At 52.0% G+C, this 63,477-nt stretch overlaps 5 protein-coding genes and 1 long non-coding RNA gene across 7 annotated transcripts in view; 3 read left to right on the forward strand and 3 right to left on the reverse strand.

Moving 5' to 3' along the window:
- DNAJB11 (DnaJ heat shock protein family (Hsp40) member B11) overlaps nt 1-6,755 on the forward strand; it is an 11,989-nt gene extending 5,234 nt beyond the window's left edge. The window contains exons 5-10 of the mRNA XM_062499015.1: nt 160-302; nt 874-956; nt 1,483-1,540; nt 2,022-2,133; nt 2,664-2,823; nt 5,973-6,755. Coding sequence (XP_062354999.1) covers nt 160-302; nt 874-956; nt 1,483-1,540; nt 2,022-2,133; nt 2,664-2,823; nt 5,973-6,037 — 621 coding nt within the window. The 3' untranslated portion in view covers nt 6,038-6,755. The remainder of the gene's footprint in view (nt 1-159; nt 303-873; nt 957-1,482; nt 1,541-2,021; nt 2,134-2,663; nt 2,824-5,972) is intronic.
- Nucleotides 6,756-12,950: 6,195 nt separating this feature from the next.
- PROCR (protein C receptor) lies at nt 12,951-14,775 on the reverse strand. Its single transcript, XM_062499646.1, has 4 exons — nt 14,674-14,775; nt 14,341-14,577; nt 13,145-13,411; nt 12,951-13,063 (listed from the first exon to the last, which is right to left on the reverse strand). The coding sequence occupies exons 1-4, from the start codon at nt 14,729-14,731 to the stop codon at nt 12,951-12,953; spliced, it is 675 nt and encodes a 224-aa protein (XP_062355630.1). The 5' UTR covers nt 14,732-14,775.
- A 2,260-nt stretch (nt 14,776-17,035) lies between these two features.
- PFKL (phosphofructokinase, liver type) lies at nt 17,036-23,318 on the forward strand. 2 transcript variants are annotated; one of them, XM_062498767.1, is made up of 22 exons: nt 17,036-17,120; nt 17,691-17,764; nt 17,858-17,935; nt 18,021-18,210; nt 18,383-18,548; nt 18,632-18,676; nt 18,763-18,871; nt 19,192-19,287; nt 19,367-19,459; nt 19,766-19,891; nt 19,979-20,043; nt 20,197-20,260; nt 20,347-20,493; nt 20,591-20,661; nt 20,749-20,836; nt 20,957-21,109; nt 21,248-21,412; nt 21,583-21,644; nt 21,976-22,087; nt 22,176-22,275; nt 22,391-22,496; nt 22,581-23,318. In XM_062498767.1, the coding sequence occupies exons 1-22, from the start codon at nt 17,036-17,038 to the stop codon at nt 22,726-22,728; spliced, it is 2,343 nt and encodes a 780-aa protein (XP_062354751.1). In that variant the 3' UTR covers nt 22,729-23,318. The 2 variants fall into 2 exon arrangements, with proteins under 2 accessions (XP_062354751.1, XP_062354750.1); XM_062498766.1 differs by having other exon boundaries at nt 17,066-17,120; nt 20,749-21,109.
- A 4,063-nt stretch (nt 23,319-27,381) lies between these two features.
- Nucleotides 27,382-32,751, reverse strand: CFAP410 (cilia and flagella associated protein 410). Its single transcript, XM_062499322.1, has 7 exons — nt 32,675-32,751; nt 31,789-31,807; nt 31,155-31,201; nt 30,278-30,507; nt 29,246-29,417; nt 28,771-28,864; nt 27,382-27,638 (listed from the first exon to the last, which is right to left on the reverse strand). The coding sequence occupies exons 1-7, from the start codon at nt 32,749-32,751 to the stop codon at nt 27,522-27,524; spliced, it is 756 nt and encodes a 251-aa protein (XP_062355306.1). The 3' UTR covers nt 27,382-27,521.
- Nucleotides 32,752-34,789: 2,038 nt separating this feature from the next.
- LOC134047878 (uncharacterized) lies at nt 34,790-42,215 on the reverse strand. Its single transcript, XR_009933471.1, has 3 exons — nt 42,081-42,215; nt 40,422-40,663; nt 34,790-35,174 (listed from the first exon to the last, which is right to left on the reverse strand). It is a non-coding gene; the product is annotated as an uncharacterized LOC134047878 (long non-coding RNA).
- Nucleotides 42,216-42,407: 192 nt separating this feature from the next.
- On the forward strand, nt 42,408-57,866 carry TRA2B (transformer 2 beta homolog). Its single transcript, XM_062498886.1, has 9 exons — nt 42,408-42,533; nt 48,671-48,804; nt 52,122-52,284; nt 52,513-52,701; nt 53,515-53,630; nt 54,517-54,600; nt 56,378-56,440; nt 56,872-56,945; nt 57,449-57,866. The coding sequence occupies exons 1-9, from the start codon at nt 42,498-42,500 to the stop codon at nt 57,457-57,459; spliced, it is 870 nt and encodes a 289-aa protein (XP_062354870.1). The 5' UTR covers nt 42,408-42,497; the 3' UTR covers nt 57,460-57,866.
- Nucleotides 57,867-63,477: the final 5,611 nt, after the last annotated feature.

Genomic DNA, 63,477 nt, shown 5'->3' on the forward strand with positions numbered 1-63,477 from the left:
TGGAACTACTGTGGCAGCACCACACAGCAACGTGTTCCTCCCTGTGGCATGGGGCTGGAATTAGGTGGTCTTTAAGGTCTCTTCCAACCCAAACCATTCTCTGTTCAGAGAAATTCAGACCCAGGAACGCTGGCATCAACCTCTCCCTCTTCCCTGCAGGTTGTCAGGAACAAGCCAGTGGCAAGACAGGCACCTGGCAAAAGGAAATGCAACTGCAGGCAGGAGATGAGAACCACCCAGCTGGGACCTGGGCGCTTTCAGATGACTCAGGAAGTTGTTTGTGATGAATGTCCCAACGTCAAGTGAGTTTGGTGCTCTTTCCTGCTCCACAGAATGATAAATTCCGTGATTTTCTACAGGAATATAGGGTTATTTATTCCAAAACCCGCCGCTAGGTGGGAGGATTCGTCTGGATTCCCAGGAGGAGCTGGGGGCTTTTGGAGGGTTTAACACGGGGTTCTCACTTCCAGGGAGCCACTCTTGATTGATTCTTAGATCTGTTGGATGTAGAACTACCCAGTTTCCTCTTCCTGCCTTTTATTCCTTGCACATTCACACTGCAGTGGAATTTCCACAGCTAAATCTGAACAGGAAACATAGCTGTGAACAGCTGGATATGGAATGCCATGCTGTAGTCACACACCCTGATGCTGACTGTATTTGGGAGCTTTCAACTTTACCTTCTCTACTCCCTGAGTCTCAGCTCACCAAAAAGGCAGCTCTGACCCTCTAGGTTAACGTGTGAACAAGGGAGAGCATGTGTGAGCTTGTGAGGCTGCTCCCCTTACCCCAGTGAGACAAATTAAAAGCTGAAAGTTGGAATAAAGAAATAAAGTTGAAAACTGAGTGCTGGGTTGCTCTTCCCGTTTTCAGGCTGGTGAATGAGGAGCGGACACTGGAAGTGGAGATAGAGCCAGGGGTGAGGGATGGCATGGAATATCCCTTCATTGGGGAAGGTGAGTGTGTGCTCAGCTCTGAGCTGCTCCTCTGCAGTCCTTCCCTGGCACTCACAGTGCCCAAACCCCCATGTGGTTGGAAGTGCTGTGTCCTCTGCATGTGCTGGAATCCAGGAGCATGTTCCTAAATCTGGATAACACAGTTGCACTCCCTGAGCTGGGAGTGGGGACTTGCATAAAACCAGCTCTAAATCTGATGTTTCACGTAACACCTGAGCAGGAGCATCTTTTCCAGGCTTCATCTTGTGAAGGGGTTCTCCTCTTTTCCCTTCAGTGACTAAAGGACATCATTAACATGCAGACAAGTCTTCCAGAAAAGCAGAGGTGTGAGCTCACTGAGGCAACTCTCAGAAAACCCTGAGCTCTTTAGAATATGTTTAAGCAGAATTTTGCTCATCTCAATATTAATTAATTGCTTTTTTTTTTTCCCCTTTCACTTGTGAGCTGCAAGTTTGTAATATCCTGCTTGTCTCTCCACTCGTTCCTGACTATTTCCTTTAACAAAGCTTTTCTTTCTCCCCCACAGGTGAGCCCCATGTGGATGGGGAGCCAGGAGATTTGCGCTTCCGAATAAAAGTTCTTAAGTAAGTCTCTGGCCTAGTTAGGCTCTTGCTTGGCCAGATGGAGCTTGCCCTTCAGCAGGGCAGGTGCAGGCCTGGCATTCAGCACAGCCCTCGTGGTGCTGGAGGAGCTGAACTTGATGCTGTTAATAGTGGGATTATCAAAGTATCATAATTTTTTTGGCTCGAATTCACCATGTGTGATTCAGAATCAGTATCTCCTTTTTCCTAGTACACAATCTGACTATTGTAAGGAAATGTACTACTAAGAAAATTGCTCTGTGAGTCAGGACTTCTTGCCACACCTCACCACTCAGTGCCCTAGAAATAGAAAAGACACTTATCAGTGCATATGTTACACAGGAAGAAGAGGCTAAATTTGATTAATTTCTCACTTCCCCTCCTATTTATGATTTCTCCAAACTCCCAAATAGAAGGACATAAGCTCAAGGACCTGTTTCCCCTCTGGGGAAGGAGTAAAGTTGAATGGCTCTTATTTCCACAGGCACCCAGTGTTTGAAAGGAGGGGAGATGACTTGTACACAAACGTGACAATCTCGCTGGTCGAGGCACTGACAGGCTTTGAGATGGATATTGCCCACTTGGATGGGCACAAGGTGAGCCCCGGGTTGTTGTGTGCATCCCAAATTCACCTGCAGCTCTGTGCTGAGGGTTGGCTTGCTCAGGGTCTGGTTATCTCCAGTATTCCCTCTGTTGGAGCATTCCAGGCCAATTCCCATGGAGCCAAAACAGGCTCTCTCCAAGGGGTGCTCAGTGTGCCTCACTTCCAGGCTGTCCCAGCAGTGTGTGGTGTTAGTTCTGGCATGTGTCCAGTAGAACTGCCTGGACCCACCAGTTTTGGCAAAGAGTCAATGCCAGTTGGAGCTTTCCAGTGGGTTGGAAAGAGTGTGGGAGTATTGGGGTGCACACACAGAATATGGACTGCCCAGGGAGGTGGTGGAGTCCCCATTCCTGGAGGTGTCCAAGGAATATCTGGATGTGACCCTCAGTGCTCTGTTCTGGTTGACAAGGTCAGAATCAGTCATGGCTTGGACTCAATGGTCTTGGAAGTCTTTCCCAGCCTCAGTGATCCTGGGATCCTGATCCTGTAACACAAATAATGTTCTAAAATTCCTTTTCTCGCCAGGTTCGCATTGGGCGGGATAAAACCACAAAACCTGGTGCCAAGCTGTGGAAGAAGGGAGAAGGTCTTCCAAACTTTGATAACAACAACATCAAAGGCTCCCTAATAATCACCTTCGATGTGGAGTTCCCCAAGGAGCAGCTGACGGCCGAGCAGCGGGAAGGTGTGTGCCCGGAGCCCTGAACCTGAACCTGGCACAGCTCCACAGGGGCTGGAGCAGTCAGGAGGGGCTGTCCTGTCCCTGTGCCCCTTGTCCAACATAGCACAGTTGGCTCATGGCCTGTGATTAACTCCCACTTCCCTTGGAAGCAAGGAAGCTTGGCTGCTGTGGTTGTGGCTGAGGTTGGGATGTGCTGCTACTGGAATGCAGCTCTTGGCAAGTTTGCAGGTGCTTTGTTTTGGAGCTGCTCATCTGTCTGACCCCATAGCCTTGCTGGGCTCAGCCTCTGTCTGCTTTGCCTTGGCTGGAATGGGATCACAAAGGGTTTTCCAGCCCCTGCTACTACTTTCTTGGAAGCAAGACGTGTGGAAATCCCTCTGCTGCCGAGGGTAAGGAATGTCACACTGTGTCAGGAGAGGAGTTGTTCCTCCCCACAGCTCCTTCCACCTTACTCCCTCTAGGACAGATCTGCTGCTCAGCTTCAGCACTCAGGTGGAAACCTGATGAACCATGTAGGAATCCTAAAATTGCCAGGAGGGTAAATCCTGAAATTCTATACTCGTAGGAGAGAATTCTTTTCTCCAGCAGTCTCTGTGGTTCTGCTGCTCCATGTCAGTAGGAATCAAGGGCTTCATCCTCTGCCACGGGACAAAGATATTCCTGGCATGTACTACTGCAGTTCTTCAGGAAATCCCCATCCCCAGAACTTCTTCCAGGGCTTCTTCTGAAGTGGATTCACTTCTTTTAGTGGATTTCCTGGACTCTTCAAGTTTGTAGTGGGAAGCCAAGCCCTGGGTGGGTTTTATTCCACCCTTGGCCACACTGTGCCAGTTGCCCTGTGCAGTCCAGTTGGTGGCTGCAGCTCCAGATGTCCTGAGGCTCTTCCTGCAGCTGTTTGGGCTGGGAGGTCTATACCTGTGAGCTGAGCTTAGAGAGATCCTTGTTTGTGGTTTTATCCCTGTGCTTTCCCTCTTGTTCCAAGAGTATTGTTCAGGGCACAACGACCACAACACTGTGAATTCTCAGTCCAGGCTCTGCTGCCCTTCCAGAAGCTTCATTGGGCAACAGCAGCTCTGAAACAGATGTGAGGTTATTCCAGCTGTTGCTGCTGGCAGTTTAGAGGACACTGGGCAAGGAGCAGTGACAGAAGCCTCCTTGTTTTTGACAGAATTGCTCACACACCTCTACGGATATCCAGGAACAGAGAGATAATGGCACTGGCAAGGGTGTGTTCAGGCACAGGGCCTTGGGTGTTTCTGTCCCTCCTAAAGCAATTCCACATTTCCCAGGGGAAGGTGACTGGGTAGGCAGTCAGATGCCTTTCTGTGTGCTGGGTATCTCCAAACATCCTGATTTCAGTTTTATGAGGGAATAGGTCTGTCCCTGCGTGTGGCAGCAGCTCAGTGTACACAGTCAATGGAAAACTAGGCTTCAGAATTCAAAACATCCCTTTTTTTCCTTATTGTTGGCAGTGGTCCTCATTTCTTATCTCCTGACCACATGTCCAGCTCCTGGGGCTGTCAGAAGATACTCTGGCTCCGAGAGCACCACCCCAGGCTTTGGAGTCACAGAAATAATATCCCTTCTTTCCTGCATTGGGACTTGATCACTGTTGATCAGAGCTGCCTCTCCCTCTGTGCTGTAACTTGTCACTTCTTGTTGGTATCAGGAACATTTCAAAGGAAAAATTGACTTCAGGCTCCAGTAAAAGGTGCCTGAAGTGCAGTAGTACCAATTGTTAGGATTCCTGGTTAAAATTCCTGATTAAACTTCGGGTATGTGTTGAAATATCCTGTGCACTACTGAGGGTGTTCTTCAGGCCAGCAGGCTGCTGCCAGAGGTGTGGGAGCTGCTGAGAAATGAGGTGTGGGATAGTGCTAATCCAAATTTTTTCAGGGTTCCTGGAGCATACCTTTATCTATCTACAGCCTTCCTTTCAAGAACCAGACGTCCAGGAGCCACATCCTCTCACCTACTAGCCAGGAAGTGACTTGGAGCCTCCTCTGGATGCAGGGGAGGAAGTGAATTTGTCTTGGAGAATGACCTGTTCCTGTGATGAGCAGCTCCTAGACAGGGGTTCACTTTGTCCTGGTGTTCCTGAAAAGAGTTCAGGAATCTCTGGCCATCAGGGAAGGAACATGAGAAGTTCTTGCCTGGCAGAGAGATGTCCTGCTTCCAGTTACTAGTTCCAGGAGAGTTTTCCAGTATTTTAACAAAGCTACTGTGACCCTTATGCATTCCATCACTGGTTTTCAAGGACAGTAGAATGTATAGCCAAAAAGATTTAAGGATAGACAAGCAGGACAAGGGTTGCAGGGAGACAAACTGGTTTTTAGCAGGATTTCCTGAAGGATTTGCCTGCCTGAAAGGTTGGAATTTTCTTCTGTGCAAATAAATTGGTTGGTTTCATTACTGATAGTCAATCTCAACCTCCCCTGGAGCAACTTGAGGCCATTTCCTCTCATCCTGTCCCTTTTTCCCCTGAGCAGAGTCTGACCCCCACCTGGCTGTCCCCTCCTGTCAGGGAGTTGTGCAGAGGCAGGTTTCCCCTGAGCCTCCTTTTCTCCAGGCTGAACCTCCCCAGCTCAGCAGCTCCTGGTCCTCCAGCCCCTTCCCCAGCTTCCATTCCCTTCCCTGGACACGCTCCAGCCCCTCTGTCCTTCTTTTAGTTATTTGAAGGTCACCCACAGCGTTGAGGTTTTCCCTCTGTTTTGGGTCCTGTTTTTGGCTCAGTGGTTTTTGAGGCTGCTCTGAGCTGTGTCCTGAGGGACTCCGGGGCAGTGAGTGACCAGGCTGAATTAATCAGGGGGGACTCCCTCTGTAATCTCTGGAAAAACAGTGACACATCCACCCTTGCCACTCTGCTTCCTCTGCTCTGTGTGGATTTACCCTTTAAGCAGCAGTGGAGACCTGCCAGCCCTTCCCTGTCATGCCGACCCCAGGAGATGAGTTATTATGGATTTAAGGGCTGACTCACTCTTCTAGCCTGTTTGGTAAGAATTTGATACCAAGAATAAGAATACAGATCCCTGAACTGCCAGTTCTTTGGAATGTTTAGTGTATGGGATTTCAGGAATGGGGAAGAAGTGTTGGAAAAGTCATCCTGACGTCTTTGCTGTGCTCTGTGTGTGACACTCTCCCTTCCCTTGCAGGTCTCAAGGAGCTGTTGAAGCAAGGATCAGTGCAGAAGGTCTACAATGGATTGCAGGGATATTGATGTGTGGAAAAATTGGACTTCCCTGGAAATGCAAAGTCAGATTTGTTGCGATCTTTTCTCCTGCACACTGTAGAAGGAAGGGAAGAGGGAGGGGGGCAGTGGTTGAGGTTTAGCTCATCTTTGGTTTGTAAATTATGGAAGTGCTCAGAGTTTGGGGAAATACTTTTTCAGGACATAACTGGTGCTGCCTATCATGTTCCACGTCCTGGAACAACTGAGATTCCTTGAGCAGGAAAACATAGGTGGGGAAAGGAGTTTTAAATTCCACACAGATTGGAATTTCTGGTTTTTAAATATATTTTGATGTGACTTTTCTTGGCCATCTCAACATATTTTCATAGCTGCTCCTGCTTTTTATGTCCTATGTGTAAATTTCTTCCAAATTCCTGTTGTTTTGGGGTGGTATTTTTAATCCCAGCTCTTCTCCTTCCCCTCTGAGTCCACAGTGTGGTATTGGTTCAGAGTCTGGTTTTGGGGTAGGAATACTGGTGCTGTTGGGAGTGCACTGGGTTGTGTCAGACCCCACAACTGGTTGGGGAAAGAGTCCCTCAAGGCCTCTTAATTACCAAGTCCCAGAAGTCAACACTTGGTTTGAAATTTGGAGTTGTACCAGCTTAGCAAAGACTCCTTGCTTATGGTGGAATTTAGGAATGGCTCCACATGGCCTTGGTTGTCCCTCGTTGCCCCCACATGGAAACAGTCTGGAAAAGCTCCCTCCCCTCCTGCGCTCTGTCCTCTGTGAGGACGGGTGAGGCTGATGGGAATAAAGTGTTTGTTGGAGTTGGAATGGCAAAACCTCCCTGGTGATGTTTTCTGGGACAGACCTGGGCTTCCTTGTGCCAGGCACCAACAGAAATCATGGAATCAGTAAGGCTGGAAAAGCCCTCTGAGGTCAAGTCCAACCATCCCCCCAGCACTGCCACGGTCTCCACTGCCCCATGTCCCCAAGTGCCACATCCACACGTCTGTTAAACCCCTCCAGGGATGGGGACTCCACTACTACCCTGGGCAGCTGTGCCAGTGCTTGAGCACCCTTTTAAGGAAGGAATTTTCTGTCATATCCAATCTAAACCTCCCCTGGAGCAACTTGAGGCCATTTCCTCTTGTCCTGTCCCTTGTTCCGTGGGAGAAGAGCCCAATTCCCACCTGGCTCACACTTCTCCAGTTCCTTCAGAGATCTTGGGGGCTGTAAAGTGGGATCCTTCCAGCTTCTCCCTACCCCATTCCCAGTTTGGGAAGTGGATGGGGGAGCAGCAGATGCAGCCTCAAGGTGGTTTTGGTTTTGGTTTATTCCATTTTCCTTCCTTGGGAGCTGGAAGCAGCTTGAGGTAGGCACAGCCCCTGTGTCCATGCTGCCCTTGCTCCAGCAAGTCCCACCCACCCCTGCAGCTCCGGTGGGAGTGACGCAAGGGAAGCAGCAGCCCCGGGAAGATTTCCTGTTGGATCCTGTGTACATTTGCCTTGGCAGAGCAGGGGCTTGAGGAGCAGCTGAGACAAACCTGCAATGCCAAAGCCTTGGTCTCTGCTTGTCCTCAGACTCCACAAGGATGAATTGGTAACCCCAGCTGAGGCTGCTTTCTCTGTCCATGATTCCCAGTCTTTTTCCAGGTGCTGCCTGCGCTCCCTCTTAGTTCAAGTTTCTAGGAAACCTCAGATTTCAAAGAAATTCATTCCCATTTCCCTGTTCATGGGGCGGTTTCCTGTTATTCCAGCCCCTTGCAACCCTGCTCACCTGCAGCAGTAAAATCCAAAAAGCCAGGATTTCACCCCTAAGCTCCAAGTTCTCCCCCAGGACGAGGTGTAACCTCTCCTACCTGCATCCCCAGCAGCAGCCAGCAGGTTTATTTTGGGCCCGAGTCCTTGTTCCCACTGCTGCTTTTCCTTTCCCTGCTAATTCCTTTCCTTCCTGTGGTTTGTTTTTATTGCATTGTGGGGCCAGACTCTTCAGAGAACACAACAATGGCTGCTGAGCCCTGGCTTGCACACCAGCAAGGAGAAAAACAGGAAAAAAAAGCCCCAAATTCCAACCAAGCATCCCTGCTTCCTTCCACCCTTTCCCCCCTGCTGCGGGGTGTGTTTGGAGCTGGAGTCCAACGCCTTTCCCATCTCCAGACAAAGCTTCCAGGGCTCCCATACTTCTGCCCAGCAACAACAGCAGGGCTTGCTCAAACGTTCCCAGTGGTTTTGGTTCTGGCCCGCTCACAGTGTGCTTTTTTTTTGGGATCATGGAATATTTGTCCTCTAACAACTGGGGATGCAGAGGGTGCTCAGTGTCCATGACATCTTCTGTCCCCTTCTCTGGTGACATGGAGCTGGTGGCAGCGAGTCATGGCACACATGGACTCTTTTATCCATAGAAATGTTTCCCACAAGGTTTAGGTGTTCACATCTTGGTCTGGCACCAAACAAGGATCCTGACCGAACCTCCAGGCTGAGAATTCTGTGTTGCACAGCTTGAATTTCCCCTCCTTTCTAAGCAGCACCATTCCCAAACTGGAACAAATAAACACAAATTTCCTTGGAAGGGTGAGAATTGCGGGGGTTTAGATGAAGGCATATGGATTAATTCTAGGAAAGCACTTGTCCTTGGAATGCACTTCCAGAAGTCCATGCTGCTTTGGGAAGGCCTGGCTGAAATGGGATCCTGGTTTATTCCTGAAGGGAATGGTTTTCAGCACCTCCTGGGGCTGTGTGTGTTCCTTCAGGGCCAACCACAAGCTGGCCTTTAGATGTCATCACCTCCAGCACTGTGTTCCCACCCTTTGTCTGGATCCCTCCCATCCCAGGGGAGGGGAAGGAGCAGATGGAATGAGGATTCCATAGGAGATTGATGATAGGAGCAAGTACAGGGCTCAGGTGCACATTTCCATCGTGCCCTGCAGCCTTGTCTGTGTCTTCTGTCCCTCCACAGCCTGGGCTGGCTGCACCTAGAACCACATTCCCCATCCCAGACTGGATGGTGAAGTTTTGGGGCTGCTCCAATGAGTTTCAGCCCTTGGTGTGGGGGTCTTGGAAGGAGGGCTTTGCTCCCAGTGGCAGTCACACCGAAGGCAGCTCCCAACTCTGGGAAGTGGGTGAAAGTGTTGCCAAACAGCCATTTTTCCAGGGAAACTTCTCTGAAAGCACAATGCAAGCTTGAGTTTTTCCAAAGAAAAGTCTTGCTTTTTTTCATGTCTTTCTCTCTCTCTGAACCTTTCTGCTCCAGGGCTGGGCAGTGGAGGAAGGAGGGAGAAGGGGCCGGTGCCAGGAGAAGTTTGCTCTGAGGACACGTGGGTTTGGAGTGGGAGCCTCCAGCTGGGAAGGGAAGGTGAAGTGATGATTTCCCGCTGGAATCCTTACCGTGGTTCCCAGCTAGGAGCCCCCATCCCTGCTCGCCTGCATTGCAGGAGCTGGTGGAGCAGCCTGGCTTGCTCCAGGGCGGTCCCCAGGGAGAGGGCAGCCCTCTGGGGCAGGGCAGAGGTGTGGGATGAGTGGTACTCGCTGCCTTCATCCCGCCTGCCACGGATCCCCGTTCCCGGCCAGCGGCCAGCTCTCTCCTGTTTCGTCCAGCTGACCTGGGAGGTGAACGGGAAGGGAAGAGGGCAGCGCTGGGCACCGTGCCCTGCGAGGAGGGAGTGGCCAGCGCCTCCCTTCCCTGCGCTGGGAGGCTTTTCCAGATTGTTGCTCGTTTCCATGGGGGAGCAGGAGGCTGCTAGAAAGCAGATCCCCTCACCCCAGTGTAGCCCCCCGGAGTTAACGAGGGCGTCCCAAAGTCAGGAATTAAAACATCTGTGTCAGTAACACTGTAACCTTTGAGGATTTGAGTTTGTTTAGTCCTGAGAAGCCACAATGACACTAGCGCAGGCTCCGAGTGCGTAAGAGCTGTTTACAGGGATGGTCCTGCTTCCTGCCAGATGGATCCCATCAGCCTCACTTTTTTTCCCTCTCCCACCCCCAGCAGGCACCAGAACCCATCAGTGGTTTTGGGCAGCTCCTGGAGCCATCCAGCCCTTTGCCCTGAGGCACAGCAGATCCCAAAGGATGGAGATACCTCCAGGTATAACTCCACAGATGGAGATACTGACCTTGCAGAGGGAGCTGATATCCAAAAGGTAATCAGGTGACCTGCCCACCCCATCCAAGTTCCCCATGGGATGGGAAGAAGGAAAGAGCTGGTTCCTGGCACATGGGCATTGCCTCACTGGAACAAGAATCAAGGCTTGGGCATCTTATCTGAGCCCTTATCCAAGACAGCGACAGCAGAGTGGGCTGATGGAAACCATGCATGGAAAACAAAGCCTTGTCCAGCAATCCCTGCAGATAACAGGGATGGGTCACTCTGGGAGCTGGTTAAAGCTGCCAGAGGATTCCATGTGGGTTCATTCACCCTCCTGCAGAACCCAAAAGTCCTCCAAGGAGAAAACTCAAACCACCCCTCACTGATGGAATACTCACTGGCACCTCTCCCAGGCTGCGATCCGGAGCAGAAGAGTGGTCAAATTTGGGAATGGATGAGCCATGCATGTGGCTGCTGGCTGCCAGGAAGCTGGTCCACGTTGGAGTGCTGGCAAGACAGGAGCCCAGCTCCCAGTTCTGAGGCAGCCGGGCCACTGTCCCCAACTGCCACACCCAGCCAGGCTTCAGTGGCCCTGCCATGAGGCACTTGAGGGTTTTGGGGTGAGGAAGAGAAAAGTCAGGGCAACAAATTGTGACATTTGGGGTGGGAAAATCTTGGGGCTACGATGTGTTGGAGGTGGGTGCTGCCCCCATAACCCCTCTGTGATGGCCGCGGTGTCCAGGTCGGACACTGATGCTGGTCAGTGCCAGGGAGGTGCCTTGGGATGGAGGTGCCAGGTTTGGGTGCCTTGCCCATGGATTCCAATGGAGATGAGGCTGTTCCTCAGGGTTCTGCACTTTTGGGGGATCCCCACTGCCCAGACCCTTGTGGAAATTCAAGCAGAGCAGCAGAGTCAGCTCCGTTCTGAAGCGTTCTCCAGACACACACGCGGGGCTCGAGGGCAGGAAAAAGGATTTTCCAGAGCTGCATGAAGTGGGGAAGCTCAGACTTGCTCATCTGTCCAAAAGATGACACATTTCTGGAGCAAAAAGCAAACCAAGCTCTGCTGTTCCAGACCTCCCCCCAGGGTTTGCCACCTGGGTGCCATCCCTGCTCCATCACACCTGTGGAGATCCCACAGCATCCACCCTTAGCCATCCCAGCCAGAGCAAGGAGCTGCAGCCCAGACAGAGGGGACTGGGAATGGGAATCTCTCCAAATCTTGGGGACCATGGTGCAACATCTGCAGGTAGCAGAGATGCCTCGAGTCCGAAACTCAAAGCAGAGCTGGGTTTCTCCCAGCTGGAAGGGGTTGAATCCCTTTGTGGGCTGCCAGTGCAGCACGTGTGACCTTGGGCAGTGCCCTGGTGTCCCTGGATGCTGGCAGCAGGGACACGGAGCACTCGGCCCACAGCACAGCTCCTGCCAAGGGCGCCGCTCCAAGGGCCAAGCGATGACGTTCCCGTGCCTCAGCCGTGTTGTTTTGGATTCTGCAGCCTCTCAGAGCCCGCCAAGGGTGGGGAGCACCCCGGCCCCTGCCCCAGGAGCCCAGGGGAGGTGAGGGCTGCTCCGGGGTGGCTGGGGGCCAGGGTGATGAGATGTAGGCTTTGGAGACCTCCTCCATCCCTCCACAAGGACAAGCCCTAAGGTCATCCTCGCATCTCTTCTGTCCCTCGTCTCTTTTTCCCATCTTCCCTCATCCCACCCTGTCTTGCTCACAGGGTGTTTAGAAAGGAAAGAGCTGGAAGCTAACCCAGGAAAGCCTCTCTCCTGTGCTGTTCCCAGCCAGCTCCTGGCTCATCCCCAGCCCTTCCTGCCACCAGAGCAGTGCAGATGCACAGGAGAGCTCAAAATCCCCTTTTGGGTGAAAGGGAAATGTGGCCAAGAGTTTCTTATCAATGCAATCAAAGTTTAGACAGTCAAAGTGGAGTGTTTAGCTTGGATTTGGATTGTGGAAAAGGAAAAATATCCCCTTACAGCTGTGTGTGGTTGACCTCACACATCACACTGAGCGAGGAAATGAAAAACATTGAGAAAATTACTTAATTTAGTCAAACCAAAGCTGGGAGAAGGTTGAAATGAGCTCAGGAGGTGCAACACCCTCCTGCAAACACCACCAGTGTCTTTCCAGAGACCTGGAAAACTTAGCACAGAACCCAAGGTCTGGCACAGGGGCTGACAACACCAATGAGCTCACCCAGCACCAGCAGCTTTGGTCCAGGATGGATCCACAGCCCCACATCGGTGCTGCCAAGGGGAACAAGAGCAGCCAAAGGTGTGGTGAGAGCTGATGGGTGGTTTTATTACACAAGGTGTGACATCCTCCCTCCATCCCCACTGAAGCAGGGATAAATGAGGGTTTAACACCATCCTTTTAACCATTCCATGGCTGTTCATCCTGCTGCTTTTCCCCCATGCTGCCCACCCCCCGCTTTTTCCATCCATGCCCAGAGTTTCTGTGTGGAGTCTCCGTGCACTGTCTGGCATGAGGATTGCCCACAGGGCTGGGGGCTGCTGGAGGGGCCAGTTGGCTGGGACAGGACTGGGAATCCACCGGTGTCCTTGGGAACCAAAGCCTGTGGCACGAGGGACTTGCATCCCTTGTGAAGGATGGGCTTGGTCCCCGCCTCCACAGGAGGGATGAAAGATCCATCCTCTGTCCCTATGCAGGGATGATGGATCCAGCCCCTGCCTCCCCACGGTGATGACAGATCCATGGAGAGTCGCTGGATCCTTGGGAAGATGATGGATCCATCCCCTGACTCCGCAGGGAGATGATGGGTTTGTCCCCTGCCTCCACTGGGTGGTGACGGATGCACGGGAAGATGATGGGTCCATTCCCTGTGTCCATGGGGTGACATGGGACAGCTGCCCACGCTAGCAGCTCCCTCCTGTGCACAGGAAGATGCCCAGGGCCATTCCCAGCAGGGCGAGGCTTCCCAGGACCAGCCCCAGTACCAGCGGAGTGCGCGATCGGCCGCTGACTTTTCCTGCAAGAGGCGAGAGGGATGGAGGTGACGACAGGGCCACGCCACCGCATCCCTGCCCCCGGCCTCAGCCCCACCACGGACCTGTCCTGGTGCTCTGAGCCTGCAGGATGCTGACACAGGTGGTGTTGAGGAAATACTGCAGGTCCTGGGTGGTTATGGGGTATTTCATCAGCTGTTCCTGCGCAAAGGTGGCCACCGGGAGCTCGCCGGGCCAGCGCCGCTCCCAGGTGGCGTTGGGGACATGGAAGCTGAGGAACGCTGTCCTGTTGAGGGTCACCTCATAGAAGCTCTGGGCTGTGCCGTTGGGGTAGAGGTGGCAGCCGAGGTTGCAGCGCAGGTGCTGGGTGACTGCGGGGCAGAGGGAGGGGACAGGGTCACCACGCTCCCACCCTCAGTACCCCGCGGACCTCACCAGCAGCAAACTGGGCACCGAGCTCGCCCAGCCTCAGCCTTGCACCACCCACGCTTCACCATGGCAGTGACTTTTCCAGCGGCCTGGATTGTTTTCCCTCCCTTGTCTCCACACAGCTCGGGTTTTACAGAGAGGGAGGTTTTGGGTACAGAGCTGCTCGTGGCTCTTGTGGGTGGAGCGAGACACCAGGACAGGGACACGGACACCGGGAGGGGTAGGGCAGGTCGTGCCACAGACCCCGCGGTGACACCGGGCTCACCAGGAGTACAGGAAGGTGGGGTTGGGGCAAAACCGGTTTGGGGGTAACCAAGGAAAGGAAAGGAAAGCACACCCCGGGCAGGAGCAGCAGAGGCGACCGGGTTTGTGGGGCAGAGCAGGCAGGAGCACAAATAGCGTTCCCACAAGCTGCAGGATGCAGGCGGGGAGCAGGTGGGATGCAGGCGGGATGGAGGCAGGGAGCAGGTGGGATGGAGGCAGGGAGCAGGTGGGATGGAGGCAGGGAGCAGGTGGGATGGAGGCAGGGAGCAGGTGGGATGGAGGTGGGATGCAGGCAGGATGCAGGCTGGGAGCAGGCAGAGCACTGGCAGGGAGCAGACAGGGTTCCTACACCTCACCACCCCACAGGCTGCAGTTCCCAGCCCTTTTCCTGTGGAGCAGCAACAGGTTGAGCATGATCCCGTTCCCAGTGTGTGCTCCGAATTCTCGTTTCCACAGAAGGGCTCCCTTTGCCCACAGAGAAGTTTAGCACATGGCCGTGTCCCCATCCCTTCGCCCATCTGTCCCTGAGAGCCACCCCCGTGCCGGGGCAGCGCGGAAGAAGCTCCCCTTCCCCGGAGCACCCACCCCTGTCCCGGGTACCACTCACATTTGATGGGTCTCTCCTTGTTAAAGAGCTGCACCAGCTGCCTGAAATTCCTTAAGTAGGTGATCACCTCGTTCTGCCGCCGGGCCCAGGCGTCCGGAGGCTCCAGCGGGAGCACCTGGGTGACATTATTCTCTTCCAGGAGATGGCTGAGCTGCCCATTCAGGCTGGCATTGCCCCGGAACATGGAATTGCCCTTGTAGACGCGGGTCAGCTGGAGCATGGTGAAGGCGAGCGGGGCTGCGGGAGACGTGGCACATCACCCACTTCCCCGTGAGCCCCGAGTGCCCCAAGGCACCCCCAGTGTCCCCAAGCACCGCCGCGTCCCTGCCTTACCCGCCTGCTCCGCCCCGCAGCCCAGGACCCCGCTGAGCAGCAGCAGCAGCCGCAGCATCGCGGGGATGGCGCCGCGCCGGGGACGCGCTGCTGGCCCCACGACCGGCCCATGGGATGTTAAGAGGGCCGGGGAGGTGGGGCTGGAGGAGGAGGAGAGCGGGACTCCGGCCAGGTCTCTCCCATTTCCTTACCATGAGCCACCCGCACCCTTTCCCTGCCGGATATGCCGGGCTCCGCGGCGCCTGAGGATGCAGGATGAGGCTCCGAGCTCCCCCCGGCACAGATGGAACTGGGCGAACTGCCAGCACTTGACTCAGTTTCCCCATCCTTTGACTGGGAAGGGCTCTGTCCCACTCCCCTGGGGCATGTGGGAGACGAGGGGGACACGGTGATGGGGACCATTTCCAGGGAATGGGGAGTATTTGGAGGGAGCACTGCACCCACCTGGTGTGGAGAGGGCATCCAGCAACAGGACACGCTTCCTTGGAAAGGGGTGACACTCTGGGTAGCTGAGATGGATAGTGAGGATGAGAAATCCATGGCAGGGCTTCCTCCATAGGTTTGTGTTTTAATTACACCTAAGATAATTATAAATTAAAAATCTAAAAATGTGAAATTTCTAGTAAAAGCTCCAGCTTGTCTCAGTGGCAGAACATGGCACAGCCTAGGGTGGCACATAATGGCATCACACAGCCCCATATTCCATGCTATGGCATGGAATATTGTCATGGAATGCTCTGGGTGGAGAGGGACCTGAAAGCCCATCTCATTCCACTCCCTGCCATGGGCAGGGACACGCAGGTTGCTCCACCTGGTCTGGGAAACTTCCAGGGATGGAGCAGCCACAGCTTCTCTGGTCAACCTGTGCCAGGGCCTCACCTCCCTCACAGCCAATTTCTTCCCAGTATCCCACCTAACCCTGCCCTCTGGCAGTGTGAAACCATTCCCCTCTGTCAGGCCCCTTGTCCACAGTCTCTCTCCATGTTTCCTGTTGGCTCCTTCAGGCACTGGAAGGCCACAGTGAGATCACCCTAAAGCTTCTCCAGGCTGAACAATCCCAACTCTCCCAGCCTTTCCTCCCAGCAGAGCTGCTCCATCCTCTGCTCATCCTGGTGCCTCCTCTGGACTCTCTCCAGCAGCTCCAGGCCCTTCCTGTGCTGGGCCCCAGGGCTGGGGCAGCTCTGCAGGTGGGGTCTCACCTGAGTAGGGCAGAGGGACAGAATCCCAATCCCTCTCCTGCTGCCCAGGCTGGAGGATCAGCCCAGCATAGGGGGGTCCTGGGATGGGGCATGGCCAGCCCTCACCACCTGCAGCCCAAGTCCTTCTCCAGGAGCTGCTCCATCTGCTCATGCCCATCCTGGATTGATCCCGGGGGCTGCCCCAACCCACGGGAAGCACCAACACCTGGTGGTGTCAAACCTCATGAGATTCCCATGGGTCTGGAGCTTGTTCAGGGCCCTCTGGATGGCCCTGTCCTTCAGGAGTGTCACTGCACCCTCAGCCTGGTGTCACCTGCAAACCTGCTGAGGGTGCCTCGAACCCTCTGTGTCAGTGATGCACATCTGGAGTATCACTGCTCCCAGTACAGAGCCCTGGGACACCCCTGGTCACTGATGGCCACTCTGAGCCACTGACCATCCAGCCAATTCCTTATCCAAGTCCATCCATGGAACCCAGCTCTGGCCAATGCAGAGAGAAGGATGGTGGGTGGGATTGTTTCCAGGCTGTATAGAAATCCAGATAAAATGCACCCATAACCCTTCTGAGGGAGTCACCCCATCAGAGAAGCTCAGGGGGTTGGTCTGGCAGGACCTGTCCTTGGCGCAGCCCTGCTGTCCCCATCCACCTCCCATCCTCCCCTGCCCCAGCAGAGCTTCCAGGAGGGTCTGTCCCAGGATGTCCCCAGGCACAGAGGGAAGGTTGATGGGCGGTAGGTCCGCTGCCCAGGCTCTTCCTTTCCACCCTTTTTAAAGATGGGGACAAGGACTCCGGTTTTTTTCCAGTCACATGGGACTTGACCCAGGACTTTCCAAATGTCCCGGAGAGCATCTGGGCATCTCTATCAGGACTCTGGGACGGATCTCACGCAGGATGGCTCGGTCCGGGATGGGGGGGGGGGGATGTACCCACTGTCGGGCACGATACTGCACACCATGTCACCCCGGCCGTGGCTCCGCCGCGGCGGGCGGGGAGGGTCCCGGGGCGTGTCCCGGGGCGTGTCCCCTGTCCCGGGGCGTGTCCCCTGTCCCGGGGCGTGTCCCCGGTCCCTGCGTGTCCCGGGGCGTGTCCCGGGGCGTGTCCCCTGTCCCTGCGTGTCCCGGGGCGTGTCCGCGGCGGCGGCGCCGGTGCCGGGAGCGCAGCGATGGCGGCGGCGGAGCTGGAGCGGCTGCGGATGGCGGGGGCCGGCATGGCCATCGCCGTCCTGACCAGCGGCGGTGATGCACAAGGTGCGCCCGGCGGGGCGGGGGGCTCGGGCCGGGCCCGCGGCCTCCCCGCGTGTCCGTGTCCGTGTCCGTGTCCGTGTCCGTGTCCGTGTCCCTGTCCCTGTCCCTGTCCGTGTCCGTGTCCGTGTCTGTGACCGCGGCCCGCGCTCCTCCCCGGGGCGGGCGGATGGGGACCTCCCTCCCGAGTGCTTCCCCGACCCCATCACCCTCGGGCCGCTGCCGTGGGACGGCGGGAGCCCCATGGGGGAAGCCTCATGGAGGGAGCGTGTCCGTCCCTGTCCCCATCCTCGTCCCCCTTCCCCCCGGGATAAGCAGCTCGCTCTCGCTCCCGGGCAGTTTCTCGGCCGCGGGCCCGGCTGTGCGCTGAGTTTCCCCGGTCTCAGCCCACGTGGCTCCCCGCCCACTGAAGGGGACACCTCAGGGTCACCCATAGGATACCATTCCCTGTGGGGTGCAGGGTGCCGTGGGGTTCCCCCCGCTCGAAGGGACACCTCCGGGTCACCGATAGGATCCCATCCCCTGTGAAGAACAGGATCCCGTGGGAACACTCCAGCTCACATACCATTTTTCCAGGCATGAACGCCGCTGTCCGCGCTGTCACCCGCATGGGGATATACGTGGGAGCCAAGGTCTTCCTCATCTATGAGGTTTGGGATCCCCCTGCTCCCCATCATGGTTGGGGGGGATCCACCCCCCCGGTGCTGGGATACCTTTCACCTCCACCCTCTGCTTCTCCACAGGGCTACGAGGGGCTGGTGGAGGGAGGTGACAACATCAAACAAGCCAACTGGCTCAGCGTGTCCAACATCATCCAGCTGGTGAGGGTCACCACGGGGCCACGGGACCCCAGATCCCAGCCCCCCGGAGGTGTGTGACAAGCCACTTGCCTCATTCTGTCCCCAGGGCGGGACGGTGATCGGCAGTGCCCGCTGCAAGGCCTTCACCACGCGGGCGGGTCGGCTCCGGGCCGCCCGAAACCTGGTGGAGCACGGCATCACCAACCTGTGCGTCATCGGCGGCGACGGCAGCCTCACCGGCGCTGACATCTTCCGCTCCGAGTGGGCTGGGCTGCTCGAGGAGCTGGTCCGAGATGGTGGGTCAGCCACTCCCAACACCTGGGTGGGACAGAGGAAGGTGTTCGGGGTGGTGAGGTCTGCAGGGTCACCCCGGTGCTGTGACCCCAAGGAGGGCTGCGCTCCAGCCCTGTGGTGGCGGGGACATGAGTACCCTGAAGTGACCGCTGTGGTGGCTGTGACCTCCCCCAGGGCAGATCAGCGAGGAGGTGGCGAAGAAGAACTGCCGCCTGAACATCGTGGGGCTGGTGGGCTCCATCGACAACGACTTCTGCGGCACCGACATGACCATCGGCACCGACTCGGCGCTGCACCGCATCATGGAGGTCATCGACGCCATCACCACCACGGCGCAGAGGTGAGAGGGACGGGGCTGGGGGCTGCATCACCCCAGCCATCACTCCCACCCACCTCCTTCTCTTCCCACCCGTGTCCTTGCAGCCACCAGCGGACGTTCGTGCTGGAGGTGATGGGTCGCCACTGCGGGTAAGCCCCCCGTGGGTGGGGAAGCCCATCGGTGGGATGGGATGCCACATTTTGGGGCCAGTGCTGTCACCACCGTGTCCCCTCAGGTACCTGGCACTGGTGTCCGGCTTGGCCTCAGGCGCCGACTGGCTCTTCATCCCGGAATCCCCTCCGGAGGATGGCTGGGAGGACCTCATGTGCGAGAGGCTCGGGGAGGTGAGGGGGGGTTCCTGCCATCCCATCCCCTGTTCCCTCTGGGGAGTCCCTGCAGGGGCCCGGGCTGAGCCCTGCAGCCGGTGCCCGGCCCCTGCGAAGCTTCGGGAGCTGCCGCCATTGTCCCTGTGAACCGGGGCACTCAGCCGAGTGCAAATCCAGCCCTCGCGTGCCAGGGGCAGCGCTGGCTTGGGGGCTCAGCTGCCCGTGACCCGAGCCACCCCCGGGGCAGCACAGATATCGGGAAGGGGAGGGCACTCACACACGGCTCACGGTGAGTTCTGGCTGAGCCGTGGCGGCCGTTTGTCCTCCCCTCGTGCCAGACACGCAGCCGGGGCTCGCGGCTCAACATCATCATCATCGCCGAGGGCGCCATCGACCGCAGCGGCAAACCCATCTCCTCCAACTACGTGAAGGACGTAAGAGACTGCCCCGGCACCAGCCTGGCACCCATGGACACCGGTGGGTCCCCAACATGATGTCCCCTCTTCCCCACAGCTGGTGGTGCAACGCCTGGGCTTCGACACGCGCGTCACCGTCCTCGGCCACGTGCAGCGGGGAGGGACCCCGTCCGCCTTTGACCGTGTGCTGGTAGGTCCAGGGAGGACAGAGAGGGGAACCCTGCTCCTGCCATCCCTCGGCCCAATAGAAAGGGTTTGCCAGCTGGGTGAGGCTCGGATGGACTCAGCTCTGCTGTGCTGGGCAGAGCTGTGCACCTATTTCTCCGCATTTACTCCAAATTCCATGGATTTTTAAATAAAACCATCAGCTTTCCAGTTGATGATCATCAGTGAATCATCAGCCATGTGGTTTCCAAGGCCTTGGGAGACTCCCTGAGCATCTCACTCAGCTGGCACTGGTGTTCCCAGTGTCACAGGTGCCCCTGTCCCTTTGCAGAGCAGCAAGATGGGGATGGAGGCGGTGATGGCGCTGCTGGAGGCCACGCCGGACACCCCGGCCTGCGTGGTCAGCCTGTCCGGGAACCAGTCGGTGCGGCTGCCACTCATGGAGTGTGTCCAGGTGGTGAGTACCGGGGAATTTGGGTGGGGGTCCCCCTCCCCTCCCTGTGAACGTCGGTGTCACTGTGCTGCATCTTTCTCCCCACCCAAGACAAAGGATGTGCAGAAGGCCATGGATGAGAAGAGGTTTGAGGAGGCCATCCAGCTCCGTGGAAGGTGAGGATCAGAGACCAGGACTGGGGGAGATACCCTCTTGGATAGGGGCTTCTCCTTGCGGGGAAACTGTTGGTTCCTGCAGCCAGAAGGGGCACTGGGGAGACTCCCCCTTCTCCCAGATGTGCCTTGGAGACACATCATATGTCCTTGCAGGAGCTTTGAGAACAACTGGAACATCTACAAGCTGCTGGCACACCAGAAGCCAGCTCAGGAGAAGGTGAGGGGTGATGGGGAGCAGCAGGGCACACCATGCCCACCTTGGGGACATGCAGGGATGTGCTGTTCCCATCTCTTTCCCTTTAGAGCCCCTTCAGCATGGCCATTCTGAACGTGGGAGCGCCGGCCGCCGGCATGAACGCTGCCGTGCGCTCCGCCGTGCGCATCGGCATCTGCCAGGGACACACCATCTATGTGGTGAACGACGGCTTCGAGGGCCTGGCCAAGGGGCAGGTAAGGGGGACAGTGAGCCTGGGGTGTCCTGGAGGATGGGCTTGTGCTTGGGGGAGAGGGGCTGTTCCCACCCCTAAGCTGTCGCTGGTGCCCGCAGGTCCGCGAGGTGGGCTGGCACGACGTGGCAGGATGGCTGGGCCGTGGCGGCTCCATGCTGGGCACCAAGAGGTGAGTGCAGCCCTGGGGATGGGGGCGTAGGTGAGGGGTGTCCCCACCATCCTCACCCCATCGTCTGCCCCCCATTCCCCACCACAGGACGCTTCCCAAGACCTGCATGGAGAAGATCGTGGAGAACGTGCGCAAATTCAACATCCAGGGGCTGCTGGTCATTGGGGGCTTTGAGGTGCGGCAGAATCCTTGGTTCAGTGGGGGCTGGGGTGGCTGTGGGCATCCCAGAGGAATCTTTCTGGAACGTGGATCTGGCTGCAGGGCCAGCATTTCCCAATCCCTCGGCTGCTTGCAGGCGTACGAGGGGGTGCTGCAGCTGGTGGAGGCCCGTGGGCAGTACGAGGAGCTCTGCATCGTCATGTGCGTCATTCCCGCCACCATCAGCAACAACGTGCCCGGCACCGACTTCAGCCTGGGCTCTGACACGGCCGTCAACGCCGCCATGGAGGTGAGGGACACGGACGGGGACAGCTCAGGGGGCCACCGCGCTCCTCCACCTTCCATCATGGCCCAGAGCGGCCGATGTCCCGTGCCACGGAAGCAAAGGTGGCTTTCCCTGGTGTGACCTCCCCTTGTTTGGGCACAGAGCTGCGACCGCATCAAGCAGTCAGCCTCGGGCACCAAGCGCCGCGTGTTCATCGTGGAGACCATGGGGGGTTACTGCGGGTACCTGTCCACGGTCACCGGCATCGCCGTGGGCGCCGACGCTGCCTACGTCTATGAGGACCCCTTCACTATCCATGACTTAAAGGTGAGCAGGCAGGGATGGCTCTCTGGCTAAAATGAGAAGGAAAGCTGGGGAAGGGGGATTCCAGAGCAGGGCAGGAGCTGTAGGACATGGCCATGCCGTGCAGGTGCTGGGCTGATGTCAGGACTGGACAGTGTGGGATGGCTGCTGGAATCTTGGTGTTCGTGTTGCAGGCCAACGTGGAGCACTTGACTGACAAAATGAAGACGGATATCCAGAGAGGGCTGGTGCTGCGGTGAGTTGGGGGCCCTTGGGGACAGTCACTGCAAACCCCAGCCCTGTGGCAGGGAGCAAGGCTGGGGCTGAGCCCCTCCCATGGCCAGAGAGGGGTCCTGGGCACAGTGAGGTTTGGCACAGTGGGCACTCGCTCAGCTGTGGGGACACTGGGTGCCTCCACTGCCATCCCCGTTCCAGCCACAGGGTCCTCCTGGGACACAGGCCAGGGCTCTGGGCCTCAGAGAGAACAAAACAGCACAAAAAAGGTGTTACGGGAAACAAAGGGGGACCCTTGGACATGCCAGCAGAAGGAGCAGCCCCCCAAGCCCTTCCCTCTGCTCCTTCCCCAGCAATGAGAAGTGCCACGAGCACTACACCACCGAGTTCCTCTACAACCTTTACTCCTCCGAAGGCAAAGGCATCTTTGACTGCAGGATCAATGTCCTGGGCCACCTCCAGCAGGTACAGAGGTGCAGGGGACAGGGTGACATGGGCCTTGCTGGCCCTGAGAGCTGGGCAAACCCTGACATCCCCATTTCTTTGTTCCCAGGGGGGAGCCCCGACTCCTTTTGACCGGAACTATGGGACCAAGCTGGGGGTGAAGGCGGTGCTGTGGATGTCGGAGAAGCTGCAGCAAGTCTACAGCAAAGGTGAGCTGAGGGCTGAGGCTCCCACGGGGGGTGGGGGAAGCTGGTGGCTGCTGCTCCAGGCTTCCCAGCTTGGCCCCCAGTGAGGTGGCCAAGGTCAGCAGCATCCCCCTCCCAGGGCGCGTGTTTGCCAACTCTGGAGACACTGCCTGTGTGATCGGGCTGCGGAAGAAGGTGGTGGCCTTCAGCCCCGTGACGGAGCTCAAGAAAGTCACAGATTTTGAGTAAGTCCCCATGCCCCAGCGGTTCACCCGCTCCCAGGGGAACCTTCCCGGGTTGTCTGCTCTAGAGCTGTGTCCTCCTGCCAGGCACAGGCTGCCCCAGGAGCAGTGGTGGCTGAACCTACGGCTGATGCTGAAGATGCTCGCCAACTACCAGATCAGCCTCACCGACTACATCTCGGGGCAGATGGAGCACGTCACCCGTCGCACCCTCAGCATCGAGAAAGGCTTCTAGTCCCACCAGCCTGACCCGTAGCCCCCGCCGTGTCCTCTCTGTGCCCATGTGCTGCTGGGGGAGCATTGTGTCCCCTCTGTTCTCAGTAGCCCTGTAGCTTTGCCATCAACCCCTGACAGCAGTCAGAGCCTGGTGCTGGCTCCCAGCACGGCACTATCCTGCCTCGAATCACTGCTGTGGGTTCTGGTCCGTGTGCGGATGCAGAAGAGTTGCTTGAGCCCAGCCGCGCAGCCCAGACCCTTAAATTTCCCTTAATAGTTTATTATTATTTAATGATGGGGTATTTTGAGTCCTTATTTAGCGGCTTGACCGCCTGAGCCAACTGCTGCTGCTTGTAGTCGCCTGCCCCACGTGCGGGAGGGGAGTGAGGAGGAAGCGGAGCCATCCCAGACTGGCTCGGAGCTGGTTCCGGGGGCTTCTGGGTTTCCCTGAGCCTTGGTGAAGCTCCATCCCCCGTGGGGGTCTGGAGGGCTGAGCACGGGGGTCCTGGCGAGCCCCTGTCCCCTTGCATGACGCTTGGCTGCGATGTCACCACGTGGCTGTGGGCGCCGTGTCCGTCACCTCACTGCTGCACCGTGACCCCCGGATCCTGCACCTCCCGCGGCGCTGCTCCTCTCCTCTAGAGATAAAACCTTCTGGAGCCAAACCTGCCTCCTGGAGTGGTCATTGTTGGGGGGGACAGGTGGCAGGATAGGGGCAGGGTAGGGGGACAAGCAAAGACTTGTGGTTTTCCCAAGCCGGGTTAATGCCGGGCCAAGAGATTTCCTGGTCTTGTGCTTCCTTAAAGCCTGGTAGAGCAGAACCACAGGTGGTTTCTCCTTCCTGTCCAGCTCATGGTGGGTGCAAAGTCAGCATTATTTTGCAATCGTGTCGCCAATTCCAGACAAAAATCACTCGGTTCCCACCTTCAAGGGAAACAGCCAAGTGCTGTAGGGTGGTGCTGTGCTCGTTTGGGAGGCAGTTTCTCAGAGTGCTGGCCAAGTGTGCTGGCCTGGCCGAGCTCTGTGCGCTCGGCCTGTGCCAGATGCTCACAGGGAGCCCCTTTCCCAGGCCACTTTCCTCCTGGGGCTGTTGGCTGATGGCTCCAGCCCGCAGGACAGCACCAGCACACATCACAGTCTTTGGGGTCAAACATGCCGTCATTTTGGAGCTGTCCCCAAGTGAAAGTGCCCCCTGACTTGCCCCCTGATGGGAATTACTCCCTCAGTGGACAAGGGAAAGGTTATGGATGACGTTCATTCGGATTTCTATACAGCCTGGAAACAATCCCACCCACCATCCTTCTCTCTGCATTGGCCAGAGCTGGATTCCATGGATGGACTTGGATAAGGAATTGGCTGGATGGTCAGTGGCTCAGAGTGGCCATCAGTGACCAGGGGTGTCCCAGGGCTCTGTACTGGGAGCAGTGATACTCCAGATGTGCATCACTGACACAGAGGGTTCGAGGCACCCTCAGCAGGTTTGCAGGTGACACCAGGCTGAGGGTGCAGTGACACTCCTGAAGGACAGGGCCATCCAGAGGGCCCTGAACAAGCTCCAGACCCATGGGAATCTCATGAGGTTTGACACCACCAGGTGTTGGTGCTTCCCGTGGGTTGGGGCAGCCCCCGGGATCAATCCAGGATGGGCATGAGCAGATGGAGCAGCTCCTGGAGAAGGACTTGGGCTGCAGGTGGTGAGGGCTGGCCATGCCCCATCCCAGGACCCCCCTATGCTGGGCTGATCCTCCAGCCTGGGCAGCAGGAGAGGGATTGGGATTCTGTCCCTCTGCCCCACTCAGGTGAGACCCCACCTGCAGAGCTGCCCCAGCCCTGGGGCCCAGCACAGGAAGGAGCTGGAGCTGCTGGAGAGAGTCCAGAGGAGGCACCAGGATGAGCAGAGGATGGAGCAGCTCTGCTGGGAGGAAAGGCTGGGAGAACTGGGATTGTTCAGCCTGGAGAAGCTTTAGGGTGATCTCACTGTGGCCTTCCAGTGCCTGAAGGAGCCAACAAGGAAGCTGGAGAAGGACTTTGGACGAGGGCCTGGAGTGTCACGCCTAGAGGGAATGGCTTCCCAGTGCTTCAGGGTTAGACAGGATATTGGTAAGAAATTATCAGGTGTGAGGATGGTGAGGCCCTGGCACAGGCTGCTCACGGAAGCTGTGGCTGCCCCATTCCTGGAAGTGTCCAAGGCCAGGTTGGACAGGGCTTGGAGCAACCTGGGCTAGTGGGAGGTGTCCCTGCCCATGGCAGGGAGTGGAATGAGATGGGCTTCCAGGTCCCTTCCTGCCCAAAACCATTCCATGATTCCACTTTTTCCGTGTTTTTCCCCTAATTGACCACATTTTAAGCTCTGGAGGAAGAGTCCACTTCTGTCTCCTCCCTGGGCCCATAAGAAGCAGACCTTGCTGATGGAGGCAGCATTGCTGCTCTTGAATGAGAATGCTCTGGGGACCCCAGGCAGAGACCTGGCTTTTCCTGGAGCTCCATTTCCTGGGTGGGAAATGGGCTCTTCCACTCTCCTATGTGCCCGTCCACTTTGTGGGAGCCCCAGCCCACTTCTTCCTTCCTTCCCTCAGCCATGGACCTCACACCTGCCTCACCACCAGCCTCTCAGTCTCTGAGGATGGTTTGAACGGAAGTGGCTCAGTACAGCTGCTGGCAGTTTCCACAGCTGGGAATCATCTGCATTCACCACTCGATATTCCCAGCTGAGGCAGGGCAGGGTGACAGCAGGTCATGTGGAAAATCTGTCGGCAGCACAGTCCTGCAGCAAACAGGTTGGGGGTGTGAATGGGGACAGGGATGTCTCCAGGCTCAGACCAGCTGCACGTTGAGGGACTGGAGTCACTACAGTCCTCACACCTCATTTCCACCAAAAAAAAAAAATACCTGGAGGCCCAAATTCCTGGGAGAAAAGGGACAGGCACAGCCACTGCATCCCGAGGATGAGCAGGAGGGGACATAATTGTGCTCCCAGACTTCCCAGCATATCCAGCCCACCCTGAAAAGTGGGCAGAGCAAGGCTCCAGGAGCATCCTGCAGCGAAAGGCAGGCTGCCAAGGCCCTGGAGGGGCTGAGCTCCCCCTGGGGTGTGCAGGGATGCTGCAAGGAGCAGTTGGGAGCTCTGAGGGCAGCACCAGCAGCAGCCAAGGATAACAAGCACAGCACGTAGGCAGTGAGCAGCCCAACTTCTCCAGGAATTGTCAGGGTGGCCTCAAGGGCATGGAGATTGCTCCACCAGGCCCATGACCAAGTCTTGATGGATGCTTCCTTTGATCGCTCACATCCCAGAAAAGCTGGGGGTCCAGCTCACCCCAACAACAACTCCCCTGTTCCTTGACATGGACAGGCCAAGGGCCTGGGAGAAGACTTGAATGAGTCTCCCAGGCCTTGGCTGCCAAAGGAAGTCTGGGACATCATAAATCACACAACTGCGGCTGGGTTTAACGCAGAAGGCAAGAACAAAGGTCTTTTGAGGAGTTAAAGGCATGAGCAAATCTCCCCCTGAGTGACAAGGGTCAAACTGTGTCCCTTCCCACCAAGGTCAGGCAGACAGGCTTGTGGACACAGGGCTGTCACCAGCCCTGAGAATTCCTTCCTGGCAGCACAGCCTGGACACTGCACAAACAGGGGCAGGGGGGCCATGGGAAGGCCACATCACCAATGCAGCGCTGGGAGGCACAGAGGGCTCATGTCCCATATCTCAGGGCCATCGTCCTGCCCAGCTGGCTCTGCACCGAGCTTTCCTCACCAGCTCCTTTGCTCCCTGCCTTTGCTGTGGTTGCAAGAAGGTTGCAAGGCAGCCCAGTGGCTCCTCAAAGCAGAGCTGGGAGCAGGCTCACCGTTTCAGAGGTGCAGTGAAGCGGGAAGGCGCGGGGCTCCCAGCCCTCCTCCTGCTCTGCAGGGCTCACAATGCACTCCCTGAACCAGAGGTAATGGAGCAGTGCCCCCAGCCAGGCCTTTGCTGAACCCAGCCACCACTTAGACAGCCTTGAGGGATAATTGGGTTTATTTGGTATGTCACAACAGTTTAGTTTGTACTTAACAGCTCTATAAAACTTGGAAAATGCAGTTTTATCACTTAAAGAGCAACACTCAACCTGATGCCTGTGCAAAGCAGGCAGAATGCTCAGGGCCTTTTAACTGGAATGTTTCCTTAAGCTGCTCTAATGCCTGCAAGGGATGTTGGGGTGAGAGGACAGCTGAGCATTCAGGATGCAGGAGTCATTTCTAGTTCACCTAAGCTGCTCTGAGCTTTCCTCTGGGCTGCCTGACCACCACAGCAGGCTCTGCGTGCACCAGGAAGGAGCCGAGGAAGTCAGCCAGAGCTGGAAAATAAATAAATAACAAGACATTGACCTTCACCACCTGCACCACACAGTTCTTGGTGACCATCTCAGGCAATGTCTCCCTATCAGACTTCACCAAACCAGATCTCTGTGGCACAAGCTGCCCCCAGAGGGGCTGTGCACCCCCAGGCTGGCTGAGGGACACCGACCTTCCCAGTCATAAGCAGGCTCTGCTCCCCCTTGGATCACACAGCACCTCTGCCTGCAGCTCTCTTCCCTTCCGCTTTGCTGACTTGCCTGCAGTTCCCACCCAAGAGTCCCAGCCACACAGGACACCGTGTCAGAGCCTGCTGCACAAGCAGGCAATCTCTGGAGAAGGAGCATCCCATGCTATCCCATGCCCTGGCATGAGAAGCAGAGCGGGGAGCACCGAGGCTTTGGCTGCAGCCAGGGATGTGTGGGCAGGACAGCTCCGCGGGGCTGGGGCTGCAGGGAGCTTGGAATGGGGAATGGATGGGCGTTGTCACTCTTCCTGCAGCTCCTTCTTCTGGAGCCTCCTTGCCACCGTCTGCTGGATGATCTCCAGCCCCTCGGCGTCCAGTTCCTTCATGAGAAGCAGGATGGCATTCAGGACATTGTTCTGTCGGGGTAAGGCAGACACTGCTTTGTACCAGCCAGCCAGGACAAGGACACTCGGTTTTCCCTGCTCTTTCTACGAACCCCTCCACCACCAGCAGCACTGGCAGCAGTTTGGAACAGCCACCTGCAGCCACGGGAGCGGGACTAACAACCAAGCCCTCGGGGCAAACACAGGCAGAGGCTGCGTGTGGCACGTGATGAGGCTGGAATGCAGGACAGACCCACCCGCCCAGTCCTGTGCGGGCTGCCCACACGCCTCTGGCTCCTGGCCACGCTCCAGCCTGGCTTCTGTAAGGAAAAACATTCAGGAGCAGCCACCCTCGCTGTCCAGCATGTGTAGGATGGGAAAGGACAGGAGACCCCTGCTCTGAGGAACGAGGAGAGCTGGTGCTCTCTGCAAAGGACCCTTGAAGGTCTCCAGCCCCGCCACCACTACAGGACCGCTGCCAACACCAGGCCGTGGATCTGTCAAATCATGTCCTGAAGAACTCCAGGGAGAGATTCCACAGCATAAATAACTGTCCTTCTAGGGACAACCTTTTGCCCAACATCCAACCTGAACCTCTCCAGCTGCAATGGGGGGCCACTTCCCCCCTTTTTAATGGTCAGAACCTGTGGTGCTGCTTTAGGCAGCTATGGCAGAGCGAGGCAGTGTGGGTTAGATCTTGCTCTGCTGATTGATGCAATGGCACCGAGTCCAGAACTCTGCAATTCCCAGCTGAACTACCAAAATCCAGGTTCATCCAAGGCTGCATGATGGAGGGGGCTGAGGACCTTCCTAAGCTTCCTGTTCAGAAGCCCCTTTCCAAGGTTTGACCCTCCTCTTGCTAAAGAAACACTTTCTAATGTTCAGTCTGAACCTCTCCTGGCACAGGTTTGAGCCATTCCCATGTCTCCTATTGCTGAATGCCAACACCTCAGCACCCCTTTCCCCACATCCCTTCCTCAGGAAGCTGCAGAGGGGCATGAGGTCACCCCTCAACCTCCTCTCCAAATCAAACAAACCCAGAGCCCTCAGCTGCTCCCAGACATTTCTTTCAGCCCTGGCATCAGCTGCATTCCTGTGTTCCTTAAGGACTGGGGCTCAGCCCCACACACAAGGAAAAGCAATTTGGTCTTCAAAAGATACTCACTCTCTTCTTGCAGCTGCAATCTGTCTCTTGAGGGTAAAAAGAGGAATATTTATCCCTGGGGACAGGCTTCATATCAAGCTCCTCCTGAGTTCTGCTAAAAATAGGAGGAAAAGCAAATGTTATTATGACCAGGTGGGAGAACCTTCCTCTGCTAGGCCAATCCTTCCTCATCAGGAGCAACCATGCAAGGAGTATCCAGCTGGAGGAGCCCAGGGAATGCACTGGAGCTCCCAGATCAGAGAGGATGCATCCTTGCCTGCACATGCAGCTGATGAGCTCGAGTCACCTCCCACAGCAGAGCCCGTTTGGCAGACACAGAACCAGCCCCAGCAGTGCCACTGAACCAACACAGCTCCACTGCAGTAACCAGAACAATGGGAACCTGTTCCAGCTGCACCTTGCCCCTGGAACATCAGGGTCTTTCCTGCTACACACGAGTTCAGCCCAGAAATGCTGTTAGCTGCCCAGCCCTCACTTTGTCTCCTCCAGGCTGCAGCCGAGCAGCTCGCTCTCGGGCTCCGTGGCGGATCCGGCGGCGCTGCACGCGGTGGACTCGGACCAGCTGCTCTCCACACTCCTCCGGGCCGGCGGGGCCGTGATCTCCACGCCATCCACCAGCGCCTGCGACAGCTCCTCTTCTGTCACAGCTGCAAAGGCCACAACAAATGCCTGTTGCTATCAACTGCAGCAGCCCAGGGGAATGGCATCTCAGCCGCTGCAGAGCTGTTCCCAAGGGGCTTGGTGCAAATTTTGCTTTCACCCTCCTCCTGCAGTGAAACCTATGCAGGAGAATGCTGGAAGCAAGTACCAGCCCACCAAAGTGAGAAGAGTATTAGGGAGGGATGCAAAATGCTTTGCTATTTCTTGTCTCTGGAGAAGGCTCCAAAAGCCACCAAACTGCAGCTACTGGATAGGAAAAGAAAACCAAAAAAAACAGAGAAGCTCTTCTACAGCAGGAGATCCAGTTATAGAACCTTAGTCTGGGCACAGCAAAGAGAGAGCTCTAAAAACCACTAATTAGTGGTATTGTCTGAGCTATAATGAGGCACTCAGTGGGAAGGGAAGGGAAGGGAAGGGAAGGGAAGGGAAGGGAAGGGAAGGGAAGGGAAGGGAAGGGAAGGGAAGGGAAGGGAAGGGAAGGGAAGGGAAGGGAAGGGAAGGGAAGGGAAGGGAAGGGAAGGGAAGGGAAGGGAAGGGACGAAGATGAGGATGAGGATGGGGATGGGGATAGAGATGGAGAAGGGAAAAGGGAAGGGACGAAGATGAGGATGGGGATAGGGATGGAGAAGGAAAAGGGGAAGGAAGAAGAGGAGACAGATGGGAAAGGGGAAGAGAAATGCAAAGGAACAACAGAGAGATAAAACAGCTTAGAAGCACTGGATCTAACTCAACCCCTAACACCTCCTGACTCCAGGAAAACTCAAAGGACGCCTTCAAGAGGAGCCAGCACATTCCCGTTTCCCAGGTGCCCCTGGCCCAGGGCTCCTTGCAAGTGCCCAAAGCCCACCCTGGTTGTCGAGCTTCTGCAGGCTGGGCAGGTTGCGCAGCACGGTCATGCGGTAGCGGTGAGGGTCGGGCCCGCAGCAGGGGTTCTCTGCCAGCCACAGCACCCGCAGCCGCGGCAGCGTCTTCAGGTAGAACAGCTCATCCAGGCTCGTGATGTTGTTCTTCCTCAGGTACAGCTCGCTCAGGTTCTGGCACTGGTGCAGCGGCTCGAGGTCCGAGATGCCGTTCACGCTGCGGAGGCACCGTCAGAGCTCTCACTGTCCCATCCAGGAGGGAACACGGCACAGCAAGGGACATTCAGCCCCATGCCTTGTGGCATTTCGTCTTTGTCAGCAGAGGGAAGAACTGAAAGAGCCGTCGCTCCACCCTGCTGAGGATGACAAAGAACCTCTTTTCCACAAACCTCCCCCCTTTTCCAGCAGCTCTTCAGACCCATCCAAGGAGAACCCGTGTAAGATTTCCAAGTTAAAAGGTTCGAATTTGCAGAACACTGGCTCCATGGGATCCCCAGGATAGGTGAAAGTCGAGTGTATTACGGGAAGGGAAAGGTCTGAGAGACCCATGAAATATTCCAACAAGCACTTTGGAAATAGGCCACAGAGAGAGGACAGAAGATCCCCGTCAAAACTATGGAATAGACTTTCAGGAGCAACAATCCTAAGGGGTTTTATCACTTGTCAAAACAAACAGTATTTTCTCAAGGAGCACAGGGAGTAGTATAGAGGAACTGCTAAGGAATAATCATTTCTGTAATCTCTGCTGCTTGAGAAATGGGGCATGAAGAGCCAGGCAGTTCACAAACACATCCCCAGCAGTGTGGGAAGAAACCATGCCCAAGAAAAGGTGATTTCCCTGCCCTCTCCAAAGCTGGCATTCACCTGAATGTGATCACTTCGATGTTGGGCAAATCCCGGCATATGGATATCTGGGCAGGAAGAGACAGAAATGACAAGTTGGCACTCGGGGTGGGGGGGGAATAGAAATAAACCCAACTGAAATCACAAAAAGCACCATCAGGAATTTGGGTTTGCTTCAGTCTAACCCGAGCTTAACAGCACCAGAGATTTTCTGACACAGTGAGTGCAGCGTCAGCAGCTCCTCCAGCCTCTGCTCAGGAGTGGAAGTGCAGATAACAGCCAGTGTCACATTGTTCTTCTGCTCCAGCAACTCTGCAGCCTTTACAGGCAGGAAAGGCTCCCTCCCACCCCTATCAGACTTCTCCTAGTAACAGAACTTCATCCAAAATCACCACAGAGCTAGGACTCAGGGTCCCGCTCTCCAAGGCTCCATGCTGGGCCTTGGAGAGAATTTTTCCAATGTGGAAACAGCAGCAATCACTTTTTTTTTTTTTTATGGTGTGAGATGCTAATCAACCTTGAAAAGCCCTGCAGCTCACAGGCACAGGGCCAGCCCAAAGCCAGGCCCTCCCCAATGCCCTGCCAACCCCATGGCCTCCATGGTGTCCCTGCTCTGGCTGCAGGCCTGTGCTCCTCCAGCTCCTCCAGTACTTACATCTGTCAGGTGGCTGCCCCTGCAAGAGGAGAAGGGGGTCAGCAAAAGCACAGCAGGGTTGAGCCTCCCCCTGCACCTCCCACAGCCGGGGTCACAGCCCCAGCCCCTTCCACCAAACTGCTCCAGCACAGTCATGGGCCTTGTTGCGTCTCCCCTTCCCCAGCCCTGCCTGCTCTCCCTCACCCAGCCCCACCTCTCACCCCTCACCCCAGCACTGCCTGGTCCCCACTCCTGCCTGTCTGCCCTTACCCAGCCCTGTCCTGCCTTCCCACCCCTCCCTTCCTGCCCTCCCTCCACCCCTGTCTCCCCTCCCTAGCCCTGTCTGAACCCTGTCCCCAGCTCTGCCTGTGTCCCCAGCCTCAGCCCTGCCCGTCCCATCTCCACCCCTGCCTGTCCCCTCCCCATCCTGGCCTGCCACCCCTCATCCATCCCTTCCCACTGCCTCTCCATCCCCGTCCCTCCTCCATCACTGTCCTTCCTCTCAGCCTCATCTGAGCCTGTCTTCCTTTCTCATCCCTCATTCCCTGTCCCCTTCATCCCTGCCCGTCCCCCCTCATTCCCTGTCCCCTTCATCCATTCCCGTCCCCCCTCATTCCCTGTCCCCTTCATCCCTGCCCGTCCCCCCTCATTCCCTGTCCCCTTCATCCCTGCCCGTCCCCCCTCATTCCCCCCTGTCCCCTTCATCCCTGCCCGTCCCCCCTCATTCCCTGTCCCCTTCATCCCTTCCCGTCCCCCCTCATTCCCTGTCCCCTTCATCCCTTCCCGTCCCCCCTCATTCCCTGTCCCCTTCATCCCTGCCCGTCCCCCCTCATTCCCTGTCCCCTTCATCCCTTCCCGTCCCCCCTCATTCCCTGTCCCCTTCATCCCTGCCTGTCCCCACGCCCACCAGCAGTTCAGACGGCGGACACCGTCGAGCGCGGCCGCCTTGGCCTGTGCCAGCACGGCCGCCCGGCTCAGCCTCATGCCGGGCCGGGCCGGGCCGGGCCGGGCCGCGGCTGCAGGGGCGGCACCGGCGGGCTCAGGCTCCGCCCGGCCGGGGCGGCCCCGCGGCTCCGGGGATGGATTCTCCTTCTCCCCTCCCTCCCTTCCTCCCTCCCCTCCTCCCTCCCCTCCGCTCCGCCGCAGCCTCCGGGCCCCGCCCGCCCGCCCGAGCGCCGCGGCCGGTTGAGGTGGTTGTTCATATTTACGGGTAAATCCTATTAGCCGCTTAATTATGTCTTATTAGAGAATGTTTTGTACACAGAGCTGCGCCTTTGTGGGTGTATGTTTATGTGAAAGGATCACCGTGGAATCGTGGAGTGGTTTGGGCTGGATGGGAAATGCCCGTCTCATTCCAAACCCCTGCCATGGGCAGGGACGCCCGCCACTAGCCCAGGTTGCTGCAAGCCCTGTCCAACCCGACCTTGAAGATGTCCAGATTGCTTCTCTGGGCAACCTGTACCAGGGCCTCTCCACCCTCACAGGGGAGATTTTTATTTTTCCTAATATCTAATTTAAACCTACTCCTTCAATTTGAACCCATTCCCCCTTGGAATAGCACGAATGTATTATTTTATATCAGACTTTACATATACATCCCCATATACCCCTGTATCTATGTATGTATGAAGTGTGCATAAATAAAATATATATACATTTTCTAGAATAAATACATCATTTATGCCCTCTCACCCATCCCTGCCTGTTCCCCATCTGCATCCTTGGCCCCCTCTCTCCTCAGTCGGTTCCTAAACATTCCAACAGGTGATAATTCAGCCCTTGAAAAATATGTTTTGTAAAAACAAGAGTTAATGACTATCTCAAGAATGACTAATACAGCACTACAGTTTCTTACTCCTCTTATCCCATAGGGCAATAAGAAAGCTAACACTCACCTTTGAACCAGCCTTGGGATTCAAGTGCTTCAGGACTCATTTTTACAGAGACAAAGTGCTTCAGGAATCCTCTCCAGGACTACTGGGTTTCTACACTACCATAAGATGTGGTGCAGAAAAACCTCCAGTTTGTATCTTCAGGGGTTGTAACAGCAGCAGGTGGAATGGAGAGCTGGAATAAAAAGGGTCTGGAGAAGCAGTCCAAAAAAAGGGATTAATGCAGTGTTTCCCAGTGTTTTTCTGTGTGTTTCCACCTGATTTGGCAACAGAAACAACTGCAGGATGGAGCTTGGGTGTTCTGTGTTTGGCTGTGTGGGTGTTTGGGTGCTTCTGCAAAAGGAAAGGTTTGGGTGTGTGGATGGGACAGTTTACAAAATCACAGGATCATTAAAGTTGGAAAAGACCTCCAAGATCATCGAGTCCAACCTGTGCGTGATCCCCACCTTGTCACCAGCCCAGAGCACTGAGTGCCACGTCCAGACATTCCTTGGACACCTGCAGGGATGAGGACTCCAAACCTCCCTGCACAGCTCCTTCTGATGCCTGACCACCCTTACAGTGAAGAAATCCCTTGGATGTCCAACCTGAGCTTTCCCTGGCACATCTTGAGGCCGTTCCTTCTCCTCCTGTCCCTGTTCCCTGGGAGCAGAGCCCGACCCCCCCCGGCTGTCCCCTCCTGTCAGGGAGCTGTGCAGAGCCACAAGGTTCTCCCTGAGCCTCCTTTTCTCCAGGCTGAGCCCCTTCCCAGCTCCCTCAGCTGCTCCTTGTGCTCCAGCCCCTTCCCCAGTCCTGTTCCCTTCTCTGGACTCACTCCAGCCCTTCAATGTCATTCCTGAACTGAGGTACTCAGATCTGAACACAGCACTCGAGGAGCACTCAGCAGTGCCAGCACAAGGGACAGGCACAACCCTGGGCCTGCTGGACACCCTGTTCGTGATGGAGCCAGTGGTGAACATGGTGGTGCCAGGTTAATGGTTGGAATCGAAGTTAGAGGGCTTTTCCAGCCTTAGTGATTCCATAATTCTATGGAAGATGCTGGAAGTGAACCCTTGTTTGTGGTGTGAGGAGAGGAGATTGGTGGCACTGAGCTCCCTCCTGTCGCAATTGCCACACTTCCAGATAAGGGGAAGTTGAGGGATGTGTTTATTGGGATCAATGGGCATGCACTTTTTAGGAAAAATGTGGGAAAAGCATATTAGGCAGATCATTCCACTGCACTTCCCTCTCTCTGTCTCAGCACTTAGCTGCCATCACACTCACAGACAGCCAGGACACAGGTGGTGCACGAGGATTTTAGAGCTGGATACGCAAGCACTTGGAGGCAGATGGAACAATTCTTGGAATTCTTGGGTTTTCTGCATGCAGCTGTCTACAGGCCAGCTGGCATGAGGAAACTCAGGATCTGGGCACTTGGGCCGTGTCGGTGAGGGCAGCAGCAGAACCCGAGGAACAGCAATGTTCAGGACTTTGTGGTGCTTTTGTTCACCAAATCCCAGGCTGCTTTCACTTCCCCTGGAACATGGAAACACCCAAGCATGATTCCAACCCCCCAGCTGTTCAATCCCAGCCCAAGCCCTGAATTGCTGCTCTGTGGACAGCCAAGCCCGAGACAGGCTAAGGAGATTAAGGAATCTTTTCTAGATGCCACAGAGAGATTTTTGTGCTCATCCCTCTGGAAAAAGCCCAGGTCAGATCAGTTTTACTGGCACTGTCTGATCTGACACCTCTCCTGAGACTTGAATCAGACACAAACATTTATTTCATTCAGGTTAATTAAATAAAATCTATTTTAATCCACTGTTTAATTCTGCAAGCAGTAGCAATAATCATCTCGGGCAAACCTCTGCCCGTCTTTTAAAAAGAGAGCAGTTAAATAATGCATTTAGGCTTGTGAAATGCATGGAGAGAACAGGAGAACCCCTGAGGCCTGGGACCACGTGGCATCTCCAGGCTGCACGGGATCACCTACAATCCATGGCATGTCCACATCCTGCTCACAGCCCTGCAGTGTCATTAATAAATCTTTCAATGTTCCAGATCTCCCCATGGCCCTCATGAGGCCCCACCTCACCCCCTAATTCCTGGTGGTGAGTTGTGGCCACCTTTTGAGTCTGTGGGAGCCAGAAAGCAAAAAGCTCTTTGTACACTTGGGCTCATATCTGATGTACCTACAGTCAGGTCTGCACTGTGCAGCAGCTTCACATTTCCTTTCCAGCTTCATATCAGTGTTTTATAAAATGAGCCTATTGAACCTGTTTAATGGCTTTGTGGAGGGCACAGGAAAACCATTTCTTGCATGTAATCATGGTATGTATTTTTAACTCTCATTTCCAACCAGGACATTTGCTGTGATCCATGATTCCTCTATGCAGGGTCTCACAGCTCACTTGTGATTCCCACAATAGCCTCAGAAGGTGGAACCCCCTGAGTATCCTGGCTACTGAACTGAGCCACCTGGATGTGGTGTGGGATTTCTGTTGGAGTGGGAGTCACACACAGGGATTTGAAGAAGCTGGGAGCTACCAGTGATAGCGATGAGTGCCCTTGCTGCCAGTAGCAGCCACACCTCCACACTGCTCTCCAGGCTTGTCACCATCACTGACATGTGTCTGCCCTCCCAGGTATCATGGAATCATAGAATCACACAATACCCCAAGCTGGAAGGGACACACAAGGGTCATCCAGTCCAACTCCTGGCCCTGCATAGACACCCCAACAATCCCACCCTGTGCATCCCTGAGAGCATTGTCCAAATGCTCCTGGAGCTCTGGCAGCCTTGGGGCTGTGCCCATTCCCTGGGGAGCCTGTTCAATGCCCCACTACTTCTGGGGGAAAAGAACCTTTTCCTATTATCCAACCTAAATCTCCCCCCAGCATAGCTTCCTGACATTTCTCCAGGTCCTGCATGGAGTGGTTTTGTCTTCCATTGGCCACAGCAGCTCTCACTAACCCTTTGTGGAGATGGAGATGGCAGTGCCTGCATGGACACCTCTTGACTCCTGGCAGCTGGGATGGCAAGCAGAGCCACCTCTCCCAGTGCAACTCCACTCTGCCGACAGCAGCTTTATGTGTTCCAGAAGCTGATCCCAGTCAAGAACCATCCTGATTGAGAAAAGCTGTTAAACAGGATAAAAGGAGCAACATGGCTTTGGGAGAGTTTTATTTTTCTTGGTATCCTGGGGAGGTGGTCAGCCCTACTTGGAGATGGGCTCTGCTCCCAGCTCTTCCCTTTTCCTTGGAAAAGTTCCATGCATTTGAAAATGCCTCATTTCTGAGGAACAAGTTGTTCCTGTAACTGCTGCAGTGTGGGGTCACAGCAGCCTTGGCTATGCTGTAGTTCTGAGGATGCTCATGGCAGTTCTTCAGCAGCTCCTTCATCCATGGCACATTCCCTTTCTGCAGCCATCACTGCTCTGGGTCAGAACACCTAGAGCGATTGCTATTTAGATGTTGGCAGGAAATGCTAAAGTTCGGCAAGAGCCAACAAAATAATCATGTCATCATGATGGATGGAGAGTCACACAGGCTCCACCAGTTTTCCAGTTTGGGAAACATTCCCTCTTTAGATCCTCTGAAGAGCCAGCCAAGAGGAACATCTGTGTCTACAAGATGCTTCCAGAGCCAGGGAGGCAGATGAGCACTCCAAGGCCAAATTAACAGAGAAGCTTCTGCAGAAGTTCTGGGGGAAAAGCTTTAGAGAAGATTTACAAGTAAGCTCCTGCTCCCTCTGTTATCCCCTGTGACCACACCAGCACTAGCACTGTTTCACCAGAAAGCAACTGTACAGACACCACAGCCACACCTCAAGCCACCTGGGGACACTGCACAGCTCCAGTGGCCTGACCAGGATGAGGAATTTCCCAACAGACAAGATCTGTCTCACCCAACAAATAAGGGTGCATAATCTGTCTCACCCAAGGCAGACATCCACAGTAAAGGGAAATCACAGCCAACTGTATAGAGTGAATATTGAGGGACTGGAGTGTGTCCAGAGAAGGGAACAGAGCTGGGAAAGGGTCTGGAGCACCAGGAGCAGCTGAGGGAGTTGGGATAGGGGCTTAGCCTGGAGAAAAGGAGGCTCAGGGGGAACCTTGTGGCTCTACGCAGCTCCCTGACAGGAGGGGACAGCCAGGTGAGGGTCAACTCTGTTCACAGGGAACAAGCTGTGGATTCAGCAGTGTAAAACTTATGGTCGGACTTGATTTTTCCAGCCTAAATGATTCTGATCTGTTCTGCTCACTTCCCTCTGCTCTTTCAGCAGAAAGGTGAGCTGGCACTTGGGGATAAAGGTTACTCCTAGCAGGATGGCTTCTGTGATCTCCTTGCAGCAAAGAGCTGCACAGGTGCTGGGAGTGGCAGAGCTCTGGGCAGCACAGAGCCAGGAAGGGCTGCAGCAGGATGGCAGTGGGAGCTCACATGGAAAAGGTGCCACACACACTCCAGGGAAAAGCTGTTTGAGAGCCTGGTGTGTCCCCCTTGGCAACAGAGCCGCCAACGTTCTCTAATGATTCCCGAGCTGGCTCACTCCCTCCTGTGCTTCCTGGTGCTCTGGAAGTGTGTCCATGTGCTGTGTGGGTGGTTTGGGGGAAGAGAGGCGGAGGGGAGCAGGAGCTGCCAGGCTGGCTCTGCAGCTGCACACATGTGCTGCTGGAAAAAAACTAACTCCTTCCCATAACTTCCAGAAGTGTGGCTTTTTCAGCCTGCAATTCAGTAGGCAAATGCCACAACCCCCCTGGGTGAGCATCCATTGCCTTTTTCATGGAAAACATGTCAAATGCAGCAGGTGACTCGATCCTGAAAAGAAGCTGTGCAGGTGGATTTGTGAAACTTCAAAGATGCACTTGGAATCAGGAATTTAAGTAATTCCCACCTTTGTTTTTATGTTTGAGTTTTTTTCCACTTTGCTTGGTTATCTGTTAAAAAAAAAAAAAAATAAACCCTGAAAATATTAACATCAAAATTCAATCTCAATTAGCACCGATTAGCAGGATCTATGGATGTACTTTAGCATTTGCTCAGCTGAGGAACAGCTGGAAGGTTTCCACCCGGAGTTGATTTGGATGTAGTCAGAGGAGCCCAGAGACCTCAACAGAGTAGGCACAAGTCAGTCTTCTCCACTTGGGGTCAATTTTGGGGATTACACATAACTGGAGAGAGGGAAATTGCTGTTCTGAGAGCTGTTACAGCAGCTCCGAGCCACAAATGTTTTCTACTCATGACTTTCCACTCACTCTTTGTTCCTAATCTTTAATCTTCACTTAAATATTCTTAATCGTCACTTAATCTTTGTTCTTGCATGACACTGACCTCCTAAGGGGGGATGTGAGGAAGGAACAGGATTAAGAGGTGAAACAACTTGGCTGCAAAGCAGCATTGTCCTTGGTAGATCTTCTTGGGTGGAGAAAAGTGCTGGTTCAGCTCCCTGTGCTTCATTGTGCCCTTCTCCACATCCTGTTTTAATTCCCCACAGCTCCCACTCTGGGCTCCCTTCACTAAATCCTCAGAAAGGAGGAAGGCAAGAGGGATCCTCCTGGCCCACCTTGAGTCTAATGTTTTGCCCTTTTCCCATGTCTTTTGGTCTCTTTATCAGGCAGGGACCTGATATCATCCCGATCCCTTCGGGCTCTTTCCTGTGCATCTCACAGCATCACACACTCTACATAAACATCGTATTTTACTTTGATTTGCAAATCATCAGGACTCCCTTGTAAATGGATTCACAGGATAAGTGTTATTGGCAAAAGGAACAGATAATAACTACAGAGCACTGGGCACAGTGGAACTTGCTCCTTATTTTAGCATTTCAGCTGTAACCATGAAGCTGTTTCTTTCCTGTTCCCTGGGAGCAGAGCCCGACCCCCCCGGCTGTCCCCTCCTGTCAGGGAGCTGTGCAGAGCCACAAGGTTCTCCCTGAGCCTCCTTTTCTCCAGGCTGAGCCCCTTTCCCAGCTCCCAACAGATCAGCTGTTTCTTTTCCTCCATGCCCTCTTCCCCTGCTCAAAGTATTTTTGGGAGCATTGGGGTGTCTGCCACCACTGGGACAGGGAAGAGGCCCCCATTCCTAGGAAATTCCAGATGATTTATCCCTGCTGGTGTCTTCTTGTCCCACTGGTGAAGGGCAAGATCTTGAGGAGAGGTGGACAATGCCTTGCCCTGCAGTGAGGGCTGTAGGCAGTTTTGGGGTTTACAGTCTCTGAGGGTTGAGTACTGCCTAGATCTGTAAATATAGACCAAGGGCTGGAAAAACAAATGTCCATTACACTTCCTGCAAGAAAGGCAGAAGGAGCTGAGGTCACTTGGTCTGTTCAGCCTGGAGGAGGCTGAGGGTAGAGCTCATCAGTGGCTGCAGCTTCCTCCCAAGAGGCAGCTCCAATCTCTGCTCTGTGACCACAGACAGGACCCAGGGAATGGCTGAAGCTGTGTCAGTGAGGTTTAGGTTGGATATCAGGAAAAGGTTCTTCCCCCAGAGGGTGCTGGGGCACTGAACAGGCTCCCAGGGAATGGGCACAGCCCCAAGGCTGCCAGAGCTCCAGGAGCATTTGGACAATGCTCCCAGGGATGCACAGGGTGGGATTGTTGGGGTGTCCTGGGCAGAGCCAGGATTTGAGCCCTTCCAGTTCAGGTTCAGTGTGTCAGTAACTGTGCTGTAACACAGGCAAAGCATTGAGATGAAACCATTTGCATTAAAAAAAAAAACCAAACCAAAACAAAAATCCTGTGGTACTTTTAAATCAGCAAAACCTGTGAAAATACAGCTTACCTTCCTCTTTAGCTGATATATTCACCTTTGTGTTCTGGAACAGGCAGGAAAAGGGAAGGCAGCCAAGCAACTTCTGGCTTGTCTCTTCTCACAAGCGTCAGAGGTGATGGAAATGGGGCTGGGGTTCCCCCAGGTGTCTCTGTAGTCATCACCACGAAGCCATTAGCGATTTGGTCTCTTCCCTTTGCATTTTGCCTCCAGCCTGCTCTTCCCGGCTTGTCAGCTGCTGCCACTTTTTCAATCTGTGTGGGGAATGGTGACAGGAATAGCCCCGACAGCCAAAACAATCCCAATTAGAAGAGGCACCGACCTGTTCACATCTCTGCCTCGCTGCTTGTTAACAGCACAGTGGGGCAGGCAGGGCATTAGCCAGCCCTGGCTGTACAGGAAATGCATTTCAGTGAAGAAAAATAGTCACTGCTGGGATGTGAGAGGAATGTCGGGTTTGTCTGTACAAACGAGCTGTGGATGTGCTGGTAGATAAGACTAGCACTGAGAGATAAAAGAAACAATGGGATAGATTTCACTGATTGACAAATGGGAAAAGATATTTGCCTTTACAAACAAACTGTAGGTTTGCTGATAAATTAAACTGGATATTGAAAGATGAAAGAAACAATGGGGAAAATCTATTAATTCTATCAGAATTAAACATTAAAAGGGAGGGTTATACCTCAGAGGAGAATCTCAGGTATCAGGTGTTCCAGGAAGTCCGTACCTCTCAAGTACCTCAGCCCATGGGGAAAGAGAGGAAAATGCGGATGGGAAAATAGGGGAAAAAAGGAGGCTGCGTCCTCCAAGAATTTGAGAGATCCCAGGGGAAAGACCCATGGCCTCTCCCCTTTTTGGACATAAACCTGTAGTGTTTGCGGATTAATCTTCCTAACAGACGGTTACAGAAGCATTTCTGGAGCAGGATTATGTCCTGCAGCAGCACCTTGTGGGATAACAGGTGCACTTTCAATTTGAAAAAGAGTTGGTTTAGATTAGATATTGGGAGAAAATTGTTCCCTGTGAGGGAGGTGTGGCCCTGGTACAGGTTGCCCAGAGCAGCTATGGCTGCCCCATCCCTGCAAGTGTCCAAAGTCAGGTTGGACGGGGCTTGGAGCAACCTGGAAGGTGTCCCTGCCCATGGCATGGAGTGGAAATGGATGAGCTTTAAGGTCCCTTTCAAACTAGACAATTCCGGGACTCACTGGGATGAGCTGAGCAGGTGCAACGCCTCCTCCCGTCTCCCAGCCCCAACCCTTGTGCAGTGTCGCGGTTCGAAAAGCACTGAAGAAGCCGGTAATTTGGTTAAACCACAGCTGCGTCTTCTACGTTTGGGTGGTCCTTTCTGGACGGGTGTCCTTTGCTAATCCCCGCACAGTCCTGGCCTTTTGGGGCTGCCGCTTGTGACATAAAACAGATACAATGGAAGCGTTTGCGGCACTCCTCGCTGCACACGTTTTGTGCCAAGGACGGAGGAAACCCCGCCATTTCAGCGACGCTCTGCTGCCCTCGAGTGGGTGCCTAAGAAATATCCCGCTCTTCCCTCCCCACGTGCTCTGATCAAACACTTTAACACTCAGAAGTAATCCCTCGCAATCCCATTTTTAAACTCTTTCTGGGGAGAGGGAGGGCCGTGACCTCACCTGGGACGAGGGTGTGAGACCTCACCTGAGGGAGAGGGGCGTGGCCTCCCTGGGGCGTGGCTTCGTGACCTTCGCCCTACCGGTGACGTCACAGGCGTAACCTCAGCTCGAGGGGCGTGGTCACTGCGCGCAGGGCGGTGAGAGGCGTGGCCCAGGCGGGAGCGTGGTCTCGCCTCGCGGGTGGCCCCAGCGCAGGGGCGTGACCTTTTCTTAAGGCGCCCAGATCCGGGGCGTGGCTTCCCCTCGGGGGCGGTGCCGTGTGGGGGCGCGGCTTCGTGGCACGGGCGCGGCCTCCTGCTCCGGCCTGTCCCCTTGGGGGCGTGTCCTGCCGAGCGCGAGCGCGCGGCCCCGCGGTCTCGTCGTCACTTCCCGCGCGGACGGCGCTGTCGCCGGGGTCGGTCGTGTCCGGTTCGGGCGGCGGCGTGAGCGGTGGGACGGGACGATGAGCGACAGCGGGGAGCAAAACTACGGCGAGCGGGTAATACACGGAGCCCGAGCGCGCTGCGCGGCCGGGACCCCCCTCCGTCCCCTTCTCACACGCACCCCTTCATCGCCTTCGGGTGGCGCCGGCGTCCCCGCGTTGCCCCGCGGCCGCTTTCGCGGGTGGCGGAGCCTCCGCGGTAGCGGAGAGGCGGGTGAGGCGGCGCGGCGGGGTCCATGGCGGAGGGGCCGCTCCCCGCGTGAGGCGCCCGGCGCCATCTTGGGCCGGGACCGCGCGCGCCCGGGAGGGACAAAATGGCGGCCCCGAGCCCTCAGGGGCCCCTCGTCCTCTATCCCACCCCTGCGAAGGGGAATCCTGTTGTTACCCTCTCTCCAGAGCCGCCTTGCAGTCCACTCTCGAATTGCTCTCTAATTTAGACTGCTCTTCGCTTCCTCTCCCCTGTCCAATAACTCTGCTCCTCGGGCCTGGCGTCAAGGTGTCTCGGGCTCTCCTCTGATTTAAGCTTGATAATTGGAGGTGACCCCTTCGCCTTTTGAAACCTGCAGCCGATATCTCTCAAGGCTCATAGTTTCGGAAGGGTCTCACTGTCAGGATGAGGTTTTTATTAATGTCGAAACTGATGACTTGCTAAGATTCACGTTTGTGATGCACATCAGTAGTTGCTTTTTATTTACTGGATCAGCCTTGTTTGCCTTTGATGTCTTCAATGAGGGTCAGTACTGTGTTTTGGGGATTTTTTCAGCGTAATTCAAATATTTTGCTGCAGCATCGGAGGGAGGTGATAAGTTCCTAGGTTTTAAACTGGACGGGGCAAGAAATAAAGAACGTAGTAATTCTGAACAATGTCTGTCATAAAACATGGTTTTGTCTTATTAATCCTCTCTAAGAAGTTGTAATATCTGAATGTTTCTACGTCAAGGTAGGTAAGATTAGAAAAAAATTAGTCTCCAGGGGCCTGAAAATGGGAATGAATGGGGAAAGACAGGGATTAAGGAATAGACTCGTGCCAGCGCCAGTGTTTTCATTGGTATCTTCATTCACTCTTAATTTTTTTAAGTGAGGGGGTATTTTATTGCTCACGGTGAATTATTTGCGTGTTATTTATTTTAAAGATGCTTTAATTATTGTGCAGGTCGGACTGGAAGCCAGTTTAGTCTGCCAGGATAATCTGCATTGTGTTTTCAGTCAGAAAGAGTGGAAATAATAAAGCTTCTATAGCGAAATCTTTTTGTGTGAAACACAGTCTTGCAGAGTACTGGGGCAGAAATTGTCTGCTGCGTTTTTATATTTTTAATTCAAAAGATGTATTAAAGCATTTGTAGGCAGTCTTTGCCAGTGCCCAAAATGAGTTATATCTGAAGATTTGTGACGTTTAAATAGGTAAGTTGTTTCAGATGGATGTGTTTGTAAAGGTGAAACCATAGAGCTACACACCGGCTATTCCAGACTGGAGCAGGGAATTGTTTTCCTTCTGCTCTTGCCAGTGTTATTTATGGGGTTTTTTTGTTTACATAAGGCTTATGTTTTACTGAGTCAATGGCTTTTGTGCTTTTCCAAGCTGGAGTTTGCAGAATAATGTTTGGATAAATAATCTGGAATATGATTGCAACTGTCTTAAACTGTCCAGGTGCAGGCTGCCAACAGGAATTGTGCTTCTGCTCTCCCGTAGTGGTGTTCTTCAATCAGTCAGATCTGGGAATTCAGTCAGCTGGATCTTGTTTTACTCCTTTTCCAGCTGCATTGGTTTGCTGGCCTGACTTGATTGAATCCTCATGGCAGCTTTTGGGATGAAGAAATTCCAGGTGCTTTTGCCAGGAATGGGACTTGTTTTAAGCAGCAGCACAAATGTACACGGGATTATGGCATTTTTAAAAAGAAGGGTGGAAAGGGAAAAGGAACTAAAAATCCCCACTTGAGTTCCCTTTTACAGCTTATGCACTGTAGTGGGACAAACTAGAAACTGTTTGACTGAAGAAATTATAAATTATTAAATATTTCCAGTACTTAAATACTGGAATATACTTTAGGTGCTGTTGTTATGCTGTAGTACTATGGTTTTCCAACTTTTAATTTTCAATGAAATTGTTCTCACTGAAGCACTTGGGTTTCAGGTATGGAGGGGTTGGAAAAAGATGAGTTAAAGGCCAAATTAATGAATCCTACCTTGTGAATGAATCCATTAATTATGATAGCAGTGGCTTGGTATGTGGTCAGAAGCTGTTCAGTGTGCAAGTCAGGGTGGGGGGGTTGGTTGGTTGTTTGTTTTTAGGGTATAAAAGCTCAATTTACAGATTACTTACGAGGTATTTAATACATTTTCAAAAAAGAGTGATTTTTAATACTAAGTGGTGTGAGAGAAGGAGGTCTGGGAAGCAGTTTGAGGTTAGAGATGAGCTGAGCTCTCAGTACCACCAAAGGGGTGGAGCATTCCCTGTGTTCCTCCCTCACCAGCTGGCACTTGATGGGTCCTCTCGGAGAACTGATTCAGTCCCCAAACCTGTCAGAAGACAATATGGGTTTTGCTAATGGATTAATTTTCTTCCATCTTGGGACACTGGAAGAGTCCACAGGGCCAGTAGCAGAGGTGGTGGAAGGAATCTGTGGCTTGGGTTTTCAAAGCACACTGTGTTCTTTCTGTGTGGAGTGTGGAAGGGGGTGGTTCTGCTCTCCCTCCAGAGAATCCCCAGCTGCCCCACCAGTGATCTGGTGTCCCTCAGGGAAAGAGAGGCAACTTCCATAGTGGAGAGGTTTGGGAATGTGGAGTCAGCACAGCACACCTTGAATAACGAGGCTGCAGATCTGATAATTTCATGTGATGCTGCGCCTTTCCTTAGGAGAACAAGTGGAAGTATATAACTTCATGTGGATATATTATTATAAAATCTTAATACTTTTATTTTTCTGTATCTTACATTACTGACTGAAATACTCTAACTTCCATTCCTGTGAGGAAAATCTGGATCTCAGAACTGCAAAGAACTGTGGCCATCACCTACTTTGCAGCTGCTTCTGTTCATGGAAACGTTTCCTATCTGCCCCCCCAAATAATCCAGCTTTGGGACATTCCCTGCTCAGAGTACATGGCTGAAACACTCTTTGGGAGTGTGCTTAGAGCTGTTAGCATCATCCCAACACTTGGTATGAATGTGCTCTAGGTCTGGAGAGAAGCATTTGGAATCCACAAGCCTGGGTTTAGGGGCTTCTATGAGAATTCCAAAAATACCTAATGAAGGGGAAGAAAACTGTTGATCATAACCAAGGGGTCTGGGGAGGGAGGTAAAATTTACACTTGGCAAACTTAAGGTTATAGGGGAAATTGGTCTTTTTTTCAGTGAATACCAGTCTGGATCTGCTGACCAGTAGTGCTGGAATAGGCAGGGTAAAGAAGGTTGTTTCTTCCCTCTTCCCCAAGTCATGCCAGGAGCACACTTTGGCATTTTTCAGTGACTTAAAATTCACAGAGTGGAAGAGTAAAGACTGGGAAAACAAAATACAAGGAACAACAAAACCAGATAGAAGAAACAAGCAGTGGGAGTGACTGATGTGAGCCCTCAAGGGTGTAAAATTTGCAGTGCTGCAGGCACAAGTTCTTGGAACTTTGGATAGGGAAGATTTCCTGGGGTTTGAGGTGGAAAAGGGGCAGTTTGGTATTTTGGGGGCTATTACCAGTCCTGGTGATACCCAGAGTAGGTGAGGTGCATTGAATTCCTTTCAGGCTGGAGTAAAGAAGTGCCATAATCTTGTAAGTGTAGTGGATTGAAGGATGATCTGGGAAAAAACGGATTTTTAAAGACTGAGAAATGTGAAATGCAGAGGAGTTCAATGAAAATAGGCCACCTCTTCCATTGTTTTCATTTAGGTAGATAGTTGTCTTTTAAGACTTTTTCATCCCAAGTTTCTGCTCAGCTCCTCAGTATCCAGATTCTACCTTAACCTTAACATAATATAGAGGAAAGATTGCCTGAAAAATGTGCCAAGTATATGAAGACTTACCTCTTCTCTACTCATTTATTCAAAGCTTTTTGACTTCCAAAAGTTCTCAGAAAGGATTTGGGGTACATTTGTGGGCAAAATCCTCCCAGCTGCTTCCCTCTGATCCTGCATTTCTCCTTTTCTTTTTGGTCTCAGACCACCTGTCTGTGGACACAGTTCATGCTGTATAGCCCAGATGATCTTTTGTGAATTTAAGTATTTTTTTCTCAGGTGAAAAACAGCCTTAGTTTGGGTTTTAGTCCTTCTTCCATCTTGCTTTGTCTAACTTTGCTAAAGAGCGTAGACTTCTTTAGCAAAATCAATATATTAACTCAGAACTCATCTCTGTGGAATGTTTTTTTTGGAAGGTGGTAAAGGATTTAGGTTAAATTAGTTAATTGTAACTTAAATTGCTTCTGATATTTCCCCTGCCCTTTGCAATGTTAGGACATGGGGAAGCTGTAGTTCAGAAAAAAACCTTAAATATCTGTAAGAAGAATACTTGGCCAACTTTGTGCTGTTTCTCTTGCTCTTGGGTTTAATTGCAAACCTGCTTTATCCTGTACCTCATGTCTCTTTCCCCTGTATGGTAGGGAGTTGTAAACAGGTAACATTTGATTGAAGTTACGTGGAGGTGGTTGAAGCATGATTAAATATTGGGTTAGCAAATGAATTTCTGGATGCTTTGTACAGGACTCCCATTAAGTTAGTGTTCACGTTTGAGATCTTAGAAAAATAAAATGGAATTTTTGAGAAAAATCTGGTACCTGGTCTCAATAGTGAGCTTTCTTCATCAGAATTTACACTGAATTTAGGATTGTTTTTAGGAGTGTAATTCTGCTGAATTTTAAATTTTCTCTAATATCTTGAAATGAAAAATACTTTCTACTAGTGTGTTCAGGTGTTTAAAGCATATGACTACAGCCAAGAATTATAGTGATGTAAAAATAAAACCACATTAAGGTGGAAACTGCTAATTAGGTCACATCACTGCCAGAGGAGATTGCTGGTAAATAACAGAGCAGGTGGGGTGTTAGTCCAGAGCAGTTTGGAGTGTGGGGCACGAGTGCACTTCTGGCCAGTGGGAAATTCAGATTTCTGTGGAAACACGATGCCTGCACATGTACTCCCACTTGTGCAGGCAGCTGGGGGTGTGCTCTCCTAAACCTTCACACCAGGGCTGCCAAACTGCACGAGGGGCCCAAAATTCAGAGGGGCCCAAAATTCAGATCGTTGGATTTCACAGAAGGACCGACCATGCTTTCTGCATTCAAAGGCACATCTGTCAGTGGCTGCAGCAGGACCTCACTGGAGTCACTCCTTGGTGATTTTGTCTCAGTGTGTGGCTGATAGTGCAAATTGAGTTTCCTGATGCTGCAATTCCTTAGTAGGTTTTCAGTTGATCCAGTTGCACTCGCTGTTAAACGCAGGAATAAATAGCAAATTCAGCTACTTAGGGCTAAGTTAAACTGAGTTGACTGAACCTGTTGGTAAAATTGTAGGGCTTTGGTAGATTCAATTCTTGAACTGCATTTATAGTAAAAGTCCACAACACTTTTTTTTTTCTAGTTTCAGTTTTGGCACTAGATTTTTATCCTGGAGTTCTTAAATATTCTTCATCCTGTTCTTTTTCTATTAAGGTTAATGTTGAAGAAGGAAAATGCGGAAGTCGCCATTTGACAAGTTTTATAAATGAGAATTATTTGAAGCTCAGGAATAAGTGAAGCTGAAATTTGAAAAAAAAGAAAGTGAATGCATGCTAATTATCAGACCAGAAGTCCCACTTGTAGAATATTGAGCAATTTGTGTGAAGTGGGGAAGATGAAAGAAGTCAGAATTTGAAACGGAAGAATGAAGAAAAGGAATAAAAATGAAGTTAAGATAAGAAGTAATCTGGAATCTGAAAGCACTACGCTAAGTAATTACTAGTCTGTTTATGTGTCCCTGTATATTTTGCTAAACATGCATGCATTATCTGTTTAATAGCAAAAGTACATGCAGGGTAAAGAAGTGTCTACCAGGGAAAAAAAAAAAAAAAAAAAACAAACACAAACTACTCCTTAAAAATCTAGGCAGTGCTAATGCCGACTGCCCGGACACATAGCTATGAATATTTACCATTTATTTCACTGGAGCTTGTTTGCAGCCCGTAGGTGAACGAGGAATTGTGTACAAATTAGGCTTTCAATATCTGCGTGCAGGAATCCCGTTCTGCTTCCAGAAGCGGAAGTGCTCATGGGTCTGGCAAGTCGGGGAGACACACCCCTGCAAGATCTCGATCTAAGGAGGATTCCAGGCGCTCCAGGTCAAAATCTAGATCCAGGTCTGAATCCAGGTGAGTTTGCTTCTTTTACCTCTTCCTCCTCACAAGTCAGATGATTGTCGGAGGTGGCCCGGCTTAGCCAGTTCTGTTTCCAGAGTTAGTGGATCTTCCGTGGACGTGGAATACAAAGGGGTGTGTGTGTGGTTTCAGGATTGGGAAAGCCAAATCATATAAATTCAGATATTTTTCCTGCTTCTTCCAACAGATAAATCAGCTATGTAGGTTTGTATCCTTGCTGATACACTTTGGAAGTGCCTTTTATCTATTGACTTGTGTCTGAGCATGGAGTACTAGGACCTCTAGGCCTTAGTTTTTCTGTGCATAACAGAGTTTGGTGCATCAGCAGATTGCCCGTTTTAAGCCACATCCCTGTATTATGTGTCTTCACTGGAAGCAGTGATGTTCCTGGAGTAGTAAAAAGAAGCAGTAGAGATAAATACGAATTTCACAGTCTGACATTTTGAATGCGTTGATTTAACTTGAAAATTGACAGGGTAGGAAGCTTTGAATGTCAGCTCTGCAGGCTGTCCAGAAAAGTTGTGGAGAACTTGCTTATTGTATTTGTTAGGTGGCAGCACAAACATCCACGTGCCTGTTGCACTGTATTACCTCTCCTGATATTCCCCTGCCAAACAAGCTGTGTGCAGGCTCAGAATTCCTCTTAGAAGAGCAGATAGTTGATTGCCGATTACAGGAATTACGTTGATCATTTCTTCACTCATTTGGATGCATTCAGGCTGAAAAAAAGTGAGATTTTAGCGTGAGGTTTTCAGGTGAGCTGTTCACAGCACAGTTCTTATGTGAACAAGCAGTGAACTGCCAAAGCCTTGGGGGGGCAGGCTGGAGGAAGATACTGTTGTGTCAGCAATCACCCACAGTTGGAAAACACCATCAAATAGTGTGTTAAATCTTGCAAGATCAAATGAAAGGCTTTTGTGAGAAGGAAGGTAGTTGGGATGCTTTGACAGCAAAAGGATGAGTTTATTTTAACAAGTGTCATATCATGCACCTGGCAGTCCCTGTAGTGTAAGAAGAAACATGTCAAATAAAATAAAGAAATACTTGTTAGAGTAATACCATTACTGAGTGTGGAAGTGGAGTGATCTGTGGGAGTGCCAGCAGAGAGATGACAGGGCAGCTCAGGAAGGGCCCAGCCCCAGATCCTGCTCAGGACATTCAGCTCTGGGCTCAGACCTTGCTGTCGGGGCTTTATCCAGTTGGGGTTTGTAGACCTCAGGGGAGGGAGGCTGCAAAACACCTTTGGGGAACCTTTTAGTATTAAAACAACAAAGTCAGGACACCCTCCCAGCACGTTCTCCTTGATCCATATGACTCCAGGAATTCCATACTCCTTAAAACATCTCCCACTTGCAGAATAACCACAGTGCTGAATAAAAATGGTACACAATTCTGAAGGAGCAAGATAAGATGTAGAATTTATGAGAGACCTGGCAAATCTTACTTTTGCAATAAACAGTGTTTAACTAATACCCTGTCAACTGGCTTCCTACTTTTTGATGACCAAAAAGTAGAAGTTTATAACTACCATGGCTTCCTGAGCATTTAACAGCTGTCTTGAAGATGCCTGTAGCTGGAAATAATGGAATGACATGCCAGAGTTGTGTTGATCATTAGATCTGGACAGAACTGTGTCGAGGCACATATTTAGAAACAGCATACTTTAATCTCTGTTCAGTGCTGTCACACGTTGGGATGTGGTCACCTGCAGCTCATTGAACTCTGGCTTTCCCCAGAGAAATAACCCTGTGATTACTTCTATATATCTTGGTAGTTTCTGTTGCAAATGTATTTTTGAGTTACCAGCTTTATGAATTAAACTTTGATTTGGGAACCAACCTGTGTCCTGGTGTTTTTATCAGTTGGGGCATGGATATACGTGATTTTGAAATCTACTTTTATTGAAGTTTGTAGCTCCTATCTTCGGCTGATACCGTTCTGGTATCTGAAATACCAGTTCTGTGTTTGCCTTAATTATTTTGTTTCCTGTATCAGTGGCTGAAATGTGGCTGTGTGCATGTGTGGAGCTTCTTTTTTTCTTATTATAATTTTTTCTCTTTTTTTTTTCCTGTTTTCCCAGCTTCAGTGAAGATCTCTCTTTTTTATTATTTTGTTGCAAAAAACAATGCTTTCTTTATAAATACGTAGTGAGAAGTGCTGTAATGGGACATGCTGAATTAATTTCTCCTGGATGTGAATATTAATTTTGAGCTCTGGCTCACTCCTGATGAGGTTGGAGGTGTTTTTTGAGGAGATCGATGGAACAGTTTGGCTGTCTGGTGACACTTGGTGAGAAATCCTGGAAGAAGCTGTTAAATGCTCAGGAGTAAAAGCTGTTCAGGTTCAGAGCTTCCCTCATGCCAGTGGGGTGCTGCTGCTGTGGAATTAGAGGAAAGGGGCATTTAAGACCTGAAAATCAGTAATTTGTGACTCAGATCCATGATCCATCCATGACTGTTACACTGTTCATTGCATTTCTTAGCCTTTAGAAAGGGCTTTTCTATGGAGTGGTGTGGAATGCAGGTTATTCTGTGCAGCCATCTGCAGACCAAGATCAGGTGTAGTAGCTCCATGTGAGCTTCTCCTCTAGGATTGGCTGTGTTGGGAAGGCTGAGGCTTTGTGAGAAGGAATTGAAGAGTTTCATTCAGACCCTCATGTCCACAGAGCTTGTGATGTAAGAAAATATTTCTGGGGGAAAAGAACTAGGGAGCAGTTGCACCTTTGCATGAATGCACCTGAGAGTGTGAGCATGTAATTATTAATGAACAAGCAGTGCTAAATAACTGCTGAAATACCAGCAGGTAAATAACCCAGATCAGGCTTGATTTCTTCAGATTATGTTCAGCTCTGTTTCAGGGACATTTGCCAGACTTTAAAGAATGCTTTTGCTTCTCAGTGTGTCACCCAAGGCAGCACTAAGAGAGTGCCCCCCTCAGTGGTGCATGCTTTGTGTTAAGGCATGTTAACTGTTCCCTTTTGTCTGTCTTTTTGTGAAAAGAAAGCCAGCCCACTTGGTTTTTATCTAAACACTGAATAGTCGAAGCACTAGCGTGTCACACCCAGGGTAGCAGCAAGTGCAAGTTCCTGGACTGCAGCCTGAATGCCCCGGGAGCATCTGCAGTAATCTGATAGCAAAGATTTAGCACACGGTCCTTGAGAGTAGTGAGCAAATGGATTATAGCTGAGGTATGTGGTACTGCAGCATTTTGGAAAACAATTATTGGAGCTTTTTGATGACTACGTGCAGGATTTTTGAAGTGTTGAACACCCCAACAAGCCCAACACTGCAGCTTTCTCTTGTTTCCCCCAGGTCTAGATCGAGGAGGAGTTCCCGCAGACACTACACCAGGTCGCGCTCCCGCTCGCGCTCGCACAGGAGGTCCAGGAGCAGGTCGTACAGTCGGGACTACCGGCGGCGGCACAGTCACAGCCACTCCCCCATGTCTACTCGGAGACGTCACATTGGGAACAGGGTGCGTGTGCGAGGGATGAGTCACGCTCCTGGACGCGTCCTGGAATTGGCGTCTGTGCCCTGAGAAACACAAAGGGGTTTTGTGAAGGCCTCCTAGTCCTGTGGGTTTCTTTTATTACTGTCTGTTAGCAGGTGACCCGCATCTCAGCCCCACCTCTGTTGTTGTTCAGCCCTGACAGTCACAACTCGAGAAATAAACCCATTCTGATACCTGCGTCCCTTCCTTTAGGCAAATCCTGATCCAAACTGTTGTCTTGGAGTGTTTGGGCTGAGTCTGTACACTACAGAACGAGACCTGCGAGAGGTTTTCTCCAAGTACGGCCCCATTGCCGACGTTTCCATCGTGTACGATCAGCAGTCGCGGCGCTCCCGGGGCTTCGCCTTCGTCTACTTCGAGAACGTCGAGGATGCCAAGGAAGTAGGTTGGGGTGCACAGTGTGAGCCATGTTTGCTGGGCTCTGAGACCCTAGGGGTGTATGTTCTGTCTCACAGGTATAGCCAGGGGAAACTCGGAGCCTGAAAAACACTTGGAATCTCATAATCATGGAATTTGGGCTTTTAAGTGCTGTAGAATTAATCGGGAATTTTGTAGCCACCCAGTAGAGAATCCTGTACCTGTGCCAGTCCTTGTAGAGCTGCCCCTTATGGGCTGGAACAAGGCTTATATTCAGCATAAAGTCCGCTCCAGAAAGTCTGCAGTCTTTTCCACATCTGGCATGAAGGCTTCCATGTTGGGTTGGAGCTTCATGTATAGGTCCTGCTACTTTACAGACAAAAGCCAAAACACAATTGGTTTTGGCTTTTTACTATTTTTTTTTTTTTGTGACTCTGATGTTGTATTCAAGGTTATGGTAGTTCAAAGGATATATTTGAATACCTTAGTGGTGGTCTTTTAACCTGTAAATGTTTTATGTTGTGTGGTGGAGTAGTTACATCTCCCTACATCAGCACGTTCAAAGGTTGCTTCTAACCTTGTCAGAGGCACTGAAACAATTGCTGTGATGTTCCTTTCTGGATTTTATTGCCACAGAGGTTACATTTTCAGTGGTTACTGGCACTAAAGTGCAGCTGGCCAAGAGTGTCTTACATAGTACATTCACTGGAATATATGACACCCAGACCTGCCTCCAAACTGAGACTTTTTTAGGACATTTTAACACTCAGAGCATGGTTAGGAATTTGTGTTGCTGCTAAATTTCATACCCACAGCTGATGCTCTTCTGTCACTCAGGCAAAGGAGCGTGCCAATGGAATGGAGCTGGATGGAAGAAGGATCCGGGTGGACTTCTCCATAACAAAAAGACCTCACACACCTACCCCTGGAATCTATATGGGAAGACCCACCTAGTAAGTTTTATCCATGGTTTTGGTTGTTTTTTTCTGTTTAGTTCCCCCCCCCCCCCCAGACCAGTACAGGATGGGATTAGTTGTATAGTAAAAACTCCTGTTTCTCCTCTGAGAGACCTGATCCTGAGTGGCTTGCCTGGTTTCTTGGACTCACACATCAATGCACAAGTTGTGTTTCCTTGTTGATGGCTGCTGTGCTGTACACTGAAAACACTACAGACATGAGTATCAGTAGTAAAGCATGCGTCAACAGGAAGATCTTTTGGCAGTTTCTAAATTAAGTAATTTTTCTGTGTACCTTCAAATATTCATGTCTTTTTCAAGCTCAGCTTTTCAAGAGTGAATGAATAAATACTGGTTGAGGAGCTGCTCAGTGGCTCAGTTAATATTTGAGATTAGCAGTTTTCAGTGTTCACACACTGCACTTTTGACTTCCAATTGCTAACAGTGTGAATTGTTTTCCTGAGTCATTCTCCAGTTCATTTCCCAAGACTTTAATCTTACTGGTGGATATAGTGATGTTGTGTTGAGACTACAGGTTTCTGATTTGTTTAGTCAGAAAGTTGGTTGAACAGGAGCTTTTTCAGAGTTAAAAGTGAAGGAAGACTTGCCTCAGAATGGAATTCTTCATGTGCCTGTGATGCCAAAAGGTTGAGGTTTATAAAGGTTGAGGAAAATAACTGAACGTTCAAGCATTTAAAAAGCAATTATTTAGGTAGTTCTGTTACCACCTGCGCTGCTGGAAAAACAGAAATGCTCTTAGTCTTCCAGCTGTGAGGATGGGAAGTAATAATATAATCTATCTTAAATAGTGTAAATTTAGCAGACTGCAAACAAAGGTAATGTTTTATATCTTAAAAAATGCATTTTCCTTGTCTCCTTGCAGTGGCAGCTCACGGCGACGAGATTACTATGACAGAGGCTATGACAGAGGCTATGATGACCGTGACTATTACAGCAGGTCATACAGGTGAGCATATTTGGAATATTTTGCTGCTTTCTAAACTCTGGTTTCTTATCTGTCTGTGCAAGCATTAGGCAGTTCATCCTACGTAACTATTCCAGAATGTTCTTGTACTCACTGTCATTCTGGAATCTTTCTGTGAAATCTTCACCAAAATGACTGCTCAGTGCAAGTCCAACAAAGATTGGTTGGATTGAGAAATACTTGATGGTGTTTAACCTGTGGCCTGGCCTAGTCCAAAATGTTTTCTGAATCTGCACTAAGTTTTGAAAAACAAAGCGTGTTCTTCATATTTTCAGTTTAGAATCTTTAGTTGGTTCATCTGTTAGCACTGAAATTGTGAAGGTTAATATTTGAGTTGGCATTACAGCGTCAACTTATATTTTGAGCACAGTGTAGTAGGTAAGAAATGGGAAATTTCAGTGGTCTCCAGTGTCTCCTGCAGATAATCATGGCACCTCAGATGCTGCCAAAAATAAGGAACTGGGGATTGGAGCATGACGTTTGTGTGTTGGACATCTGCATTAAAAGGCTTTTTTAACACCCCTTGCCAGGGTGGATGTGTGTTTAATCACGATTGGGGTGCAGATGGTTTTGGTGACAGAAACTGGTTTTCTGCGTTTCCCAGCAAAATCCTTGTCCCCTGCAAAATCCTCACATTGTCTGGGGCACTATTAAGTTGATCACAAAGATAGGAGTTGATTTTTTTTTTTTTTCTGTCTGCGCTACCAAACATTCCCGCAGTTGCAGAATTCTGTGTTAAAGTTACAAGATGTCCAAGTTTTCAGTGCTTTTCATTCTCACAGGGGTTTGTAGATATTACCACAAGCTGTGATTGGGTCAGGGGAGAGCCAGTGAGAATGACCTGCTCCAGTGGGAAGGTGTCCCTGCCTGTGGCAGGGGTGCCCCTGGATGGTGTTTAAGGTCCCTTCCAACCCAAACCATTCTGGGATTCTGTGAATAAATAATGGAGCCACAAATGACTCGTGTGTGGCTACTTGAAAAATGTCATGGTCTGTGACTTTTCCCCCCTGCAGATGTGGGTTGGTTGAGGGAGAGGGAAGTGTTACTATGTTGTGAGTGCTTCCCTGAGGAAGGAAAAGTTGGAATTGTTCAAGATGCAGTGGAGGATTGCATACCCCCACCCTAAAAATTCCATTGGTAACAATTCCTTTGTGTTCCCTGCCCTCTGTGAAAATAAGGCCTTAAGGGAAATGCAGTGTCAGATAGGAACTGTCCTGTTAAAACTTCAGTTTCTCCTTGTTGCTGTGGGAGGCTTAATTTTGCATGGAAAAGTGCCTGTAAATAAGGGAATAACCTTTAAAAAAAATCCCCCAGAAACAACTGGAGAAGATTTTAAACTTGTTTTAGTCTCCTGGTAATGCTTTGCTGATCTGAATCTGAGAAGGTTCAAGTCTAACCACTCAATGCTATAAAGTGTTGTTTCTGTTCTCTGTAACAAGTTACATCACAGTTTTTGTTTAAATATAACTCTAAAGTGTTAAAATGTCAGGATGGGAGGGTTTTCCCGGCCTCCACCTTGAAATCAGTATTTTTCCTCAGGATAGCAAGTTGATCTTGGTACTTGAAAATAAAAAGTAGAAGGGTTTTCCTTGAGTAGATAAATTTAAAATTCAATGTTAGATGATGTAATTCAGCATCATCCAGTGTAGGAACTAATGTCTTATCTTCACATCATTTTCTTACTCTGATGGGAGGGTTTTGTACAGTGAATTGTTTATCTTTTTAATTGCTAAAAGTCATTCTGCTTTTGTTTTCACAGAGGAGGAGGTGGCGGTGGTGGTGGAGGCTGGAGAGCTGTTCAGGACAGGGATCAGTTTTACAGGTGAGTACTGGAACTCAGCAAGGAAACACAAAACTTGGCAGTGCCTGGATTGGAGGGGTGGGGGTGCCTGGCTGTAGCACTGACTGCAAGTCAAGGGAATCTTGACCTTGGACAAGTAATTCGGATTAAAAGTGAAGGTGGATTTGGCTTACCCTGCTTGTGTGGGATGCTCCTGGCTTCAGACTAAATTCACATGAAAGCAGATTGTGAGTGAGTGCAAGAGCTTGTATTTGTTGTGTTAGTCAAAAATAATACTGGTAATGAAAAAGAGAATTGTTACCCGGTAGAAACGTTGATCAGCTTTCCCATGCTTGTTAGCTTTCCCAAGTGTATTCCTGAGACCAGGATGGGGATAGAGCTGCCCAGTAAAGCTGCTGCCACTCACCTGTGCAGGTTTTAACAAAGGGATTGTTGTGTCACCCCTGTCACAGGAGGAGGTCACCGTCCCCGTACTACAGCCGAGGGGGCTACAGGTCCCGGTCCAGATCCCGATCCTACTCGCCTCGTAAGTACTCGGGGACTCATGGAATGGTTTGGCTTGGGAGGGACCTTAAAGCTGATCCCATTCCACCCTGCTGTGGCCAGGGATACCTTCCATAGACCAGGTTGCTCCAAGCCCTGTAACTGGGCCTTGCCCAGCCACACAGAGTTTACCTCTCAAAAGTAAATTTCCCATTCCTTGAACTTCTTTTGAGCTTGTGTGTCCACTAAGATTTACTTTGGTGTGGGTATTTTATTGAGCCACAGTTTCTTTAATGCTTCATTGAGCAACTGGCAACCTTAAGGACAGAGCAAATAGTTAAAGGAAAGACCAAGTGAGATAACAGCCCTTGTTTTGAGTCTGAGATCTTGCTTCTTCCTCCAGAAGTCTTGTTAAAGCAGGAGTTGGCAGCTGGGTTATCTCTAGGGCATCAGGCTCAGATCTGATGCTGGTTTAAGCAGAGGCAGTGGATTTAGCCAGAAGTCTCTCAATCCTTGAAGTCTGACTGTTGGGTTTTTGTCTTTCAGGTCGCTATTAAAGCATGACACGTAGAGGAATTTCTAGCTACAGCCTTTGAGTTGAAATTGCAAGTTTGTGGACAATATTTTTTTATTGTCTCTTCTGTTTAACCAAGTGACAGTGCCTAGTGAATTAGGTGACTTTTACACCTTTTATGAAGACAACTTCTGTGGTGTTCAATGCTGTTTCATTCCGCATATTTGTGTAGTTTGGTGCTTTGTTTCCAGTTGTGTTTTGAAAGGAGTATGTTTTGCATGTATTTTTTTGACTCCATTTTGACTCCTGAAAGGTTTCTATTGTAAAGACAAAAACTGTTGAGTTAGTTTTTTCTACTGATTCCAAGTTATTCCCAAAATCCAAACCTGTGTAAAATGCTTTCCGAAAGCAAGAAGAGAAAATAAAATAAAAAGATGTTTGTTTTTTTTCTTTTCCTGCTTATTTTTGCCAAGAAAACAAAAGTGTGGAGGTAATCCCAGGGCAAGTGCCATCCGTTCCTTCCAGGGAGAACCAGTCTTCTGGTGTCCCACAAGTAAATTGCACCTGAGGTGTTTCTCAAGTCCATTTCTCACCTGTGAAATCAGCAGTGAATCCCCTGTTTGGGTGTTCAGCTGTTGCCTCTTGTATTTAACAGTGTATGTCATACCACGTAGTGAATTTGTGCACTTGGATCCATGAGCCAGTTATTTTTTAATCTGGTGTTGGAGGAGCTTTCCACATTGGTTTCTGGTGGGAATGTGGGGTTTTGTGGAAATAATGGAAATTTCTAGACTCAACTGATGATTTTTGTGGATGTAGGGAAGAAACTTTGAGAAATGGTGTATCATCATGCAGAGGAAGGGACTGAAGGAACAGGCCCTACCTGCTTCAGCTGCTTGGAGGAGAGGTGGCCAACAGCAGCACACCAGGTGTCTTAGGGATTTACAAAGTACCCAGGTATTTTTTAAAACTTCCCTGTTTTTATCTGGCCAGAGGGGATAACAGGACCATGGCAGTAATTATTTTAAATTGTCTGAGCAGTAACAGCCCAGTCAGGGCTGGTTTGGCTGTTCCTGGTGGCACATTTTTTGGAGCATGTCATATGGCTCCTGTGCTGAGAGTGTCCCAAATCCCTGCTTGGTGTGATCATTGCAAGGCCATGGTTGCATCATGGAATCATTTAGTTTGGAGAAGTCCTCTACGATGGACTCCAGCTATTCCCAGCACTGCCCAGTCCACCACTCACCCACGTGAGCTCCTTCCAATGCCTGACCACCTTCTCCATGAAGAAACCCCACCTGATGTCCATTATCAACCTCCCCTGGCACAGCTTGAGGCTGTTCCCTCTCCTCCTGTTCCTGCGAGCAGAACCTGATCCCCTGGGCTGTCCCCTCCTGTCAGGGAGCTGTGCAGAGCCACACAGTTCTCCTTGAGCCTCCTTTTCTTCAGGCTGAGCCCCTTCCCAGCTCCCTCAGCTGCTCCTGGTGCTCCAGACCCATCCTCAGTTCTGTCCCCTTCTCTGGCTGCACTCCAGCCCATCCTGTCATTGTGAGGACATGGGCTGCTGGTAATTCTCAGATCCAGATGAAAATTCCACCAAGGGTGCCAAGGAGCTGGGCGTTGTCCGTGAGCAGCAGCCTGCTGAGGTGCACCCCACAATCCACGTTAAAGCTGTTCTGGGCTTTGGGGGAACAGTTGCTGTGGGGACAGCCTGGTGTCCAGCCCTTCTGCTGCTGCATCATTCCAAGGGCTCTCAGTGCAGGAGCAGCCCAGGCTCTGATGCTCCCAGGGTGTAGTGGTGCCTGTGGCATGGCTGACGGGCAGCTGTGTGCTGGGATGTGAGGTGCTGGAACCTGCAGCAGTGAGGCAGGAATTCTCCATGGGAGGGGGGAGCCTCCTCTGTCCCCAGCATGGATCCCAGCAGGGCAGACAGGAATCCTCTGCTGGAGCAGCGTCTGCTGGCTGGCTGTGACAGGCTGTGCCCTTTCCTGACCTGCTTTCCCGTCAGCAAAGGACAAATAAAAACATTGGAAGCACGTGGAGGGGAAAAAGGAAACCAGGAGCTGTTTGTGCTGCTGTCCTCTCCCCACACATGCAGGTGGAATTTCCTCTGGGGCAGCTTGAGCCTCTCTTGTCCCTTTGGCATCTCCTGGCTTTCCCTGGGCCCTGGAGGGACTGTGGAGCTCGAGGGAGCCGTGCAGTATGGAGGCAGTTGTGGGTTCAGTACATTCAGGCACCCTTTGCACAACTAGTGCAGTAGCTCTCTGCTTCTCATGGAATTCTATGAGCTTCTAAAAAATCCCATTTTTTCCTTGTAACTCCTTCACTGGGGATTTATTTTGTGGTTCATTTTCTGGTTACAGCAGTTTGATCACACCCAAGGGAGGTGCTCCCATCCCAATGGAGCTGCTTTGGAGCTGGGAGAAGCTGATCCTTTCATTTCCTGCTTGGAGAGGAAGCGTACATCTCCACAGGACCCTCCTTAGTGTACCTGGCCTTTGCTCCACCCCATGTTCCCACAGATCTGTACCTTTGACATCACCTTGGGAGAGTCAGCAAAACTTGGAGCTTGTTGGGAAGGATCTGCTGGTGCCTGTCCACCATTCCCATCGATAATGTCTCACTCATGCCCAGCCCCAGTACAGGTGTAATTAACACAGACACTAATTTAATTACCCAGCTATACCAGTGCCTCCACCTCAGCGTTCTCAACTGTTACGGACTTGCAAACTTCTGATAGCCAGTGAGTAGTGGGTAGATTTTCACTCACATCCCAACGAAGGGTGAGCAAAATGATTGAAAAACATGGATGTATTTTCCAACCAAATTGTGAATTATTTTCTCAGCTCTGCTCTTCCTGAGGGATAATCCCACCTTTCAAGGTGGGCTGCTTCCATGTCAGTCCTTGATGCTCTTCCCTCACCTCCATAGCAGTTGAACCATTCTCTGGCTGGGAGGTTTCTAAAAGCCAAAAACCACATTTCAGGCAGTTTGTAAGCACCATATGTGGGAAGTTTGGGGTTGGCCCAGCCTGGAGCTGCCACGTGGCTTGCTCGGAGTGGTGAGGAGCAGGTGGGAGCTGCTCTGGCAGCACATCCCAATCCCCACTGTGCTGCACCTTGGCACAGAGTCACCTCTGCCTCGTGCTCGGGAGAACAAAGGACAGCAAACCAAGTCCTTTCGTGAAGGAAATTGATTCATTTTTAGGCCAGGGCTTACTTGGGCCTTTGTTTTGGCACTGCCTCACCTGTGCAGTCTCTGCAGCCAGAAGCAACGAGCAGCTGCATTCCCAGCTTGGTCCCAATCCCAACACTGCAGGGGTGGGACGAAGTTCTCCTGAGATTCTCTGTGTGATGAATAGTGAAAAATATCCTTAAGGTTTCAGGGAAAACTTGCAGGTCAGAGAGGTGAGGCAGGTTCCTCCTGGGCCAGGTCACTGGGCTTTTCCCACTGGATAACTGCAGCCTCCTGGGGTAACTTCTGGAGCCACCACATCCCTGCTGGCTCAAGGCAGGATCCTCCAGCTGTCCTTTCTCTGTCCTGTTCCAAACACCCTCTGGGGATGTGGGATTCAAGGAAAGATCCCAATACAAGTGCTCCAGCCTGCTCTTGTTAGCAGGAGCCCATCCAGTGCCCTGAGTGCAAGTCCCAGTCAGAACACTCCACCAGAACAGGGTGATGAAACCTCGTGGATCCCAAGCTGCCTGCTCCAAGACAGGCTTTACCAGAGGCTCGGGGTAAAATGGACCTGTGGGCCAGACTGTTTATCCTAAGCTTGGAGGAGACTCAGGGAGCCCCGGGGCCTACCCCAACGTGGATTTGGTAGTCCCAGATGTTTGCCCGACCTCCTCCCAAAACCTCCATCTGAGGAACAGCATCTCCTCTTCCTGTGTCCAATCAACCAAACACTCCGGATTTTTCCTGGTTTGTCCTGTTTTTTCAAGGCAGCCCTTCACACACAGTTGGTTATCCTGTCCTTTTCCAGACTAAACAAACCCTCCTTCAACCTCTCATGGCCTTTTGCTCATTTTATCAATCTTGCTGCTGCATTCCAGACACATTCCATGTCAGCATCTCTTTCCAGGGAGGAATGATCTTGCCTATAAGGCTACCCTGGAAGATGCTTTCCCTTTCCTGCTGGATCCTGCACTACTTTTAGGACCTTTTTTCCATCTGGTTGCTGCATCTTCAGCTGTTTTGTACCAGTGTTCTGAAATCTTCCTCCCCAAAGCACAGACTTCCCTTGAGCATCACATCTGGACCAAGACAGATCCACCAAAACTGAGAAGCAGTTTCAGCTCCATAGGGTTGGGAAAGCATCTGTAGAAGTTTGTCGAGCTCTTTCTGCAAAGCCAAAAATTGGGGGCAGGAGGGATGAGCTCATGAAGGTAACTGCAGGAGACTCCTCTCTTACATGCAGCTCTGGCAGAAGGCTGGTTTGATGAGTAGTAAATGAGTATTGCATCCCATGGATGCTAATTAATCCCAAAACCTTGTGTTTCTCCCACTGCTTCCCAGTAGCAGCGACCTCATACAATGAACCAGCAGCTTCCTGCCCCATTCCTGCTGAGAGCTCATCCCTGAGGAGGCAGGAATGACCTAAACAAGGGTAAGATCTTTGAAATGGACCTGATCAACCAATTTCAGCCTAAAATCACCCCCAAAAAATGTGCTGGGGATGGAGGAGCCACAAGCACCGGTGACAAATGACAGCCAGGCAGGAGCCACGCTGAAAGCAAAGCCGGAGAAATCGGAGGAGAAGGATTCTTCTGGCTTTGCATCATCACAGCCCAACCACATCTATTTTTGCTGTAGGCATGGCATCGAGCACCCGTCACCGCTATTCCTACTCCATCCATCTCCGTATGCCAGGGAAGACTGGCAGTGGGATGGAGCAGCAGGAGGAGCCGTGGTTGAAGTGTCCTTAATTGCCTTAAAATCTGGGGAATTCAGATTACTGCCCTTCACCCCCCCAGCAGAGGAAAGGACGCCTGGCCCCAGACACAACGCTCTGTTCCAAGAGCACAAGGCCACTTGTCACCCACCCAGCCAGGATTATTCTGCACCTTATTTTTGTCTCCAATCATGTCCTCGATGTGCTTCTAAAAGGATCGGGCTTTTATTCTCAAAAGGAGAGAAAAATGTCACTCAACCTGCAGGCAGGTAGTGATACCAACTCCTGGTGACCTGAGGACACCCTTCAGCAGAGCCCCAGAAGCTGCAGGAGCCATCTAGCACCGGGCAGAGAATGTGCACAGCTCATGGCTGGAGTGTCTGGCACTGGCTCAGCATCTCCTGGAGCCTTTCTGACAATGGGATCACACGTAGTGATGGCTGCTTGGATCTGGGCTGGGAAAGGTTCACACATTCTTGTTTTCCAAAAAAAAAAAAAAAAAAAAAAAAAGCATTGTAAAAAATTTATTACTTATATTATTTATCATGTTTGTTAATTTAATTGTGTTAAGTAATTATCTAGGTAAATATATAGATATAAAGGTGTCTTTCTTATTTATTTCTTTTTTCGAAAGAAACAGTTCTCGAGCGAAACAGTTTTCCTCTCTCTCAAGGATCTCCTGAAGGGCTGGAGGTGCTGGGCTGTGGTGGATTCTGAGGCAGAGTTTGGGGGTGCTGGGGTTGTGGTAATGGGATCATGGGTGATGCAGTCCAGGGTGATAGGTGTGGTGGGTTCCAGGGCAGAGTAGGGTTTGGGGGTGCTGGGCTGTGGTGGTTTCCAGGACAAAGGGGTTGGAATGGTGGGGGGCAGTGGGTTCAGGACAGAAGGAGGGGTTGGGGGTGATGGAGCATGGTGGGGTGCAGGGCAGAGGGATTGAGGGAGATGTCAGGGTGCAGGGGGTTAGGAGAAACGGGGTTCAATGGGTTCCAGGGCAGAGCGGTTGGAGGTGCTGGGTGTGCTGGGTGCCAAGGCAGAGGGATCGGGATGCTGGAGCTGGCTGTTCCAAGACAGAGGGATCGGGGTCCTGGATGTCCCAGGACAGAGGGATCAGGATGCTTGCTGCAGTTCCACGGCAGAGGGATCGGGGCGCCGGGTGCGGTGGGTTCC

This window comes from Cinclus cinclus, chromosome 10, assembly GCF_963662255.1.
Source record: "Cinclus cinclus chromosome 10, bCinCin1.1, whole genome shotgun sequence".
Taxonomy (NCBI): Eukaryota; Metazoa; Chordata; class Aves; order Passeriformes; family Cinclidae; genus Cinclus; species Cinclus cinclus.

What these genes read in the sequence shown, in the direction of transcription:
- PROCR (XM_062499646.1), bottom strand. Translation starts at nt 14,731, where the DNA reads ATGCTGCGGCTGCTGCTGCTGCTCAGCGGGGTCCTGGGCTGCGGGGCG. An exon ending in CAAGGAGAGACCCATCAAAT is followed by an intron (nt 13,412 to 14,340) that starts GTGAGTGGTACC and finishes TCTGCCCCGCAG; the next exon opens with TCACCCAGCACCTGCGCTGC. An exon ending in GGCTCAGAGCACCAGGACAG is followed by an intron (nt 13,064 to 13,144) that starts GTCCGTGGTGGG and finishes CGCCTCTTGCAG; the next exon opens with GAAAAGTCAGCGGCCGATCG.
- PFKL (XM_062498766.1), top strand. Translation starts at nt 17,066, where the DNA reads ATGGCGGGGGCCGGCATGGCCATCGCCGTCCTGACCAGCGGCGGTGAT. An exon ending in TGTGCGAGAGGCTCGGGGAG is followed by an intron (nt 18,872 to 19,191) that starts GTGAGGGGGGGT and finishes CCCTCGTGCCAG; the next exon opens with ACACGCAGCCGGGGCTCGCG. An exon ending in GCCATCCAGCTCCGTGGAAG is followed by an intron (nt 20,044 to 20,196) that starts GTGAGGATCAGA and finishes ATGTCCTTGCAG; the next exon opens with GAGCTTTGAGAACAACTGGA.
- CFAP410 (XM_062499322.1), bottom strand. Translation starts at nt 32,751, where the DNA reads ATGAGGCTGAGCCGGGCGGCCGTGCTGGCACAGGCCAAGGCGGCCGCG. An exon ending in GCAGAAGCTCGACAACCAGG is followed by an intron (nt 29,418 to 30,277) that starts GTGGGCTTTGGG and finishes TGGCCTTTGCAG; the next exon opens with CTGTGACAGAAGAGGAGCTG. An exon ending in TGCAGCCTGGAGGAGACAAA is followed by an intron (nt 28,865 to 29,245) that starts GTGAGGGCTGGG and finishes TCCTATTTTTAG; the next exon opens with CAGAACTCAGGAGGAGCTTG.
- TRA2B (XM_062498886.1), top strand. Translation starts at nt 42,498, where the DNA reads ATGAGCGACAGCGGGGAGCAAAACTACGGCGAGCGG. An exon ending in GACGTCACATTGGGAACAGG is followed by an intron (nt 52,285 to 52,512) that starts GTGCGTGTGCGA and finishes CCCTTCCTTTAG; the next exon opens with GCAAATCCTGATCCAAACTG. An exon ending in ACGTCGAGGATGCCAAGGAA is followed by an intron (nt 52,702 to 53,514) that starts GTAGGTTGGGGT and finishes TCTGTCACTCAG; the next exon opens with GCAAAGGAGCGTGCCAATGG.